Source organism: Passer montanus, unplaced genomic scaffold (genome assembly GCF_014805655.1).
Source record: "Passer montanus isolate IOZ18808 unplaced genomic scaffold, ASM1480565v1 scaffold19, whole genome shotgun sequence".
NCBI classification, from domain to species: domain Eukaryota; kingdom Metazoa; phylum Chordata; class Aves; order Passeriformes; family Passeridae; genus Passer; species Passer montanus.
Genome location: NW_024366480.1, coordinates 2137705 through 2209793, shown reverse-complemented (window position 1 = coordinate 2209793; position 72089 = coordinate 2137705). Strand labels below are relative to the sequence as shown.

The 72089-nt window shown below is 40.8% G+C and overlaps 1 pseudogene; it reads right to left on the bottom strand.

The window, feature by feature from the left end:
* Positions 1-42330: 42330 nt before the first annotated feature.
* Positions 42331-60239, bottom strand: LOC120500723 (annotated as a pseudogene).
* Positions 60240-72089: the final 11850 nt, after the last annotated feature.

The following is a 72089-nucleotide window of genomic DNA, read 5'->3' as shown; positions in this document are numbered from 1 at the left end:
TTTGGATAACTAAGCACAGTCAGTCCCACCCTTATACCTTTGCCAATCATTGCTAACACACTGAACTTTGTTATATCTCAGTGCTATCCCTTTACCCCACATACACCAGTACTCTGGCTCTCACAGCTTGCTCTTCTACTAGCACATTTTGCCAAAATTCTCCCTCCCTTTTAAGAGAGCTGGAGTGACAGCAAACAACTGGGCAGCTTCAGATAACCCAAAGACAGGAGTCGCTTGGTGTTCTAAAGTTGTGTCATGTGTATATACAAGTTACCTTGAGGCTGCTGGGTTGTTTATACCAAAGCTGGTCAGCATGCCAGATCACTGTTTCAGGTGAAGCTGGTAAATGCACAGCTAGAGCACTCTTCCAAATGTTTTCAGGAGATCCTGGTTAGGCAGTGCCCAGGCAATGGAGATAAAATATTCCTATGCAACCCCACGTGGCTACACTTTCTATGCAGTCCTCCAACACAACTTTTTCTATTTGGGATGTTCCTAAGGGAATATTTACACAGGGGCTTGCAAAACAGTGAGAATCATTCCAACCTATATGTCTTTTTCATGATGGCATACCTTGTGCTTTGAAAAATAACCACTGATCCTGCTTAGCTTGCTGGATAGGTGGCCAAGTTTCAAGTACTAAGTTTGCAGCAAAATGGTTTCATATATGTTTCCATGGATAGCATCCAGAATTGGAGAAGGCTGGTACAGGTGATGCTGGGACCAAAGATGTCCTGACTGACCTGTCAACCTGCCCAGGCACAGTTTCCCCTGCAAGACTGATTCCTAGTGTGTGGCTCGTTCCCACAAAAGTGTATTTTTACTAAGCTGTGTGCTTTGATCAGAAATTCTTTACCCTGAGGATGGCGACACACTGACACAAGTTTCTCAGAGAAGCTGTGGATGCCCTTCCCTGGCAGTGTTCAAGGCTTTGTTGGATGGAGCTCTGAACAACTGGGTGTACTAGAAGGTGTTCCTGCCCACAGCAAGGGGTTTGTAACTAAATGATCTTTAAAGTCCCTTACAACCCAAACCATGCTATGATTCTGTTCTGTGAAGGAAAGGACAGCAGCTCCAGTTGGGCCATGAGACACACACCACCCTGAAATAACCCAGGGCCTGACTCAGAGACTCTGAAAGCCAGAGGAGAAATCCCAGCAGGGTTTTCTCCCAGGCTCTCAGTCTCATTAAGTGCATGCAGTTCCAGAGGTGTTCTGAAAATATCCAAGTAAGTATGCAGCGCCTTTCTGCTTCTTTTCAGACTTTAAATAGGAATAACAGCTTTTGCACTTTCACATTTTTTTTGCTTTTTCTTCCTTTCATATGAAGTCTCAATCAATACAGGAGAGAGAAAAGATAGCACTTAGGTTCATTCCTGTTCTTAAATAAACCAGACTGGTGAAGTTTCTGTGGCTGATGGACAAACACTTGTGTGATTTTAGAATTGCCAAGGTTGGAAGAGACCTTTAAGATCACCAAGTCCAACCATCAACCCAGAAATCTTTGCTCACATCAGCCCATCTGGTACATCCCCACTCCAAGCAGCACAGCCCTGTACCCACAGCTCGTCCCTGAGGCGGTCACTGGTGCATTAGTTAGCCTCAAACCATGGCCCAGAAATGGACAGAACAGGTCCAAAGTGACTCAAGGGTGAATTTAAATCATTACATGATTCATGTCACTGTAAGCCTGTATTCTGGTACTTCTTTATTTATCACAATTGATACCCTTGCTGCTGTGTTGCACTTAATCTGCACTCACACATTGAATTGGGCTATTTAAAGCTGTGGGGGCATCTCCACTGGTGCTGTGGCTCTGATGCAGGCTGCAAGGTGGGACCTAGAGACTCCTGTTCTGCCCCCATCCATCGCCATGCCCCCCACAGCAGACAGTACAATCCAGCCCTTACTGCGTGCCTTGCCACTGCATCCTGTGCCTGTCCAGGCTGTTGCCCTTCCAAGATCACAAGTGGCATTATTTTACTTCTCTTAGACTTTGTGAGCCTGTTGTGAAAAAACAGAGTCAAGCTGAGACACCACCTGAAGGAATTTGGACTATTTCTGCTGTGTATTTGGGCACAGAGATTTTATTTGCCTGTAATAAGAAACATTACCTTCTCCTCCCCCCAATAAAGTGATTCCTCTAATATTTAAGTTTCAAGACCATACACTGTGTTTATAACCCTCAGGCCCTGAAGTAAAATAAGATTGAGTTTCCCTCAGGTAAGTACTTCCAGACACTTTATCTGCTATATCATTACAACTCTACCCTATTTGTTACTGTACTGTGTAACACAATACTTGCATTATATTCCACATAAAAAGCTGTTTCTGCAGCATCTTGTCATCATTTCACGAACGCAGCTTTGAAGCCGTTTTGAATTCTGAATTCAGTGCATAACAGCGAAGGCTCAAGTGCACAACACCGTATTATTTACTCAGATGGGGTTAATTGCTGAATAAAAGAATGGTTCCTTTCAGTTTACCTTTTTACAATCTCACTCACACTGGATATGGAAGACAGGTAAGTCTGTGATAAATATCAAACTTTCTAATCAGAAACGAGCCCAGTCGTATTTGAAATCTTGAACTTAATCCAGAATCAGGAAATGCAGCCACTTGTGTTACTGTTGCTGAAAGAAGAAAATGACCTTTTTATTGTAGCTTACATTCACTATTGTACTTGTGAACCATGGGGAATGAAGCAGAAGAAATGCAAAGGCTTAAGGAGACCTTCTTTTAACAAGAAAACTGAAGTCGGGTGCAATAAAAATATATAGCCAATATAAAGGTTGTGATTCTCCAGGGGAAATCTGTGACTTTGACATGGATTCACTCCTAACAAATTATTCCTGCTTCCTAGCTACCATTAATATTTCCTTTCAGGCACCCATTGCCTTAAATTTTACTTGATTTAGCTCAATGAGGGTTCATTTGAATGTAGAAAAATTAATAATCTGAACTTCTAACAGGAATAAAAAAAGTTAAATGATACTATAAATTATTAACTGGAGATTGACTTTCAGCAAACTTTTTTATTTCTCAGCAATGTTCCAGGGCAAATGCTTGCTGGATTATTTCATAATGACTCTCTGCTGATGACTAATTTACAGCTGAGCCGGAATCCTGGACCAACGTCAGTAACAGAGTGCCATAATTCAGTGGTGTGCTCTTGGACAGCAGACAGTGGTACCAGAAGAGACCAAACGTTGGACCAGAAGACATGACAATCATAAAATTATACACAATTTATTTTGTGATGTGGAACTCAGATGGAATTTATACTTTACCTAAACTAAGTTTTTTACATGATCAGTTTATTGTGATGCCCTTCTGTGTTAATATTGCAGCAGGGGCTAGATTTGCCAAGCAGCCAAGCAGTCATAATAATCTGTAGGCATTTAAATTAAATGGGTGGATTTTAAAACAGTTTTAAACTTTTTCAAATGTTTTAGAAATACTGAGAGCCTTACACATTACCTCAGGATGTCTGATTTTTTTTTTTTTAAATCAGTTAACTTAATTATCTAGAGAAATCAGAGCCTAGCTATGAGTAAAAGTTTAGGTTGATGGGTCAGGCAGTGGAAAGATGTGAGAGCTTTCTGTGCATTTTCACAAAGTCTCAGTATCTTGTAAAAGAGACTCAGCCTTGTCTTCTGATCCCTAGATCTCATTTTTCATGCTCTCTGATTTTGAGGATAAGATTATTTTTTTCCTTTTCACTATTTCTACTATAAAATTATCCAGAAGATACTTAAAATGAGATAAAAATTTAAAAAAAGAAAAACTCATAGGAACTTCCTTAAGCTTGCATTTATTGAATGAGATACTGACTTTGACTGAAAGGGTAACTCATACTCATACTTACTCAAAGTAAACTCATACTTTTCTGGAATAAGGTCTTGTGAATTTTTTCTCCTCAGCTCACCAACTCTTATAGGTCACTGTGAAAATTTTACCATAAGCTTCAGCTGGAACAAATGCTAGCCTTACCTAGGTGTTTTCTTGGCTGTGATGGGCAAGGATTATCCAAGGCCAGCACTAGCAATGCTAGTACCAGAAGATGAGAGAATTGCTGAATAAATCCCACCAGAAGCCTCTGTCAGCAGTAGTGTGTGATTCCTTGGTGTCCCACCTCAGCAATGGTGGTTATGCTGTGCCCCCTGAGTAATACTGTGATCCCATGTCCCATTAACACATGGAGTTGAAACTCTTTGAGAGCAGTAGCCATGCTCAGGGTAGGAAGCAATTCTATAGTCCCACCTTGCTGCAGTGGAGATTTTTTTTTCCTTCCTCTCTCTCTCTTTTTTTTTTTTTTGATTCAAGAAGATGGAAAATAAGACCTTCTGAACTGAAAAAGAAGAGCAATGAAAAGTAAGAAAATGCCAAAAATTGCAGCTGTCAGTCCTGTAGTGAGGTTGAACTTGAGATCTGGGAGAATAACCTCCATGTTACTACTTTAAATTATTTAGATTTAATAGAGGACAGAAGTGGACATATCTGGCCAGAAAACTGTTATGAGAAGCATCCATCACTCATTATTAGCTCTGTAAATCCACTAATCTGTGTATGTCTCTAACCTGAGCACATAGCACTGACTGAATAGCACATTTACTGAAATATAAAACTAAACCAGCCATCTGCCCCTTTTTCTATGTGAATGTCTGTTCAAACATACCTGTTACAGAGAAATTTCCACTGACTTCCATCCAATATTTATTTGCATAGAGTGTAGTCCTACTTGCTGTTGTATGAACAGTGTCCTCCAACACAAAGTCTTTCCCTAATGTTCCTAAGATGCATTTTTATGGATTAGTTATGTCCTTTCTCATTATTAGTTCTGCTGAGCTAAGGAGGCTGAACTGTCCAAACGTCTTCTCACACAAGAAACACTCCCTCTTCCACCCGTGCCATCCCTTCTGGATGAAGTGGACTCACACACAGTCTTTTCTGGAAGCTTTGTCAGTAGCGTTGACCTTTCCCTCCCTCTACTGGCACCTCCCAAGATCAAATAAACCTCTTTCACATGTATCATGCTGAGGAATCACAGGCACCCTGTAGCAGACCAGTATCCCCTGATTTTCCTTCTGCTGTTTCATAGTGATGAAATAACATAACAGAAAAATTTTGCAGTTTTTATATAAAATTATGGCTTGACCACAAGAACAGTGTTATTTTAACCTCATGCTGCTATTGCATACCTCCTCTGAGCTGATGATGCTTCCCAGTTTGATATCATCAGCAAGTGCCACTAATATCCTTATTTGTGTGTTAAAGCAATTCATGAGAACATTTTGTAAGATTAGTTCAAAAATATCTTTCATGTACTCTGTCAATAATATCTTTCCAGTCAATTTTAATACCACTGCCAATTACCATCCCTGTTTAAAGATTTTTTGCAGGTTCAGCACAAAAGCTGTGCACAACATATTTGTACCAAAAAAAAAAATCTCCCTCTTAGTGGTTTTGCAGCAGACGACAAGCATTTTGCAAGATTTTTCCTTGTTCCAAATATGCATTATGTCACAGAAGAAGGAATCACCTTCAGTCTGGTTTGATCCACTTTGTTATATCCATTTCATACTCTATTCTGTTTTATGTTTTCCCCTGTCTTTTTTTATTCTTCTTTTCAGGATTTTCTCTAAAGCCTTGCACACTGTTGAAACACACCTGAGAAACCTGGCTTTTCCAGAATCTCCTTTCCTTCCTTTTCAAACTTCTTCATCTCCACCTTGGAGGTGAAGCCTTGCTGCTGGACACCAGAAAGTTATGCCCTAAAACTGCAGGATACGGGTGTTGCACAACTCAGTTTAAATCAGGAACTCCTAACTTGAGCTTCCATCTAAGCTCAGAGCTCAGCTAGCATTTGTCCCTCCTTCCCTAGCTATGCTGGATTTGATGTCAATGTAACCCTTCAGACAACAAGCAGGAAAGGCTGTTAACTTGCTGGTGTGGCATTTGGAAATATAGCATGCTGAATTCCTTTATTCTAGCTCCAGTTGTAATTCAACAATGACTTTGTGATGACACAAGAAAGAGTTAACAGAACAAAAAAACCCAAGTTCTGCTTCAAGTATTTTTAAAACTTACTTTACGCCACAGAACTATGGAGAAAAACATCTCAAGGGCTGCTCCTTTTTTCCATTAGGTTGTCTGCTTTTACAGGTGTTGCGTTGCTGTAAGATCTGAAAATCTCCATACATGAAAATGTGATGGTGAGATGGTCTGGAACTGAAACACTCAACCTGCCTGACCCAATGCTTGCAGGTTTATAACACAGTCACTTGCTAAATTGACAGTAACAGTCTGGAGTACACCTAATACTATGAAAGCCAGAGATCCAGTTTTCTCCCTGGTAGCTGGTTCACCTTGTCCTGGAGCAGTGTAGATGAACTCTCTTCCTCAGCCCTTAGGGGAAGGGTCAAATGGTCACAGTATCTACCCACCAAACAAATGCTGAATTTCACTGGTAATCTTCATAATAGAAGACAGATCCAGCCAATTCTTTCCTACCATTTTTTTCCATAAGGATTTGCAAGATGTCTTTAAAATTGAAATGCTTATGTACCATTATTCTGCCAGAAAGCTGAATCAAGATGAATATTTTGAGTCAGAGAGAACAGAGCTGACATTTTTGGTGTTGAATTTTCTCATGGCCATTTGATTCACTAGACTCCTGTCATGTTCACAGTATTACTGGACAATTCACTTATGAAGGAAGCTCAAGGGTTATTAACTGAGCCTGTTCCTCCAAGAATGGTCAGCTGTTGGGTCAGCCCAGAGAGCTCAGGAATTTATTCATTCAGCTCTTGAAAACCTCTAAGGATGGAGATTGTACAATTTCTTTTGGTAAATTGCTCCTCTGCTTGATTTGCCACACTGGAAAAAGTTTCTCCTTTTACCCAACTGAAAATCTACTTTATTCGATTTCAGCTCCTCTGCTTGATTTGCCACACTGGAAAAAGTTTCTCCTTTTACCCAATTGAAAATCTACTTTATTCAATTTCAGTGTTATCTTGTCCCTTCCAGGTTTTCTGAAGGTTTTGCCTTCAGAGTTCTTCCCACGGGATCCCATCTACCCATTTCCTGAATGAACCAAAGCCTGATTTCCTATAGCCCAGGATCTGTACCCAGTTATTCCCCCTCCTCACTCCTCTCAGGATCTTCAAGTCCACTGGCTCATGGGCACTAAAATAGCAATAGATGATACTGCATTTCTTATTGCTAACCATTTCTTCCTTGTAAATAGCAGATCTAGCTTTACATCATTCCTGATAGGTCCATTGACTACTGCTGCCAAGAGGCAATCCCTGATTCTGTCCAGGAACCTCTTTGACTGCAGCATCTCATATTCTTGCACTTCCAGAAAATGTCAGGAGGTTGAAATACCCCATAAAATCCAAAGTCTCTGATACAAGAACTTTCTTGAGCTGTTTAAAGAAGGTTTTGGCCACTTTCTTACCCTATTCAGGTGGTCTGTAACACAATTCTACCAAAACAGCATCTTTACTCAGCTCTTTGATCCTGGCACACAAGCTCTCAGCCATCCCATCGCACACTCAGCCCATCACCCGTGCCATACAAAAGCCCCATATATTAAGACTGTTCCTTAACAAGGTGCACTCCTCTTCCGTGTCTCTCCTGAAGAGCATGTAGTCATGACAGCCTACCCCATCTGAGTTATTCCAGTGATGCTGTAGCTTTGTAAATACATACAGAGCTCTACCTCTTCCTGATTCTTTCCCAGGCTCTGTGCTTTGGTGTACCTACACAACAAAACCAGCTTTAGCCAGTAGTGATGACAAAATGACAGTTTTCAGTTCTCAGAGAAGTAAAGAGAGAGGTCAGCAGAATTGATACCTCCACTTTCAGAGGGCAAACTTTGGCCTTTTTAGGAGACAGGTTGAGACAGCATATATTTTGTGCAAAGACACCTCTTTCCCTGGAGTTCACAGAACTCATTGCATTACTGTCCTAGCGTGCCAGCCATGCAGAATAAGGGCAGAGAAAGCACAAGGGAAAGAATGGTGGACAAACATAAATAAGATCCATACAAATGATTATGCAAAATATTAATCCATTTAATTTCTTCTGAACTCAAAGAAGATGTTAGGCTATGAGGAGGAACCTGATGAAGTAAGAAGATAATAGATGTCATTCAAAGAACTAGTAAAAACATTGTGAGTCTGTTGTCTATTTTGCACCTCTCAACATATTATTTCTGTTATTAGAATGTAGAACCTATGCGTATTTCTAACATCTCTGAAGCTAACCACAACATGAAGCAGATACTACAGGATGTCCACAGATGGCAAAGGGGATTTTAGTACCATGACTGATTTATACTGCCAGACAACACAACATGAGCAGGCTGATGGAGTAAGACTTTCATCATTGTAGAAATGCTTGAGGCATAAGTAGAATTGTTCCCAATCCCAAATTAGAAATTTTGGGTCAATTGAACCTGATTTGTTCCAACGTGGGATTTGTTCAGAGTGACTTGTTTCTATATTATCTTGCTCTATACCTTACAAAAAAAATATTACCTGTTAGTATTTTTTATATTTTTCTGTATTGATGCTGAATCTTTCTGACCAAGAAACACCAAGAAGTCAAAGGTCACTCAAGACTTGTTCCACTCTTTTGAGACAGAGTCCTCAGACAGACAGAACTGCTTTTCATGCAATTTATTTGCTGTGAAAAGGAATGGAAGAAAAGTAAAGAGATGACTCATAATAAAAGGTTGTTCTAGATTGTATCTGATCTGGAATTTCACATCTGGAAAGATGGAAAGTCAAAAGGCTCGGTTTTGCCCTTTAGGTGTGGAAAAGCGAGTATGCTTTATAAATAACATGTTCTTTCACTTGAACAAAAATAATAGCATGCTGTACGTGGCATTCCTTCCCTGAATAGGTGAGAGTGACATGGGGGCAGCAACATCTGAACTGAAGAGGGAGGTGAATCAAATTCTAGCTCTTCTTACTTATCACAAAAGCTGCAACTAGAGAGGTACAAATCAATCTGGACAGAATAACAGCCCAGACAATTCAGTGGTTTATTGAATATGACTACAAAATGTACTTTGTTTTCCATTTTGTCAAAGATAATAGAAATCTGACAGATACACTTACCGGATACAGATTTTTGACCTGTCCATTTTATGCTTTTTGAAGATGGTGTGGTTTTGTGTAAACTGCTTTTCTATATCATTCAATAAAATTCTATAATATTCTGTTCTTCAAGGATTCCTGGTCCTACTAGCTAGGCCAGAAAGGTCCTGTTGGTGGCCCATCAGACAGTCTGGCAATATCAGGCAGCTCTGCTCAGCCCACTGTCTTTTTTCGGACTCTGACTGGAGCTGGGAGTAGTAGAGAAAAAAAATCAGTCCAACATACAGATCCAAGAGCCAACAGGATCCTCACCTGCTCTCTCCCACCTGGTACTTTAAGCATGGACTGCCATGAGTGAAACCTGGCATCTAATCTCCAGCCTCTGAAAAGTTGGATGAGCTTGTGATAAACCCATTAGATTCTGAAGGTCTCCCCTAGGTGTGTGTTTAGTACACAAGGCATCTCTAATGACATAATTCAATGAACCAAAATCTCACATTTTCTTGAGCCTTTGGCATTATTCTCTCCTTCTTCCCAGTCTTGAGAGGGCAACAAATGCAGATTTCCCAATGGAGTTTTTGATGTGAGAGTATGACTAGAATCAATTGATTGAATATGAGCTGACAACTATTTACAATATTACTTACAGGTTATTTTTAGCTGTATATATTGTGTAGATAGATGAAGTGTCCAGTAAAAGGAGACTCTCTGTGTCTTTTATAGCTCATTTGGGAGAAAGGAAGGCTCATCTTCTCCAGTCTGGTTCTGTAAGACAGACTGAGCTCTGAGCTTGTGGATGATCATGCCTGGGAGAATGTGAGAGTCAATTTCTCATCACACATGGCAGTTTGGCTACCCACGTGGATGTTTCAGCATTCATGGTGGTGCAGAACTAGAAAAATTACTCATCTGTGATTTCTGTGGCCTTCTTCCAGCAGAGATTTTCAGCATCTGATGGTGAGGCATATTTAAGCTATTCCTAATGGATATAAACAGCGCAAGCTTGAGTCATTATATGTTCTTTTGCATGCATCAGCCTCAGATACATTTTAGCTGTCTTGAAAATTTGAAGTTTCACTGCTTTTTAACATCTACAGCGTAAAAAAACAATTTTACAGTGATTTATTTAAGGTTCTTGCCTGGACTCACATGGGTAAGTCTCTGCATATTGTTGATATCTATCAGAGTATCTGCTCAATAGGGTGAAAAAAATATATGTGCATCTCAGAAGTGAGGAAAAGTGCAGAAATTTCCTTATAGTTAAAGGATCAAAATTATATTCCTTTAAGCCCATGTGAAGAAATTTTCTAAAAATCCTGCAACCAGTGTATTTTCTGCCTTTTTATTTCTTACATGCAATACACTGATGTAGTTGAGAACAGAAATACTGCTGTTTTCCTCTTGATTCTCTTTGGCCCCCTCTCTCCCTTTGCAGAATGGCAGAAGAGATTGCTGAGGAGACCAGGACATCTTCTGACACAGCCTCCACAGCAAGGACACAAAGATCCTTCAAATGCTGTTGCAGAGAAGGTATTGCTGCCTGTATGACAGGCAGATTTCAGCTCAGAAAGCTACAAGCTGGGTTAGTTTGGTCTCCAGATTCCACTGCTTGGAAAACTCTGGTTTGATGGAGAGTTTTGGCACAAAGCTGGGACTGCTCCTTTGCAATGCTTACTGCCATGCAGGTGTGGGGCAGACAGGGCACAAGGTGAGAAGGGATGATGGTGCAGAGCTGCCCAGGGGGATGCTGCCAAGCAGGGGTCCTTACGACATGGAGCTCTTCCTCAACTGTGGGAAATGCTGTGGCAGCTATTGCCATGCAGAACACACAGCAACTCAGGACACCAGCACATGTCTTGGAGCTGGAGGGAGGCCACAGTCCTGCAAATGGGTCAAGCATGTGCTGACCACCAGGGAAGGAGGTGAGAGACAGAAGGATGAGTCTGCCCCAAAATCAGCTTCAAGATGTGCCTGTCAGCAGAGAAAGCATGCTCAGCAGCTCAAGCACTGTGTGGCAAATCATAGGCCTCATCCACCATGCAACTCTTGCACCTTGAAGTTGGAGTTAGGGCTCCAGGAAAGGCTAAGCAAATGCCAAAGGAGCTCACTGTGAACTTCTGACCAGGGGCCAGATTAACTTTCCTGCTACTTTCACAGATCTACACTGCACACACAACAGAATCTGGAGTGGTCATGGTTTTCCACACGTAGACAGCTTTGGTGGCACTGAATTAATCTGCACAAGGTCCTCTGCCAGCTGCCTCAGTCAACTGCTGGCACCACATGGAAATTGGAACCAGTTTGATATGTCTTCTAAGCAACTCATTGCAGGAATCTGACTTCTCGTGTCATCCCAGCAATCCTGTTGGCCCTGGGGCCATTATCCTCCTGGGGCCATTATCACCCCCCTGCCAAAGGAAAGGAGCAGGCTCCACAGCCAAACCTGCAGCCCGAATGCAGCTCAGCGTGGGCTCACATTCCTCCTGCACAGCTGTATCGTGTTGCTTGTGTGGTGCTTTGCATGATGTGAGGACAGTGCCACTGGCAGGCCTGAGAGCTCCTGTCTGCTTCATCATAAAACAGTGTTTAGGGCTGGCTTCAGCTCCAAACTCACAGCTCCTCCATCTGCACTAAGTTGTAAGGGGGAAGCAGGAGGGTGGGAACCCAGTTCCTGCAGCCAGCTCTGGAGCTGAAGGAACACCATGAAATACAACATTGCCTGGTCTGCAGGGCGACAAACTTGCAACCTCTGAGCTTTAAATGGATTAGTTACATGCCATCAAACTCTTGTGGGCATTTTATTATTCAGAATTAAAGTGACCTGATTTCAGTATAGCTTAATTCCACTCATAATGCAGTTAAGCTAAATTTGAAAATGAAGGCTTTATTACAGCTGGTAAATCCTCTCTGCATCTCCAGTTAACTTTGGATTAACTTTCTGAACAGACCTTCCATGCCTGAACCCTGCAGGTGGTTGACTCAGTTATAGCATCTGTCACTCCTCTCTGCTAAGAGTGCCAGGAGAAAAACATGTGCTGAGATGGAGTGCTCCTCACTGCAGGCTGAAGGAGCAGGAGAGCGTCAGCCAGAGACTACTCCCCATGCAAGTCAACACTTAAAACACTTCTTTCCAGAGCTTAATGGCCAGCTGCCTCCTCAGGCAGGTCTCCATGCCGGGGCAGCAACACAGGAGGGGAGACTGCCTCCCTGGAACAGGAGATCCTGTCACTGCCACTGCTTTACTAAATTGCCTAATCTGAGACACATAAAGCATGTAGTAAATAGAAGTGGAGAAGATATTAAAAGGAAAAAAAATGAAAATAAACCCTGAGGCAAAATAAATAATAAATTATTTATGTAACTGTATATCCAAATTATATAAAACAACGGGACCAAAGCTGCCCTGGCAGCATCTGTTTTTCTCAACTGAGAGAGGTGCACCCTTGTGTCCTCTTTAGCCTTTTCAAGGTGAAGGGCTTTGATATGCTGTCTTGGCTAGGCTTCCCCACTTGCAGGGCTCCTTCTGCAGACTGCTACTTGCCAAGTCTTTGCACAGGAGAGTTGATACTTTCTAAAGATGATGAGTCTAATGGTCAAGGTGACAACCTTGTGTATCCAAGTGTATCCAGGGCTCAGCAGCTGAGTGGTCATTCCTAGTTTAGGAATGACATGTTAGACCTCATGTCTCACAGCCACTGGGCTTTTCTGCCTTTCTGATGTGCATGCACGTCTGTGCTTCCCAAAGTGACCAGAAAGGCTCTGGTTCTGCCTGAATCTGAACATTATTCACTTCAGGAATATTTGTCTAAGATGTCTGGTTGTCAAGGCCAAATGAAGCCTTCACTTCCTTTACAAATATTTGTGCAATGACCTATAACTACCGGCCAACATGCTTGCCAGCAGTCCATTACATGACATCCCATTTTACAATTACTATTATCATTTGATAACCTCTTGAGGTTAAGAATACAGATGTAAGATCTCCAAGATTCCTAATGGGAATACTTCATTTCAGAAGTATGTTTCCCCTGAGGATGACATCACCACAGGGACACATATTTCAAATATTTTGGCCACCATATTTTGAAAGCTTATTTGGAAATACAAAAAATGCTTTCTGAGCCCTGAAAGAGCTGTTCTATTAGTCTCAAGTAAACATACTACCATTTAACTCTTCAGAAAGACTTGAGCAATAACAAAACAATGTGTCATAGGAAACAAAATAAAGAATTGTAGTGTAGCTAAAAAAAGAATATGTTTGGTATATATTTTTTGTATTTCCTGAAAATAATTCTTTGCTGGATACTATGTCAGGTTTTTTGTGATGAGGCAGTTCAAATGGAGCCTAAGCCACAATTTCAGAGCAGGATCCTTACTACCTGGGCATTTGAACACTAATTTCAAAACAAACAAATGGTCAGTGTGCACAGTATGCCATTAGCTAAACTGAAACCCTTAGCCTCAATCACTCCCACCTGTTGAACTCTGGAGAAAATTATAAGTAGCTGTAGTCTTACCTTTAATTGCAGCCAAAACCTTCCCTAGTGCCTGGGTACTGAAGCTAAATCACTTGGCTATTAAACTCACTAGAAAAAGGTTACTCATATGTGCATATTCATATACATATGTTTTTGTGCATGTATATGTATATAATTTGGATATACAGTTACATGAATTGTTTATTATTCATTTTGCCTAAGGGTTTATTTTCATTCTTTTTTCTTTTAATATCTTCTCCACTTCTATTTATGACATGCTTTATGTGTCTCAGATTATGCAATTTAGTAAAGCAGACTATGAAATGAGCAGAACTTACTATACTTTGAACTACTGAAGGCTCCTTTCACTCATAAATATAACTAAAGTTCAGTGTATATAAGGCTGTTTTCCTACTGAGGAAAAGTACAGTTCATGGAGACAATGCAGATTAAAGAGTCATCTTTCTTATTTGAGGGCGTGAAATTGATTTAACTAATGTACTTGGGGTCAGGGAAGCAAAAATTGAGATTCCTGCCCCTCCTTTTCGGCAGAAGAAGCAGGACCCAATTCAGCTTGGGCCCTCTTAGGGTGACTCTAGTAAGGGCCAACTATATTCCGCCATCAATGCCATTGTCTATGAGGTATGACACTTCTTAAATGTGGGATGGCACTTATTAAATTATTTAATTATTTAATTATCTGAAGTTTTTCTTGTCACTGATGAACAGGCCAATAACTGCTCTAAGATGTTTTCTTGCAATAGATTACTTACAAATAAGAGTTCGTGAAGCATTAGACCATCATTCAAAAGGTAGAATGAATTAGTATTATCTTTATAAACCTTTGTTTACTTATTAATTTGAAAATATGGTATTCAAAATGATCCAGATGACAGTCCAATGACAATATTTAAATTTAAAGTGAATATTCAAGTCTTCATTTAATAAAATAAGTCTGGTTTAGGTGTTGAACCTCATAAATGTTTTTTGAAGGTAGCATCCTTAAATTGCTTCCATTCTCAAAGACTTCAGAGAACTCCTAATAATTTGATAGACAATCCCTAAATATTTGTTAAATAGGGATGATAATAGGAAGTCATAATTAAAAAAATTTATTACAACTGAAATCTTAGTGTAGAATTAGCACTAATTACCTTAGTGCTATAGTTTGAAAGTCAGTGGTTATTGGAAAACCTGGATAATTTTTCTGAAGCATTAAGAAAGAAAACATCATCAGTTCTGCTTTTAACAAACTATATCAACACTTATGTATATAGACATGTCTATTTATACTGTGAGACCTATTAATTACATTAATTTTTAATAGAGATTTTAAGGTAGGCTTTAGCTCACTTCCAACAGTTCAGACAGCCTACAGTTTCGATGCTTTGATAATGCACTCAGGGCACCTCATTCTTCCTGCTCATTCTTCCATGTGTCCAGAACCAGGCCTAGCTCAACTGGAAGCCAGAGTTTGAAAAAGCAAATTGCATCATGTTCACCTGAAAACAAAATACCTGTTCTTTTAAAAAATAACAGTCAAAAATATTTCAGCTAAACTTCCACTGAAAAGTTCCGTTCACTTTCCAGCTTATTGGGAAATCAGGACATGGGCTTCATCTTGGTTTTTCTAGAATGGTCACAGAAAAACCAGATGTGCTTTCTGGACTGAAAAGCTGAGACAGAGGAAAATATACATCTATCATATGGGATTTACATTTTATATTGCTGTAGAACTGTCCCTTTGGCTGTCTTTCTTGTCCTGCAAGATAACTATCTTTTCTGTAGGGGTAACCACCTGCAATTCTGATTTCAATGAAACGCCTCCCAAAATAAAGCATATAGAAAATAAGATAAACCTATGTTTGTTTGGTTTCTGATTGTTGGGTTTTTTTTCCTCACACATCAGTCTCATTCTATTTAGGCTTTTATATCACACTTACCAGTTGAGTTTTTCAGTACTTCAGCCTGACTGCAGACTTGGACAAAGGGAAGTAGAGGACAATCCAATCCTATTAGGCAGGATGGCTCCTGCCTACACCTTTTTATCATGTTAAATATGATCACAACACCACTGTTAAGATTGCATTGGATCTGTTACTCAGAAAAATACCATCACTATCCGTAATTAATAAATAAGCAATTTCATGCAGAAATATTGAATTATAAAATTTGCCTAAGATAGAGAGACTGGATTAGCATGTCTACCTCAAATCAATCTCTTTATTATGAACACCAGTGTAAGAAAACAAAAGAGAAAAAGAGATTGGCAGGAACTGAACTTTCAGTCGATAGACACATGAAAGTGCATAAAATACGCATTTGCTGGCCTAACAGCCCATGAGAGAATGTTACCCCAAGAAGAAATGAAGAAATATTTGAAAAACACAGTGAAGCTCACAGAGTGATACCAAATGAAATAGACTTCATTTTTAGTTTTTGACATTATGAGACAATGGACTTCACAAATCACTAACACACACTGATTCTAACGTGACCTAAAAATTATAGGAACTTGGGAGAAGGAATAAAACCTCCTCAAATTCAGTTTGAAAGTACAGATGTCTTTGTTTTTTCACTGGCAACTTCAACACTATTGCCTTTGGACATTTCATTTTTAAGAAACATCTGTCCAATTTGGATCTGTCATACTGCAACTGTGATTAGTTAGAGATGTTACAAAAAGTGAAATTACTTATGCAAGTCAAGTCTACAGAGTTAGTATATCATGAACACAAAGTAATGAACATCCTGAAAACAAAAATCTGAATTTCTCTGTTTTCTTTTACCCATGGACCCAAACCACCTGAAAAGCATTATTTAATTACATATTGCTCAACCTAGAGACAGGATATATACCAAAAATTCAGTAAGTCTCCTCTGAGATGGAAAACAACACATATTCAGAAAAAATGCAATGCCATAAATTAGAAGGTTGTGGAAATTCAGTGAAAACTCAAGAACACATAGGTAGGAAGCCTTAAATTATATAGTTATATGACTGAGATATCATCTTTTACAACAAAGTTTTTTGGCTTGTAATCCATGATGCTTAAAACCACTGGTGGATAGTACGGGGGTTTTCCTCCTAAAGTATGGCAGTGGTAACTGTTCTGTTTTAGACCTCATTTATGAGAATTTTGAGATAAATTTTAGATCTGGACAAAAAATTTTAGACAAATAGTTTACTCACCAAAAATGAAGGACAAGTGAAGCTGTTTGAAAGTTTGGATTGAATTCAGCAAATTGTTTCAGCTAAACAATGTGGGGGAGGAAAGTGGAATTCTGAAAATGTGAAACATTCTGTTCTAGCATTATCAAAATTACAAAATTCCTCCTTTATTTTCTTCATTTTAGTTAAAGCAATAGAAAAAGTGAGCAATACAACCAAAAAAGAAGAAAAGAGAGTGACACACCACAAGAAAAACCTGGAGTGTGTCACATTTGGAAGCTTTTCAGTCTGACTATTCCCAGTTTGTACAAGAAAGCCTCCAAACTAGAATGAGCTTTACCACAGAGAATAAGGATACGTGCACATTCCACATATTTCTCCTGTGAGTTAGAGCAAAGATGCACCAACTGAAAACTGGAAAATGCTATTAGTAAAGTTTACCAATTTGATCTCTTTGCTCATCTTATATAACTTTCTTGATGAAAAGCAATTTAGATGGCTTTTCATGAACTCTTTTAGACAGAACTATTTTTGTAAAGGTCATCTTCTGCCTTTAGTGGTTTAAAATATTGATCAGATAAAGCTATCTGCACTCCTGAATTTCCCACTCATTTTAGACAAATGCTTCTCTTCAGCAGACTACTGTGGCCTGGAGCTGACAAGTGCAGGACAAAGTTAAAGTTGTCTTACCTGCTCACAGGAGAAGAGACTAGTGACTGAGAAACATACTTTAAGCAAAGAATTTTCCCACTTGGCAAAGGATTGAGATATAACTTGCTTGAAATCTGGAATACCCTTTGAATATAGTACACATTACCTAAAATGAGGGCACTATGGCACATATTGGACCAGTTTTCACTTGAATTTGTACAAAAGCCACCAGAAAACAGCTTGTTTGGTATTAGACAAAGAGCAGAGCCTTTACTCAAAAGCATTAGTGATGCTCAAATGTCTCATGCATCATTCTTTCTACTGTAGGAAGCTGGCAGAGTCACAAAAGATTAGAAGATCTACAAAGATACACATTTCAGGGATCTGCCAGACCCTCTGACCCATTTCTCGATGGATATTTGAGCCTGTGTTCAGCGTGTGGGCACATTTGAACAATCATCCACAACACAAAGCACAGGGACCAAGCAGTTCACCTCAGGTTTCAAAATCTCTGGAGTCTCACCCCAACCTGTTGTTGTCATGAAGTCTGGATAGATTGGGCAGCCTTCATCTAACTACTGGCAGAAATCCCAGGCTCAGCTGTACTGGGGCTCTTTGGCTTCTCTCACCCACTAATAGCTCATTAAGCTCTCTTGCGAGGGAAGAACCTGGCATCCAGAGCTGCAGCTACTAAACTCCATCTACTGTCATCTGCATACAATTTGCTGTGTGGAGCTGAGGCACCACACTCTTGTGAAGGGAAAAAGTGATGTGGAGGAATGAAAAACACTCACTCATACCCCATCCAAACCTTGTTTTTATATTCTCATAGATTTGTTCACTTTTGCAGTGAGCACAAAATGGGAGCAGAGAAACCTTTGATTATGCATATGGCAAAATCACCTGTGATGCACCTGGCCACTGATGTGAACTTGGCTCAGCTTAGCAGTGACTGTATGTAGACTCGGGTCAGTGAGCAACTTTTCTCAGCTGTGCTTGTTTCACTCTTGGTTTCTGGTTAGAGAGTCTTCTCAGGGCCCAGAAGCTGTTTTCCAATACTAGCATGTGGGAAAATACAGCCCACTTACATAGTGAAGGTCTTTAGCTACCAAGATAACAGAGAACACGCTTTGAAATGACCAAGAATGCTATACTGATAACCAGATAGTCAGAACACATTATTAAATAGATTAACTTGCTCAGGTCTTGCCTTTGGTAGTTTTGGGTGTAAATGATCTATATAGTACAAGTGTCTGTTTTCCTGCCTGCTTCTAGAGAAGGCACCCAGACACCACTTCTTTCAGTGTGCTTTTCTTTACTACCAAACTAGTTCCCACTTGTTTAAAAAAAACCCCAACAAAACAACCAAAAAAAAAAACCAAAAAAACCCCACCAAAAACCCAAAACAAAACCCCCTCTCATAGAATATCTACTCTTCCTTGTCCCTCTCAAATCTGCCAAATCATCTACTCACAAGAACGCTGTCTCATCTCATTCATCCAGATTAGCAAACATTATTACTTGTTTTAGTATTTAGTATTTTAGGTCATCTGGCTGACAGGCACAGGTTAGAAAACTCACAGAAACAGCTCCACCAGCAAATCCAATGGAGCAGTGGTAGCTGTTTGAAAACGGTGATAAACAGGCAGAGTTGGAAGGGAAAGCAAATAGGAGGTGACAGTCCCTTCTGCCCACCAGGCTGTTTCATTTGTGGGATCCATTTTCAGGATTGGTAAAACTTCTTAGACCAGGAAAAGTTTAGGTCTGTGAGCCAGAAGGAAAGCTCTCAAGTTTAAGAAAGCTACTTTGGACAAATGCCACTAGGTAGCATCTCTTACCTTATCTAACTAAAATTGATAAAATATGGGGAAGAGGAATAAAAAAGAATCTGAAGTTTAAAAGGAATACCTGAATTATGACTGTCACCATTATTTTCTATTCAAGTCAGAAAAACAGGCCTGCTTTTTACAAAGAGAAAGTATTTTTCCTTGATCTTTGTGGGAGACAGTTAAGCAAAGCAAAAAAGAGAGAATTCATAGTCTTTGCCATTTCCAGAGCCCTGTTCTAACTCAATCATTAAGCCAGAGCAGTAGAGTAATCACACCTAAACATGATCAGTTATCTTTGCTCCTTCCCTCTTACCATATGTTCAATTTTATAAAGTGCTGAGGAAGAGGAAATTGAGATTACACTATTTACAGATGTCCTGTGAATGCTGGAAATGGTTGATGGAACAAACTACAATGAGAGATCACCTTTCCTTCATTTCAAAGCATGTGATCCCTAATTTGGCTGATGGTGAGAGATGTTTTCTTCATGGGGCCTTCTGTCTCTTCCACTTTGGCAAGCAATGGAAGAAGATGATAAAAGAGAAACTGATCCAAATTCAAACACATACAATCTGGACTTTAATTCATGTTTGGAAGGAGAAGTTTTTCAACCATATAAATAAATCAAAACCTTTACAAAAATCTTTTCTTTGGCTCCCTGACTGCAGTGGTCAATAAAAACTCATACTTCTGTCATGTATAACCCATGAAAAAGGATTACAGTTATTACAGTTCTTTTCATTTTTGGCCCATTTCTTAGCTAAATTATAATGCCTGAATTTCCTTTTTTTTTAAATATGAAATTAGTGCTGATGAAAAGTACCACCTTAGCAGCTTAGGAAACTGAACATGTTACTCATCCAGAGAGTAAGAAAACCCCAGGCAAGTGTAGTGTAGGGTACCACCAAAACAAATCAAAACTGGTGTAAGTGGGAAAGCTATTTCAAGAAATAACTTGTTCTCTCCACAAGATATATAGAATTCTTAGTCCCCCAAGGACTTTGTCAATGGCCAATACAAAGCAAATATGACTCAGAGTGTATGAGCATAGTCATTTGGTGATTTAAAATATAGAAGGTACTTAGTCACTGTTGAATATGAACAGAGATATATTTTTGATGAGGTTTGCTAAGGTTTTATCTGTATGTATGTTTTTCTATAGATCTCTCTTTTCTTCTGAAGTGGTAAATGGCTGTCTTCAGTATATAAAAGCATATATATTGATTAAAAAAAATACATCAGAAAGGCCAGTTAATAATTAGTTATCACCTACCAATGGTCAGGAACAAATGAATGCAGAGGCAGAAAAAGGAGAAACCTAATTTGAATTTATGCTCCTCTGCTAGCTGCTCTTCTTGCACCACTCATCTCTCTCTCAGCCCTTTGGTGGTGGGTTACTAACTAATTTAAGACTTCCTTAAATTCCTTAAATACAGCCTTGGATGGCTAGGATTCATGGAAAAGCTGGGGGATTTAAACTGTGGCTGGTGGATGTGAGCCTGAGTGCATCTCAGTGAACATAAATGAAAACTAAATCTGAGGGAAGCTAGGCCAGCATAATACACTCGTGGGATGAGGGGAGGCGGAAGAAGGTGTAAAATACACCAGCTCAGACTCCCTCCAGAGTTGGAGAACTCAGATTCACATCTGAATTTGGCTCCCATTGCCTGACTCAGAAAGGCAAGCTCTTTCCAAGTCTGGAGACACCGGTACATTCTGTGCAAACCCTTACAGAGATACTGTTCAGCTTGTCTAGCCCACAAATTAACTTAGCCTGACATATCTTCTGTTTTCCTCTGGAGGCACAGGCAGCATTCAAAGAAGCAGTGTTCAGCAGAAATGAGAACAATGCCGTGTGCTGCTCTGTGACCTGCTGCTGTGTGTCACCATGTGCATGGACAGGACCCCTGCTTGATGCCATGGGCTTTAATGCCAGGGCTGCGCTCTTAGATGAAAGAAAATTAGTGAAATAGTCTGCTATAGGGCAAATTGCAGAGAGTGCTCCTTAAAGCAAGATGTACTGCGAAAAGTACACGACGAAGTAGGGGCTGCTTGGCTTTTAGATGCACTATAGTCATGTGAGCTGCAAGGAGGAAACATCTATGGGTAAGGACCTGTCAAGCAAAAAGAAAAAGTGAGTACCAATGCTGGCAGCCAGTGTGGAATTTTAAACCCAGATCTCTTCCAGGAGAAGATGCTTTGTAGCAAGGTCTATCTACCCCATAGAAACTTTAGGAAGTACGTGCCTCTATGAAGGCCACCACTGCTCAGACTTAGACTGGGGACAAACAACCTGACACTCAAGGCTTGGCTGAAGGAAACATCCAGTCTTTCTCTAGACCTGCACTCTAGAAAGGAGCAGAGATCTTCAGGGACTGCCACCCCCTTATCTTCTACAATCTGTGCTAAAAGCAATAGAGTAAATTATGTCTTCTTTATTCACATGGGAATATAGAGAGATGACTTCTGATCCCACTGCTTGGGCTGGATCAGAAGCCATGGTTCAGTCAAAATGGTGTTATCATGGCTGTTCAGGACTAAATTCCAGGAATTACACACCTGAGAAAATCAGGGGAAAAAACCTTAATATCTCTTCTACCATGAAAAATGTGACTTAGTTATGGAAAAGTTACAAAAGCAAAAGATGAGGAAAAATAGGGAACTTGCAAAATTTCTAAAAATCTGTCTTAGTTCTAATGCCATAACATTAGAACTTTCTTTTATCTGAATCACCAGAGGAAAAATTATTATATTAGAAAAGGAGTGCCTCAGCAATTGGACACCTGAAACTGGAATCCTACTCTCCCTCATATATTTGCACTGTTAATGGATGACCTGAGATCCTAGAAGTGTTAATCAGGCACTCAGAGCTACTTTGATCTCCATCCTCTGCTTTAAGGAGCAACCTCCAGTATCTCCCCAAATCCAAGCTGCACATTGACACAACAGAATGCATGAGCACCAGAAGCCACCTGCACATGGGGCACAGGGGTGGCCAGGCACAGGAGCCCAACAGTCCGTGCTGCTGATGCCAAGGAAGGGCAGGGGAAAAGCAGAGCAATAACTGGTGGTTTGGCCCAATGAGGGAAGGCAAGGTGGAAACACTACAAGGAGGTAAGCAGTGTCAGCAGCCTGGGGCTCCATGAAGTGTCTGTGAGAGAGAGCAGCAGCCCCAGCACAGCTGTGTCCCAGAGACCGAATTTGTAATGACTCGGCAAAGCACATGCCAGAAAGCCTGCCTACCCCTGCAACCATAGAAGTTGTGAGTGGATGCTTTGGGCCAAATTAATCCCTGTTGGAAGCTCAGGAAAATCCAGGGGAGGTAGAGGCACAAAAAAATGTGGCCCTTTATTAGCATCATAGCTTGAAAGCCAATTTTTGTACATCAAGAAGGCATAAGCAACCAAAACAATGTCAAAGCAAAAGAGAATTTTCTTTCTAAGACCTTCTGACTCCAGTGTTTCTCACTGTTTCTTGCAGTCCCATCCATTCTCTCAAATTGCTGTTGGGAAATCTACTAATTATCACTCACTAGCCAAACAGAATAATTACCTCTTTTAAAAAGGGCTCTGTGATTTGGTCAGCTTCATGGGTATGGGCCAAGAGATTAGCACTAGATTCTGCGAGCAGGATCAGCCTGCTGCAGGCTGTGCACACTGTGTGTGCAGGGAAAAGTTTTCCAGACATAGGAATTACACCTGAAAACTTTGCACTGTAACATGATAGAGCAGGTAATATCTGCCAGGTTATGAGAAATGCTAAATACACAAACATATGTTTGGGCAACCTCATGCAGACTTTTGTAGCTCGTAAAGAAGACACCTAAGGGGGTATGCTTTCAAGAGCTGAGGCTGATATTTTTCACTGCAGTGATTAATATTGGCTGGAAAGTGAGCAGTAATAGTGGTGAAAACTGGGAAAAATAAACTTCAATAAAAAACTCTGCAAAAAGGAGACGTTCCCAGAAAATGTTTAGACCAAAGCCAATTTTCCTTCAAGAAAAAGCACTAGAAGAAAGCCACCAGCCCAGAAACTGACTATTCAGTGTTTTGATTGCTGCCAGGCACTTTGAGGTACAAATACACAGGTTTCCAGCTAGAACTAGGCTGCAGGTGCAGGTCTGACGGTGATTCAGCAAGAGTAATAAGAAAAGCAAGTATCAGTGTGCGAACTCCAACCACATAAAGACAACTATTCATGTGTTTTTCAAATGTTACACACAGTTCAGTTTAATTTATGTCATGACTGACCACATAGAGTTAAATCAAAACAGGCTGTTAGAGGAAACAAAGAGGAAATGAAACAATGGCAAAGATATGTTCAAGCTGAAAATACCAAGTGGTCTTTGAGGAAACAATAGGGATGCTATTAATTGTAAAATACCCTGTAGGCTCCAAGCAGGTTGGCAGCATTCGTTTTTCCAAGCCTGAGGCCAGAACCAAAGAGGACACTAAGTCCTGAAAGCCTAGGAAAGCAGAAGAGCTGAGTGAGCTGCTGAGGGTTATGGAGAGGGTGTCAGTGAATGCTGTTGGCTACACAAGGCACCCAGATTAACACAAAGATGAAGCTGCAGCTTAGCATTCTGTTGCCAACCCAGCTATGGAGTTAATGGGACTGAAGAGGAACTCATACATGCAGGGGGAGATTGAATTCCTGCTTCACATTACCCTAGGTGAGGGAGAGGTCAGGGTACTGAGATAATTGCTCAGTATTAGACCTGTTATTTGTGATTTACTACGTAAAACCCAATATGGATTTCAATGTGAAATCTTTAAGCATGCTCAGGAAACAGAAGCATGGCATAAGGAAAGGAGCAAGGAACATGATGCCATCATCCTGTGCTGGAGTGTGGCTCAGGTGTGTAAGCTCTGGCTGGGACACACAAGGCAATGCATCCCAGCCCTGTTATCATCAGGCTGCTCAAAGGTGCTGCTCCCAGTCTCAGGGCAGGCACAGCGTTTGCCACCTTAAACCCTGCTGCATGAGAGGTCTGTCCCCACGTGTCATCCCGCAGAAACCTGCCCTTGGAACACGACTCAGCTTCTGTAAAGCACATGGGCAGCCACCAGGGGGGCCGTGGTCCAGGGATACTCCTGTGCTTGGCACAAGGCAGTTCCCAGCCCCAGTCTGGGACTGGCGCAGCGCGCTTGGGAAGAGCTCCTGCTCCTCACCACTCAGAGTGCTGACATCTGACGCCACAACATTCTGGGACTTGGCAAACCTAAGCTGGGCAGCAAAGGAACTTCAAGGTCTTTTTCTTAGGTAAGGATTCACGTGCTTGGATGACAGAGGCTTGTTGCATGCTTCTTCATGGACTACAGTTCTTCCAGACACTTGGATTTTAAGTGCAGATTATCCTATTTAGGACTATATCAAATACTTGCATAGCTAGATATAAGAACTACTATTAACACTTAAATTATTATTGCTGAAAACAGCTGGTTTAAAATAACAACTGTAGCTCAGTCATGTGTAGTTCTATATTATTTGGTGATTGCCAACAATACATACAAATATCTGTAGATATAATAGAAGGATTTAAACAAGAAGAGGTACATAGGAGAAACAAAGTGAAACAAGTTAATGTTGAAATCAAAACCTATTCATGTTCTAGTCAGTCTTACATGAAGTATTCAAGGTTACTTTTTTTAAAAGTGTAAAAATTGTTTTGGGTTAAACCTGCTTGAAGATAAGTGCAGTTTTAACATTAATTGTTTTGATTTCACTAGTTTTTAATGTGTTTTGAAATAAAAGAAACCAAAACAAAACAGCAAAATGTTGCACTCAGAGTGATTAACAGAAACCTTGACTTTTTCAACTAAAACAATTTATCAGATCTAATGCCATGTGTTATGCTTTGCTGAAACTTTCATTGGCATAAAAATATGCCAAATTCTTAGTGTCACCAAGAAAAGAGGTGACAAATTACTTAGGAAATCAAGAAACACTTCTAAAACATCAGGTCATATTAAAAGCATGGAAAAGCACCATAAGACAAACCCCGAGAAGGTTCCCACAGCTATAAATAAAGGATGAATGTGAAGCTGGATAGGCTCGCTGCCCATATCGTTCATGTCCTATATTGTCCCTGTGCTGTCACTATGTAGACTTGATGGTACCTTCTGCCCAGCTCTTTGATGACACCCTGGGTTTCATCAGGGAAGGCCAGCAGGAGCAGCAGGCAGAGCCAGGGGCACCCACCTCTCCCTGAGGTCACCACACACCATAAAGTCCCAATCAGTGCTGTGGTCACCCCACGTGGCATCCCTGAGGCTCACACAAGGCACTGCCATGGCAGCCACCCACAGAAACACATCCCTGACCTTCACCCTGCACTTTCTGCAGCTCTGCCAATCCCATCCAGGCCATCAAACTCTGCCCAGCATCCATCCACTCAGGGATGAGTCTGGGTGACAGCAGATGCTCTGCAAATGTTGCTTCCTTTGGCAGCTAATGTGCAAGATCCTTGCAAGAGCTGTTTGGTTGTATTCACTTCCTCCTCCTCCCCAAAACTCTGAGGACCCAGGCCAGCCTGTGCTGTGTAATTGACCAGGCAGTGGTGCAGACCCAGCCAGCCCACAGCCATATGGTGCAGGCAAGAATGGACTGATGTGACCTTTTTTGCATGGAAAACATTTTCTCTGTGACACCAGCTTCTGCTCCAGGATGGTCTCTGTGCTCTGCTCTGGGAAGCTGCAGACCAGCTGGTGAAGAGCAGAGATGAGTGCTCACCCAGCAGAGCTGACCAGCCTTCCATGAGCATGCAGCAGAAGCATGCTCGGGGTGAGGTGGGCTGCCCCAGATTGCCTCCACCTGCAGGGAGGAGAGGATGACACTGACCTGAACATATTTTGGATTCTCCTCTTTCTCTTCCTGCCATCACCTACCCACTTCTTGCTCCTGCTGCCTCCCTTTTGCTATAAGGCAGCTAGAGATAGTCTTCAATCTGACTTCTGATTTAGTCTTTTCAAGTTATGTTTTGATACATAGATTAAATCTTTTCAAGGCCCACCCCTACTAAATTGTCACTATTTTGAGGGACAACAAATTTACCAGGATGAACTAGTTGGCGTCAGTACTTGAGAACATGCCATGCCATGTTTACTTTTCCATACAGATGTGACCATAGGGACCAGGAAATATCATGCAGAATTAAATAAATACATAAAAGAGAATATTTTCCAATATCTACAAGGAAATTTTGGAGGAGATGACTGATGCCAAATATTTTTTTACACTTGATGTGTCAGCAGGGTTTTGGCAGGTGCCCCTAGTAAAAAACAAGAACATATTTGTGCACATTCAACACCCTCTTTGGGAGATGCTGTTTCCTTAAACTGCCATATGGGTTATATTCCGTATCCAAGGTGTTTTACAGGAAAATAAAACAATTTTTTATCATGTACAGAGTGCTTAAGCCTAAACAGATGAGGGGAAAAAAGTAAAATATCATGATAAAAGGCTCCAAGCAGCTTTGGAAATAACTAGATCTGCTACAAAGAAGTTAAACAAGCAATAAGTGTAATCTAAATGCTATATAATGAAAGTAACACACTTGGAAAAGAAGTTTCATCAGCCCAACCCAACATAAAGACAGTTTTCAGTATATGCAGGATGTCACTGACGTGCTTGCCCTGACAGGCAGAAGACAGACAGGTTTCTCATGACAGTGAGTTCTGGGAAGAAATGTATGACTGAAAAACCTTGTCAAGCAGCCAGGAAAACAGATATTTTTAAAGGGGTGCAGTTCTGAGTCAGCCCCACACCAAACATTCAGCATACTAGTGCCTCTAGACATACTACCAGCATAGTGCCCTCACTGCAGGTGGGTCCGTACTGGCAAGTGACCAGTGGTCAGCTCTGTGCAGTGACTGCCACTGAAAATGCAACTGTCCTTCCTCCCAAGCTTCAGGATGTCAGACTGCTGCTTGAGGAAATGCAGCAATAAGATTTAGAGTCAAGCAAGAACAGTGTATTGATTTTACAAACCATAGCCTGTCGAGTCCTTCACCAAGAACACAAAGATTGGGATCCTTCAGCTTTCAAGCATTATTTTGCAGTTGAACACAGAAATAGTCTGGAGCATGTCACAAAACCATGAAGGTCTTCAATCTAAGCCAGCTTTTTATAATCCAGCTGGTTGAGTCCATGTCTTGTGTGGTTTCAGAGAGACCACAATGGTCAGAAGTGCTGCAGAAGGCAGCTCTGGCACACAGGGCTGGAAGGGCATGTCCTGAGCCCTGCTGAAGGTATCAGCATGACATTCCTCCCCTGGCAGATAGCACTGATCACAAATAGCAGTAACACCCTTGGATACCTGCTGTTCAGGAAGAAGAGAGAAAGAGCTGCAATTGAGGTACAGGGGAAAGGGTTGCAGTCTCATTTGAGTAAATCTTGTACATGTAACAGTAAAACTGAATCCAGACAGCCATGTCCTGTGGCACAGCACAGTGCTCTCCACCCAATAGCTACACTGTGCCACTTGGTAGGCTGCCTGGCATTTTGCATTATCTACATTTTGCTCATTGTTATTTTTTATGGTATCAACAGAAAGAAAATGTCTGTCTGCCTTTACTGGACTCTTGCAGAAGTCAATTGGAACCAATTTTCATCTTGGGCAGGACCTCATTTCACACAGCACTATCGGTGAGCACCAAGGCTTTGCATGAGGGGTGTGACCCACTGGACTCCCAGCCAAGACGCTCTGTCTGGCCAGGGACATCTGCAGCCAGGCGTGCCTCAGACACCAACTAGCCCATGGCTCCTCTCAGCATGCCAAAAGAGACAAGGGTGCATTCTAGAGTCCAGTAGTATAACATATAGAGATATTCTTATAGGGGAAAAAACCCTGAGCTTCATCTTGGTAGAGAAAAGGCAAAAACAAAAGGAGCTGACTGGTTAAAACATGAGATAATCAGAACACAATGACCTGCTGTTTAAATCAAGACTGATAATGCAGAGGGAGAAGAAGTTAATCAAATACTGACACAACTATTCCATTTTAAAAAGTCAGACATTTCCTTTTATAAATAACCAGTATAAAACAATAGATAGTGGAGTGAAGGGACTGAAGAAGATATTGTTTTCACCAAACAATGTTGTATTTGGGAGTAGAGGAACCAGTAATTATGATATTTTAGCAAAGCCTGGTTTTGGCAGCTTTTTCAGCATTCACATGCAGAGTGAAATGTCAGTTCCAAATATCAAATTAACAGTAAAACTAGTTCTCCCATTTCTTCTGAGCTTCATTCCATTGACTTTCAAATCAATGAGTGATTTAGAAAATCAGAGTATTTCAGAAATAAAATATACTTGGTGACATTTCAAGTCTAACATTATGTTCAGATGAGTATTGTACGATTCAGCAGATTGTTTAAGAGAAAACAGCTACAAGAGTTAACAGACCTGACTTAGCCATGAAGTTACTGGAAAAATCCACTTTGGTAGATTTTTAAAAATCTGAAATGAACCACATGGCTGGGTTTCAAAATTTAAATGAATTTAACAACATTATCTGGTTATAATTTTTTTAAAAAAGGGCAAAACACTAAAACTAAAAAGTATCAAAAGGAAAGGAAGTAGAGAAATCAAAATCCCTTTCTAGTAACTTCAGTGCTTACTTGATTGTGGGAATAAATCAGCATGTCAATAATGCTAGTGAAATTCCTCCAATTTTATGTGAAAAGCATATTGCATTAAGTAGACTTTAATCTACAGATCCCTTGATTATTAAAACTCTCCACAATCAAAACAGGGTCAAAAGGCAAACAAATGAAATGAAATCCAGTGATTACAAAAATAAACAACTGAGCAGTAGATGGTAATTTTATGAAGCATATGCAGTAGTTCATATCACAAGGGTGGAAGGACTGGGAAAAAATACTGTATTCGGAAAAAAATATATTTGAAAATTATCTCCTAATTTTTTGGCCACTCTTTCATCCACCACAACAGTGTGGTCTGTTTTTCAGAGAAAGAAGAAGCCAACTCAACTTCCTTTGGCCAAAGTTTTTTGTCTCAGGAGTGGAGTCAGGTTTCTCTCAAATAACTGAAGGCAAGATGGTTGTCTTATATTATATGTGTTGTTACCAAAGCTATTGTGGATGAAGACCATGCCCAAACCATTGCAGACTGTACCAAGTCCAGAAAAATGTTTCTTCCTTCACAAGAAGAAAAAAGTGTTTTCCATTGTATGACTAAGAAAACATCTGTTGCTAATCCATGCAGTTTTAAAAGACTGACTGGTAGCTGTGTTCCTCTGGAGATGGATTGACTTAGCGAGCAATAGATCAGTTCTAAGAAAAAAAAAATCACATTGGTACCTCAGTGTCCTCCCTGCAGGGTAGAGGGTGTACCAGACTCCAGAAAAAGATGACACAAAGTTGAGCTGGAGGCATCACTAATTATCCAAGAACACAACCTTGAGTATACCTGAAAGACTCTGGGGTTTTTTCCTTATCTTCTCATGCTATTTTTAAACATTTCATGTGCAGAACACACATACGAAGTGGTGATAAGAAAAGGAAATTAAAAGATGTCTGAGATGTATCCATGGACCATGAGCACAGGGGAACACACAAAGCATGTAACCTTAAGATCTCAAACCTAAGATAACTGTCAGCTGTCCTCACATTATCTAAAAGCTGACATCTCTGGTATTTGAGTATCACTTCAGAGATCCTGTTTTAGTCTCTGTGACTGCCTCAAGGAGAGTGCAGGATGAATTCTACAAGGCAAAGCGGGGTCAGTGTGCATCAAGGCACTCCTGAGACAGGACTCTACCCACACAATACTTTGTAAACAATGTCAGGTGATGCTTTTTGATTTTAACTAAGGAGTAGCAGGGAATGTATCTCTATATATAATTTGACTTGAATCTTAGACCAACATCAGAATACTTTAGTTCCTGGAATTGTACTGCTTTCCAAACTTCTCCCCTTCTTCTGTTTTTTCCCCTTTTCTCTCCCAGCGTTTTACTCCAGCAGTCCCATAATGTAGCATGGGATGAGGTTCTCCTGCTCACATCACATCACATCACATCACAGCATTGATACCACATTTGATGTATACTCTTAGTCCTCTGCTCTGTGTAAAACACAGCAGTGATCTCTGCTGCAGATTTTCAAGAGGATACATCAGTAAGCTCTGTTGGTCCTTACACAGATCCTAAACTGTCTTTCCCTCCCCCTCTCATAACATAGACACTCCCATACTAATTTTCACAAGAAAATGTCTTGTTAGGCAGAAAACACAACGGTGTCTTAGCATTTATTACCCTCCAGTACAGTATTTCATACCCAGGTCTCTGTAAAGGATGTGTCAGATCCAGCATAGGTCTATATGTTGGAATCTCAAAAACTGTGGTAGATAAACTGAAGGCAAATCAGTTACTCCTACGTGTTTATGAAGCATATGTGAATATTCTCATTCAGGGCTTAAATGAAATAAAGTATCCTGTATGTCTTCGAACATAAGCATCTCAGAAACTACAATCAACCTAATGAAACATCACAAGTGCAATTTTAAGTTGTGTCTTATGAAGTTCAGTGCTCAAATCAAAATATCCTGGAATGGACATGAAAGGAGGTCACTCTCTGTCTAAAGAGGTTGTGTGGCTTTTTTCAGTCCTGCAGAAAGCTGGTACTACTGACATGTGAATGTCAGTCTTGAAAATGGAAAGGCTTGATTTTTCCACTTAACTAATTTTCATATCTATGAAAAGTAACATCTATGATGGCAGTTCTACATCTCGTAGAGCTTAGTTGTGATGGAGGGATGTTGATTCAAGACCTTGAAAAATCACTGTAAGTTGTAAAATATTTGTTTTGGGCTCAGGTTTGCCCTGTCTCAGCATGTATGTTATAGGGGTGTTTGAAACTGGGGAGTGTTTCTGAACAGGGGCAGATTTGGGACAGAAGTTGCTGACAAGAGTGTGACAGTGCAATAAACTGTGAGGTTTAAGAGAAAGGTTAAGAAAACTTTAACTAATGGCTTCTGTGATCTCAAGAGAGGGGGAGGGCAGAAACTAGCACAGAAAGGGAATCTTGCTTCACTGTTGACTCTGAAGTCTCACGAGAACTAATGGCTTCTGTGATCTCAAGAGAGGGGGAGGGCAGAAACTAGCACAGAAAGGGAATCTTGCTTTACTGTTGACTCTGAAGTCTCACAAGTTATCATCCTGACAGGAAAGTGTAAGACTTTACCCCTTTACATGCTTACTTGCACTTAGACCTTCACTACCCTTCTTTTTATAATTTTCTGTAGTACTGCAAGCCACAACAAACCACTATTTAACCGTGTACGTGCAGAAAAAGGGAAGGACAGTTCTTTTCCGGGGCACTATGTGTAACAACCTCTGCATCTGTTGGTAGTGTCTGCTCCTCTAGCAATTTTAGGAGTGTTGCAAATGCTATCTAAGTCACTCCTCAGTGCAAATTTCAGAGATTTTCTGTACCTCTGTCCACAAAAAGAACATATCTTGACATTGTTGAGTGGACAATTGTACTGGCGATATCACTACAGAAAGATATTCCTGTTCTATACACCCAGCTAAAGAAGAAAATTTCAGCACTTGCTTCCTCAAGTGGTTGCACTGCATGTTGAAGATGGTAGGCTGAAAAATGTGGATCACAGTATCTCACTTTTTTTTAAGTTTTAATTTGAAAAGGGTTGGGTTTCTCTACAACAGAATGACTTAAGAGTTGGACTCAATGGTCCTTATAGGTCCCGTCCAACTCAGAATATGTTGTGATTCTGTGATATTTAAAATCAAAGTATCTAATTTAAATTCTAATACCTATGCCTTAAGGAAATTAATTTTGGATAGAATTCCCTGTGTGATTTCTGCAAGAACCAGAAAGAGATTTGTACACCATTTTCAATTTCAATTAGCTCTAGTCAGCCCTTCACACCTCCAGAGACTTCTAAATGGGGTTGGAAAAACCTTTGTATGAAACTTGAATTGCCCAAACTTCTCATGCCAAGGCAGGGGATTAATGCTTACACTTTCTTGAGAAAAATGGTAGCACATAGAAAGCTTAGTGCACTCTGTGAACACCATAAAAATAAGAAAATTCCATGGGACAGAGGTGTGCTGCAATTTAGTTAAAATGCCAAGAGGTAGGATTATTATAGCTCCAAAACAGATTTAAAATTTTACTTGAAATTTCTTTCAGATTATATGACCAAAAAATAAAAATCTGATTTTCAGTGAAAATTCACGGCTTCTATTGTTTTTTATTTGGTAATTTTATTTATGTTTGTTTAGTATTACTTTTCAATTATTACAATATTTATCTATTATCACTTTTAAATTATAAGTATATTTATATTAAGAATTAATATTATTAATATTGCTGTTATTATTCTCATTATTATTTTTAAAGGAATAATTAATTTTATGTAATGAAATGTGATGCAATTACTTGCAATCTAATTTTATTGTCTGGGAAGGCAAAACTCAGATAAATGCATATATTCATGTATGATGTCATTTAAGAGTTTCAGAGAAGTCTATTATTTAGGATATCACTGAAGTGCCACCTTTTCCATTGTTAAATGGTAAGTTTAGGATGAAAGTTTACTCATTAAAAGGAAAATGTTATTCCACTATTTTCCACAGAACACCATCTTCTACAAAACTTCTATTTAGGCTTCACAGGAGTCTGAGAAAGTAAATATAGAAGAATATTTAAAATTATTTTGCCTGGAATATTGTAAAAAAATTACCAATCTATAAAGAATACTTCAGAGACGACAAACAGAAGACAAACCTCTTCCTTTCATTTGCTTTTGCACATTAACCAGAGAATTCACTTTGAGGAATAGTCATCAGCATGCTAAATGACATTACTATTTTTTAATTTAGCAATGGACATTTCACAGAAAATGTTCGCTTGTGCTGGTGTGGTCCTGGTTTTTCATGGTTAGAACAGAGGTGTTTGCTGACTCTTACAGGAGTAACTTACACTGCATCCAAGAGGTGAACTTCTGCTAGCAAAATCAGAGGCAGTTTGGCTATCAACCTCCATGGAAACTGTATTCAGATGTAATGACTTTCCTAGGATGTGCTGTGGTCTGGTGGATTACATATGAGCCTACTATATTTTCTGCTCTGTACTCTAAAGCAACTTGTTTTTAAGGAGGTCTGGTTATCTTGATTCTCTCTAAAAGAGCTTTCAAATTATTTTTGTATTGTGAAACACTTCAGGTCTCAGTTGCTGAGGTTAGAAAAAACCTGTCATTTTATACTGCTTCAGCATTTTCAATGCACTCTGGTCTATTGAAGTTAAAAATGGACTTTTTTTCCAAGTGATCCCAGATTTTTTCTGGTTTCCCAGCAGCAACACGTTCCATTATGGAAGCTTTAAACTCAGATGGCCCATGTTCTCTACCCTCCACATTACAGATCTACCTTGGCCAGACTACATTCCCTGCAGTGGGAAAGCTCCCCCTCCACCCAGGTCTTGTGGTGACCCATGGGAGCCAATAAACCCCAGAGCCAAGCACAAGGGACCACAAAGGACATGGTCAGGCACCTGCAGCCACAGAGGTGAACACTGGCATGCAACACCCAAGCACCCTCCTAATCATCTGGAGACGTGCGTGGATGTTAACTGGGGTGGTTTGGGCAGCTAAACAGAGCGGAATGTTTTCACTTGGGAACATGAAAAGTGAAATATGCTAACTGAAAACATCAAAACAAAGCATTTTCTTGTCTTAAACCATACATCTGTATGTGCCATGAACTTTCAGTCTCATGAAAGACTCTCACACAAATAAAAGATGCAGTTTTCAGCCCCTGACCCTTGTCCCAGTCTTGGATGGTATTTATAGGATTAATTGCTCTTCTGCCTGATGTTATAGTCCCTCAGGAGGCACCTCATCCATCCTTGAGACCAAGGCTCCAATTTTCCTGGCTTTAGATTAGTTCCTGGATTCCCTGAATTGCCGACATCATTTCACAAGCTCCTTTTAGACTGAACAGTCACTTCTCTGGAAGATTTTATGGGGCAGCCTTCTTAACAGCATTGCACAGATTAGTCCTTTAGAACAAAAGATTAAAAATTGTGAAAGCATTTGATTTGCACTTAATGTTACCTGGGAGTTTGTCACCTTTCAACAGAGAACTTCAATGATATTTATTTGTTAGTTTTCCCTGAAAGTCCATTTCTTTAAAACCTATTCCTTACTCCTTCAGAAGTTGTTTAATTCAGTATCCTGGAGTTTTGGTTCTCCTCTACATCCTGCTTGGGACATGTTGTTCCCAGGTGGGCAGAGTTTGCTAAACCCCACAGCTGCACAGATGTAGGACATCAAAGCAGATGGCATTTGCAGCATATCCTAAATACAATTATATTCTTCCTTGCCCATGGACAGTCAACACCTCCTAGAAGCAAACATATTTCCATACTGTAAATCCCTCATGGCATTTAAAGACACTTATAAACATATGGAATTCATAAATTATTCGAGAGCAGTCCAACATCCTTCAATTTTTTTTCCTGCAGCGAAATATTCTACAGAAATGCAAGTTATTATTATTATCATGTCATGCAGCCAATAACAGCTGGGAGTAGTGAAGAGATTACTGCCGCTTTCTCTTTGCACTGTACTGGCCTAATATGTGTTTAAAGTTTGCTGGACAATTACAGTTTAAAATAACCCATTGTGTAACAACATTTTTCTATGAGCAAAGAGATGGAATTCAGAACATATTGAGCAGAAGTAAAAAATGCCCAGTGCTAATAATCTTAAAATTACTGAGCTAAATAAGTTAGGGCAAGCAAATCACATTCTCTAGATTTCCATTAGACTTAAAATAAAGGAGTTTGAAGAAAATGGATTCAGCTGTTACTGACTTATATATGTACACAATTTTCCATTGGAATGTCTGGGGCAAATTGTACTGCTACAAGCCCAGGAACAGCTGGTTGTATTTTGATGAAGCAATAAAAAAGGTGGGGGGAAAGGTAGTTTCAGAGGGCAGTTTTATAAAAAAAGGATTTTGTCTGAGATAGTTTTGGTACATTAGATTAATGCCTGACTGAAAGACAGTTCAAGCCAAAGACTCCCTCCAAGCTTGGATGGGCTTTGGAGGAAACCATGCAGGAGGTCACAACACAAGTTGTACTCCACGCTTAGATATTGCAGGTGTTACTGTTCCAGCTACAAATAACAAATACTGAGGCACCTCAAGTATTTTGACCAGATGATGCTAGTCTGATCTTCGAACAAAGGCTCCATGCTCTGACTATTTGGTGAGTTTTCAATACGTTGTGATTACCCTGACCTGCAGCTTTCTGCAACCACTGAATGTTTGTTCTACTGCTGTACTTGGACCATAGGGCCAAAGGTCTCTTTCGTGGTGAAAACTGTAATGTCAGAGGGGGTTTCTGTCTGGGCTTTGTACATTAGCCTATAAACCAAACAGCTCTTTGCTGCATAGGTTTAGGCTGTGACAACAGTATGCTGAAAACATGTTAGGGGAGAGGTGAGACAGGGCCAGAGCACACCAGTGGAACAGAGTTCACATTTCTGCAAGATACAGAGCTCTTCCAGTTCTCTCTGTTCCAGAAGGTGGAGTAGTCCCAAGATAGCCTAACACTGGCTTTTCTTCTCTCCCTGCCTCAGCAGCTACTTCCTCCACAGAGTTTCTCCAGCCAGAGTAGAGAATAAGAACATTGTTTTGATCAAGGATAATCTTATCTTCTTTCTGGAATGCTGTTTCAGCTAGAAACTGACTCAGAAATAAGAGTAGTTGAGGGAGTTCGGGGATTCCTATTTAGGTGAAAGATGAGATGTTGATCTATTCCAGCCAACTAGAAACACTGTGGAACAGAAGCTTTTTTTAAAAAAATTTCCTATAAACTATCTACTCTGAATAACAATTAAAATAACTCACCATGTTATAACACAGTAATGCCAATATCTGGCAGACCCACCTTTGTTTTGCAAGGCACTGATTAAATGCAATTAGGCACAGACAACTGGACAACAACCTTGGATTTTCCTCATTAGCATTATTAACAGTACTGGCCACTCCTAAGTGGGCAAGAAGATCATGGCCCCTGCCCCAGAGAAGGCAGCAGAGCTGTTTTGCTTCATGTGACACTGTAGAGGGTATCATTCAGTTTCTGTCCAGGCACCATGCTTCCAGCAGCTCTCTCATTCTGCAAAAAGCTGATGCATATCCCAGATGACAGTATGTAAGCTGTATGGATGAAGAACTTATTTGAACTATGTGTGGTTCTGAACATACCATCAAGACCAATTATTATCAATACCATAATCTAACTGCTATTGTAACATAGTGGCCCCTTGCTCTTTACTTTGTGGGATTGCTGCCAAAACGCACTAGCATAAGATTGATCGTACAGTTTGTAGACACCAAAACCTCCTGGGCCACCCCCAAAGTGTTCCAGTAACATCTAGACCCAAGCTGAATTCTCTTCTGTGGACTCAGCATTACTCCTGTGTGATTGTTTAGCCTCCAAAAGGTCCCTTTGTTCATTCAGCCTGCCCTATGTATGTGCATCATGCACAGCTCCACCAGGGTGCCTGCCACAAGGAACTTGAAGCATGCCATCAGCTTCTCTCAGAATAAGGCAGGTAGGGATTAGAGATGCTGATGCAGAGTCTGAGCAGGGATTTCTGGCTTTCCACCTTTCTTATTGGTCCAAGTCTGGCCCCAAAAGTCACCAAAACCTCTGGAGTCCTTGCAAAGTTCAATGCAGAGGGAAGAGAAGGTCCCTCTCTTGCCTTGTATGCGTACTTGGAGTGAGTTTGGGAGGATAAAGTATTCCCTGGGGCAGCAAGTTCACAATGCTTTACCTAAGACACCACATGCTTCATCCTTGAGTCCAATACAAAAGTCCTTATGTCTCTCCCATGTGACATGGGCTTGCAGAGAGAGCACAGATCTTGTGGGTCAACAACTGGTTGCACAGCAGGTGTTGACAGTAGGGATTTGCTTTTCATAAACATGTGACAGTCGAGGAATGCTACAATCACACATGGGATCCACCTGACAAAGCTTAATCAACAAAACAGGGCTGAAGGGAGGCCATGTCAAACATATGATCATAAATAAGGAAGTGTCTTCTGGATAGCATTATTGGGAAAGCTGTCATGTCTCTTCTGGGGAATCAGCCTGACTGGGTGCCTCTCTGGAGGGCACTAATTCATTGCATTGATGCAAGCAGTGTGGGGGACAAACAGGAGGGATGAGAGGTCTGTGTGCAGTTGCAGGGCTGGAATATCACTGGGATCCCAGATGTGGGTGGAGCAGCTCCCCCACAGCTGCACTGCTGGGGATGGTTGCTGGCTCTCTAGGAATGAAAGGCTTGCCCAGGGAGGGCAAGGAGGGGGAGTTGCCCTTTGTGTGACAGCAGTAGAATCATGTGGACCTTGGCCTGGGGCTGGGCATGGAGCCATCTGGGAAGTTGTGGGTCAGGATTACAAGGCACACCAACACTGCATTGTGATGGGTGTCTGCTACCGGTGCCCTGATCAGGAAGAAATAAATAAAGCCTTTTTAACCACCCCAAAATTTTCTACAGAGACAATACATCAAGGCACAAGAAATCCAGGCTTCTGCAGCACACAGAAGGCAACTTTGTGAGATATTTCATTAAGATGATCACACATGAAAGAAATATTTTTGATGTCATATTTACAAGCAAGGCAGAACTGATAAGGGATGTGAAAGGAAGCACAACCTTTGAGATCCATGAAATGATGGAGTTCAGGATCCCAAGAGGAGAGCAAACAGAAGAGTCAAAGCCCTGCATCTAGGGAGAGACAGCTTCATGTATCTCCATGTAAGGATCCCCAGGAAGACAGGCTGGGATAGAAGAGGAAACCAGGAGAACTGGTCCCCTAAGCTCCAGAATGGTCATCCTGAGACTTGGGAAATTAAACAAAGGTAGCTGGAGGCCTTCATGGATGAGCAAGATGCTCCTGACAAAACAGAAATAGAACAGGTGGAAGCAAAGACAGGTTACCCAAAGAGAAGACAGGAACATTGTTCATGTGTGCAGAGAAGGAGTTAGGAAGCTCACCAAGTCCTTTGGGCCTCCACAGGATGTGAAATAAAGCAGAAAGAGTTTCTACAAGTACATCACCAACAAAAGGAAAACTAGGGAAAATGTGGCCCCACTTCTGAACGGGACAGGGAACCTAGTGACAGGTCACTAGGACCTGGAAGGACATGGAAAAGACTGCAGTATTTAATGTCATTTCTGCCTCAGTCTTTACTGGTAAGACCAGCCTTTAGGAATCCAAGGTCCCTGAGACCCCTGGAGTAGAGAAAACTTACACTTTGTAAAGAAGGATCATGTCAGGGAACATTAAAACAGTTTGGACATACAGATAGATGTTCATGGGACTAGTGGTGGTTCACCCAGGGATACTGAGGGAGTTGGCTGATGTTATGGCAAGGCCACTCTCAGTTATCTCTGAAAGGTCATGGGGATCAGGGTACTTTCCTGAGGACTGGAACAGAACGAATGTCACTCCTTTCTTCAGGAGGACATGATTTTCAGTCTTACCTTAGAACTACAGGCCAGTCCATCTCATGTCCCTTGGCACATGGTAGAGCCATCTACTAAAAACCAATAGTACTAAAAACCATTTCTATACACAAAAGACAAGAACTTGATTGTGGATGATCAGCATGGATTTACAAAGAAAAAATCATGCCTGGCCAACCTGACACAACCTCTTGTGATGACTTGATTGGTCCAGCGGATGAGAGGAGGCAACAACAACAATGTATGTTGTTAGTCTGGATTTCAGCAAGGCTTTCACTGTCTCCCATAACATCCTCATAGATAAACTGCTCAAGCAGAGGCCAGATAAATGGCTAGTGAGGTGACTGGAAACTGGCTGAACTGCCACCCCAAAGGGTGTGACAGTGACAGGAAAACCAGATGGGGGCAAGTCACTAGAGGTGCACCCCAGGAGATGATCCTGGATCCAGGCCCACTTAGCACCTTCATTAATGGCCTAGGTAGTGGGGAAGACTGAACTCTGGGCAACCTTGTAGAATACACAAAATTGTGGGTAATGGTTGCTACACCAACTGGTTGTGTTGCTGTTCAAGGGGACCTTGAAAGGCAGAAGAAATGGGCCAACAAGTTCAAGAACAGGACGTGCAAAGTCCTGCACCTGGGGAAAAAGAAACCCCATGCACCAGGACATGCTAGAGGTGAATCCTCTGAAAGCAGCTTTGCAGGAAAGGCTTTTGTGGTGGACGAGCTGAACATGAGCCAGCAATGTGCCCTTGTGACAAAGACCAACAGCCTGGTGGGCTGCATCCAGAAGCATGTTGCCCAAAGGTCAAAAGGGGTGATCCTTCCCCTCTTCCCACACATCTGGATGCTGTGCCCCAGTCTGAGCTCCCCAATAGAAAGGAAACACAAACATATGAGAGAAATTGAGCAAAGGGACACAAAGATGACTGAGAGACTGGAGAATTTAACATATGAGGAGAAGCTAAGAGAGTTGGGACTGCTCAGACTGCAGAAGAAAAGATTATGAGGGATCTTAACTATGTGTAAAAACACCTGATGGATCATGTAAACAAGATGGCTTCTTACTTTGCTCAGTAGTTCCCACTGATAGACAACAGACAACAAACACAAATTGAGATACAGAAAAGTCTGCTTAAACTTAAGAAAACCTGCTTTACCGTGAGCATAGGTGAACACTGGCTCAGGTTTCCCAGAGAGGTCATGGATTCTCCAGTCATGAAGATAATCAAACCTGACTGGACATTACCTGGACCCACCTGTTGCAGCTGACTCTGCTTGAAACACAGGGCTGGTGCCTTCCAGCCTCAGCTATTTCATCATACTGTGATTCATCATACTGCTGAAGGTCTCAGGAAAGCTTTGTCTACCTGCACAGAGGACTGCAGTCCTGGCTACAGACTCATCTTTCAGGATCTTGCCCCTCATGGCTGAGACACAGTCAGGAAAGGGATTCAAATGCAGAGGAATATTTCTGCTCTCTTCAGATTGCTCGTGGCTTCATGTCAACACCGTGGAGTTCATGGCTGAGACACAGTCAGGAAAGGGATTCAAATGCAGAGGAATATTTCTGCTCTCTTCAGATTGCTCGTGGCTTCATGTCAACACCATGGAGGGCTATGATCTGCTTTCACATTAAAGCCCACTGTTTCATTTGCAACAGAGAAATGGCAGGCAGCAGGAAAGAGAGGCACTGTACGAGGTTCAATTTTTCTATGAAATTTGCCTACAAACCAGATCTGAAAATGTGGGTAAGGTGGAGGCAGGAGGAATCCACAGCTGGAAGGAGGAAGGGAGAAGGAGATGATGAGTTTTATTTTAAACATATGTACTAATCATGGCACAAAAGAGAAATAAGGGTGGGAAACTGCAGCTGGGAGGGGGAGGGCAGGCAGAGGCGCTGATGATTATTGTAGATATATTTATTAAATCATTGCTCCAAGCAGGGAACCAGGGTGGGAATATGCAGCTGGAAGGTGGAGGGCAAGGGGAAAACAGCAATTTTATATTCAGTGTTTGCAATGAGTATGGCTCGGAATGGGGACCAGGGGCACAGCCTTGCAGCTGGAGGTGGGAGTGCCACAGGAGAACGCTGGTTCTTAAACCTGTCACATTAAAATATGCACATCTTGCCTCCAAGAAACCCTGGTGCAAAGGCTTTGCAAAGCTTGTGGAATGGGAGAACTTTTATTTTAAAAGAGTGAGGGGGAAAGCTTGTTCACCTGCTGTGTTTTTGCTAAGCTCTTGCAGCTCTATTACAAAATTACTCCATAAACTTTTACAGCTGGCCCCATGCCAGCAAAATGTCATTATTAATACTGCTATGGAAAGTGCCAACAGAAGTGAAATACTCATGGGGAGACACTGCAAAAGACATACAAAACTGCAGACTTCTGGAGAATCAGAAGAAGGGAAGGGGGAAGGGGGAGGGAAAACTGCCATATGGACCCTGTATGAACTAACTGAGTTGTACCAGAGCAGAGGTCAGTCATCAAGACTGGTCAGTGCCAGCAGGTTTCCAGCTTGTAAATGCATCAGCTCTGGTCAACAGAGGTAGCATAGGGATGTGATTAAGGTGGGGAAAGGAACTATTGTGATGGTTCACAGTGATAAGAATGAAAATGCAAAAAGCAAGCTATAGAAAGGACAGGACATGGTCCTGTCTAAAGCTGAATATTTTCTTTTTTCAGAAAATAGTTGTGGTAGCAGTTGTGGTAGCAGCAGCTACTCAGAAATCCGTGGGGACTGAACCTGAGCTGTGTCATCTCCTCCCCTGGCCGTGCCATAGACCTGTGTCACGCAGTCTGTCATCCTGTGGCCAGTCTGCTGAAGACCTGCTTTGACCTGGTTAGAATCATAGACCATAGAGTGGATTGGGTTGGAAGGGTGCTGAAAGATCATCTCGTTCCAACCCCCCCACCATGCTCATGGACCCCTTCCACTAAACCGAGTTGCTCAAAGGTTCATCCAACTTGTCCTTAACACTTCCAGGGATGGAGCATCCACAGCATTTCTGAGCAACCTGTGATCAGCAGTGTCTTATCACCTTCACAGTAAAGAATTTCTTCCTAATATCTAATTTAAACCAACTCTCTTTCAATGTAAAGCCACTTCCCTTTGTCCTGTCACTACATGCTCTTGTAAATAGCCTTTCTCCATCTTTCTTGTAAGCCCCCTTCAGGTACTGGAAGGCTGCAGTTAGGTCACACTGAAATCTTCTCTTCTCCAGGCTGAACAATCCCAATTCTTCTAACTTTTACCCATAGGAGAGATTCTCCATCCCTTTAATCTTGGCCCATCTTGGTGGCCCTCCTCTCCAATAGATCAATGTTCTTCCTGTGCTGGGGACCCCAGAGGTCAATGCAGTACTCAAGGTGGGGTTTCAAGACAGGAGAGCAGAGGGGCAGAATCCCCTCCCTCACTCTCCTGCCCATTCTGCTTTGGGTGCAGCCCAGACACAACTGCCTTTCTGAGGCGCAAGTTCACATGGCTGGCTCATGTCCAGCCTCTCACCCACCAGCACCCCCAGTCCTTCTCAGCAGGGCTGCTCTGCATCTGCTCATCCCCAGCCTGTGCTGATACCACAACCCCAACCCAGGTGCAGCACTTTGAACTTGGTCTTGTTAAACCTCATGAGATTCCCATGGACCCACTTCTTGAGCTTGTCCAGGTCCCTCTGGATGGCATCCCCTCCTTGAGGTGTGTCAACCACACTACTCAGCTTGGTGTCATCTGCAAATTTGCTGAGACTGCACTCAATCCCTTCATCTACACCATTAATGAAGATATTGAATAACACTGGTACCAGCATGGACTCCTGAGGATCACCACTTGTCACTGGGACTGGGAGCCATAGGCCACTGCCCTCTGGATGCAACCATCTAACCATTTCTTTATCCACCTAACAGCCCACCAATCAAATCCATCTCTCTCCAATTTAGAGAGAAGGACATTGTAGGATGCCATGTAGAAGACCTTACACAAGCCCAGCTAGATGACATCCATAACCATTCCACTGTCCACTGATGCAGACATCCCATCATAGAAGGCCAGCACTTTGGTCAGGCAGGACTTGCCCTTGGTGCAGCCATGCTGGGTGTCCCAAATCACCTCCTGTTCTCCGTGTGCCTTAGCACAGCTTCTAGGAGATCTGTCCCATTATCTTCCCAGGCACAGAGGTGGGGCAGACAGGTTGGTAGTTCCCAGGATCCGATCCTCTTTTTTACTCTTTTTAAAGATGAGTGCAATGTTTCCCTTTTTCAGTCACCTGGGACTTCACTTGACTGGAATGGGAAGGGGAAATTGTCCCATACCTGTGGTAACTCCGCCAAAAGATTCAGAGCTGCAAAGAAAAAACTGATAAGCCTTTTTGTAAAAGTTATATAGATATAAATATAGATCCATGCACAGGTTCCGGATTCACAATCACAATGATCAGAAGTGTGTGTTGTCATCCAGCTCTTGTGTTTGGACACATAGGGCCGACACAAAATAAGAAACTGGCATCATGTGTCACTCAGACATTGACCTGCTGTCTCAGGAAAGGACACAAGCTGGACATTTAGAACTGGATGAGAAAAAATAATTGCCAAACTTGGAATAATCTGATCTGAAGTTAGTCTGACACTCAGAACAGTTTATAAGTAATGGAAAAATCAGATCTATAAAAGCTCATACATTCACTCAGGCCCGCAGTTAACCTGGTTTCAATTCCTCCCTGGATAATCTGAGGGAAGCTGACTGTCAGTCAAAGATGTCACATTAAAGCATATGTTTTTAGTTCTTTTCAATACTGAAAAATTGTCATGTTCTCATCTGCAGGTTGTTGGGATATTCTCTGTTTTAACTGCTTTCCTGAACAGGATTGCTTTATTGAATCAGGGCCACAGAAAACATCTGTCTCTGTAGCACAGGGGATGATCTTCACAAAGCTCATCATCAGGAATGAATAAAGCACTAAACCAACATTTAAAAAAAATTTTTTTTTTGCTATTAATTAGAGAATTAAATGAAATAAATGAAAATAAACAATGAAGTAAACCAGAACTTGTATCATTATCTTGATGCTATTCATGATTTCTGTCTTTTGTGCTCTTTGGGTAACAAGATTACTTAAAATAATGGAATTAGTCATTAGAAAATAAAAAGTCAACTTTCTCTTTACTTGCTTGTGAAAGATTGTTTCTTGTACTTTCTACTGTCTCACCTAGATTAACTTTAAAAGAGTAAAGGATTCATCACTTTTCTTTTTTCACCTGGGGGAAAAAAACTCCAAAAAGCTCAAAATTAGGAATATTTCTAAAGCTTAGTTTAAATGTTTTCCTTCCTAGCTCTATTTACACCTGGACTCCTTCCTGGAGAGTGGCTTGAAGTTATATTCTTATGACTGATAATATACCAGTTTACCCTTTTAATATCAGAAACTAAGACATCTAAATAAAAAAAAAAATCATAAGACTTTATGAAGATATATGAAATGCTGTCATTGATGCTCTATGAATGTTGACATCAAGAATACCACAGAATTGGGTTGATTCTGGTTTACTCTTTTCTTTATAGAAAACATAACATTGAAATTAGCGCATTTGTATATTAAAAAAATCTGAATTTAGAAGTTGACAGATTAATATACACTATTTTTTATAGAAAAACAAAGTCCATTATGCTTCATTTTAGTAAATTTTCTTCATACAGTCAGCAATTGCTTATGCTGTGTTTTGTTCCATTTACTGGAATTTTATATCCCTTGTGTTGTGATTTGATTTCAAGATAACAATTTAAAAAAATTTGTGAAGAATATTTAATCTACGATTCCAGCCATGAAACCATTCTGTAGATAGGAGAACTGAAGAAAGTCTGAGCTGCTTCCCTCAGGTCAGGTAGTCATGGCTGTGCTGTGTGCTCTCAGGACACTTGTGTCTCCTGTGCTGGTTTCCTTTCCTGTGTGGAGGAGACAGCCCTGAGACACAGGGCTGGATGTGGCCACGGTGTCGATGCCTTCCCACAGAGCCTTCCCACTGTCTGGCAAATCCTTGCCTGGAGGAGAGTGGACCATGCAGCCTGTGCAGTGGCATGACCCTCAACCAGCCAAAAATAATGAAAAAGTCTCCACGAACCTCAGGTCTCAACACAGGTCTCAGATTTTACATTTTCATTTTACACCCAGAGCCAGTTCCATTGCAACTCTTTGCATATTTAGATGGAGATGGACCTGAAGACTGAATATGACTGACAAAAGGGACTGATTCAGATGTCCTACATAAAGTCTAAACAAAAATACGAATTCTGACTTAATTCATGCTTACCATGGTGGTGGGATCAGAATTTAAACTTACAGTGAGTTCATCAGTGGGTCTAATGCATGTAATTCCAACCTGCTATTTCAAAGCTTTAGTGTGAAAATTTTGTTCAAACTGTAGCTATACTAAAATTCAAACTCCCATTTTTCTGTGATACAACAACATAGATAGCAATTCTTAATCCTATAGCCTTTCTAAAATAATATTTTTTAAAATGTGACCTGCCACATTAATTTTTTTATGTGTTTTGAAGTTTTTTGGGGTTTTTTTGGGGTTGTTTTTTTTTTTTTTTGGGGGGTGTGGAGATTAGGTGCATCAGAAAAAGACCACTCTTACCTTGACAAGACAATAGACAGGATATTTCTCTAATTTATGTTAAATTTATAAAAATCTAAGAATAACATCAGTGAAATCTCCATTGATTTGTCAGGTGGAAGTAAAAGGAGTCAGATAATTTTTAATTTCTCTTTTGCAGTTTTTCTATCCAGCCAGACAGGTGTGCTGGCCACATTATGTTACCATATGTCTGGAGAAATTGTTTTTAGAATAGCTAATACTATATTTGAGAAAATTTCATGTAGCATATGCCATTTAATATATACAAATTTTGTCCATACAATTATACCATTGGGTAAAATATACAAAATCAAGTTGTATTTAAGAGAATTTTTGGTTATAAGCCAATGCAAATATTATTCTCCCATTATTCCAGAAAGAGATTAGGTGTAGAGTGGTGGCTTGTGCAGCATCTGCCAATGGCTGACTAATTGCATGCCCATCATTATTGCATCCCCATATACAATGTGAGTGAAAATTCAGAGCAGAACCACGCTGCACAGCATACTTCAAATAGCAGTGGTCATTTTGAGGCAAATTATTATATATTTTTTCAGTGTTAATTTCACTCAGCTATTTCAGTGTCCTCAGGGACTTAGAGCATCACAGTGCTGGAAACAAAGTACTGGACATGTGTCTAATATAATTAAAAAGGCAGAGAATAATACATGTGCACAAACTGCTCAACTTTTTCAAATTTATTTCTCAACAAAGTACAGAATAAAGAGAAAACTTTACTACACTACTCTCTATGTATCCTGTCTATCAGTGAATGGTTTACAAGACAGGATCCTGGGAATGTTGTACATTATAACAGGGGAAAATAATTAGAGCAACCACAATGTATATACAGCCAGAGAGACATCTTGTAAAAACATTTCCTATAATTGCACTGTGACAAAATGTGCAGTTAAATATTGTACACATGGTGAAAATTACACCACAATTAATAGCATGCTTCTAACATAATTAATTATTAATGGTTTTTAGTAGTTCAGAAAAAAACTCCTATCACTGTGTGCTGTTTCACATGATAATATTGTTAGACAACAACTCTCAGCAATTTTCATAAGCCAGGAAGTGTTGCTGATGCAGAAAATTTCTGCCTACATTCAAAATGCCTTTCCCTGATCCCATTTTAAGTTGCATGCTAAAACTGAGATGTTGAGACAACAGACTGAGAACACTCCCCAGTTTAATTGATTAATTTTGCTGGAAAATGTGTCTGTATTTAGATAAATGGGGGTTGATTTCTCCCCTTTGCCACATTTGGTATCCTGTTGCATGAAAACTGTGGTGTTGCATGTCCCTTTAATTGTTGCAAGTGGACTCTTTTTATTGTAGTGTGCATTCAAAGCTATCCCCCAAAACAGGACATTTCCCGTTGCTAATTGAAAGACAAGCTGGGTTATTTTGTTTCTTCCACATCTGGGATGGCCAGGGACAGTCAGACATAGCAGTTGTCACCTCAGTGAAAGCTGAACCAGTATCCCAACGCTGTGTTAATAGTTGCTGTTCAAAAGGACATATCCCTTGAACTTGAGTATTACTATATGAATATCCCAGTAACTTACAATCTCCTCCACCACTTAAAGACCTACTGATATTCACAGCCATTAAATGCCTCTTCCATGTCCTGACCACACGCAGCAAGGCTAATTACTCTTGGGGAACTTAAATTCCCACTTCAATTTCAACAGGACTGCACTTAATTTCTGCACAAATCTCTTATACAGCAACAGTGTTTGCTGCAGAGGACATCAGAACACAGGGCTCTGAGGAACTTTCTGGGCCATTAAGTCAATTCCCCTGTTACAGTAAGCAAACACATTGTATGATTTCTTTCATACACTCCAACATAAAAGTTGTTGGGTTTTGGCCTCTGTTACTCAACTGGAGAATATTCCAAAGTGCACTTGCTCTAAGAATGAAGAGTTGCCTTCTAGTTTCAAACTTAAACTTGTTTTTTTCTCAGTTGACATCAACCATACATGCGGAATGATTTTAATTTAGTTTAAATAACTTTTCTCCCTGCTGCTTTCCCTTGTGCCCTCCCCCTTGCCCTCATTTTACCAGTTTAACCAAGACCATTTCTTCCATCCTCTCAGAGGGACAAAGACACTTCTTTTGAGCCTGCATGGGACATTTGCTGCATCTGCACGACGTTCAAATGGCTTTTCTAAAGACAGAAGTTGAGAAGACGTCTAGCCAGAGCCCTGTAGGTTGATGCTAGTATTTTTTGCCCACACTGGGAGTAATTTGACAGACAAATTCTGGAACTGCTTTTGTCTTTTAGTGGTTCCATCACATTGATGCCTCTTAGTCAAGGCTTGATCAACAAGTAAAAATCTGCTATGAACAGATGAGCCCTGAGCTTCTAGCAGATTTTTTTACATTATTTTTATTATTATACTTTATTCTATTCCAATGTGGACTCTTAAACTTTGTTCTCTCTGAAAGACTTGTGTTGGCAACGCCTCTAAACCCTGCAGATCAGTACATTTTGTCATGACCCTTTTCATATTTGCATCAAGTCTCTGAGAAAGTATTAAGCAAAATCAGCATTGGTTTACAGTCTGGTTTCATCCCTTGCCACAGACTGCTGCTGTCCACATTCATGACTCCTGTTACCTGTTTTACAATGCCATGCCTGATTCCTCTCATTAAGACAAGTAAAAGTTGCCTATTTGTTTCCAAAGCATATTTTTGTAAAATCTTGATAGTTTATATTTTACACATTATTTTTGTGGAAAACGTAACAGTTCAGTGTCCTCTACCTCTGTTAAATTATTACTTGTCATTTTCTATGTTTAATTTATCTCCTAGTGATCCTTCCAGGATCTTTTCCAAAGCCTGATGTAGAGCCTTACACACAGTTTAGATCAGACTTTTATGTCCATGGCTGTCTACGTACCTTTTCCTGCAGTTAAGTACAGCTGTTTCCCTTGCCACTCTCCTGCCTGTAGTGACAATGCTCACTCCACCCTAGTGTGTTATGAACCTTGCAGTTCTCAGCAGCACATCTTCCAGCCTTGCAGGATGGAGACAGGAGATACATCCCACTCAAGAAGAACTTTGAAGCTGAAATATGCACTTGGATTCTACATTCCCAGTGATCCCTTCCCATCTGTCCTCATGGCCAATGCTGTCATCCCTCCTGAACTCTGGGGCAAAAGATTTACGACACATTAGAGAGTTCTCACACAATTCTCACTGGTTTTGACTTTTGTAACAAGGATTTCCTCTACAGCAGTCCTTTTTTCAGTTCCTATAAGTTCCCTGCTTATTCCCAATATTCTTCCTGAGCCAGTAGTTCCCTCTGCCAGGTCTGAAATACATCCCTACGTAATTTTCCCCATGGCACTTTTATGTATTCTCAGCATCTTTGACCTGAAGCATTTCCAAACCTTTTCCACTTTGAAGACCCTGAGAAACCCAGTCCCAGCTGTCTCTCCCAACCAGTCCCTTCAATTTTTCAAAGTTTGTTCCACTTAACTACGAAATCTTAATTAGAGAACTATATTTTTTGTTTATCCTTCCATTTAAACTGAGTCAGCTCAAGACCACTCATGTTAAACAACTGCCAAGTCCCATCCAAAAAGTGACTGAACTTTATTAGTGGATGAAGTGATTGCTGCCTGCAGTACATTGAGCCAAATCCTGACACCTTTCTTCTGCCCTCTTTACCCTGGCATGAGTTTGCTGAAATCAATGGGAATTTTGTTTATGTAACTAAAGGATTGGGCCTACAGTTCATAGTTTTCTTTGAAATCCCTTAATATGAAAGGTGCTACACAAATACATTATTATTTTATTTTCTATAAAGCACAAAATATTATTGGCCATTGAAAGTTTATGGAAACTTGAAGCAATGGCAGCTGGCATTGACCTTTTCCCCAGCCTAGGAGTCCCTAGGATAACACAGATGTCATGTGCAATGAAATTAATGTTGTGAGTACAGCTGTTTAGTAAAATAAAGGAAGATAAAATAGAAACAATTGCCTAACTTGATATGGGATCTTTTACATCTTTTTTCTTTATCTTATGCTACAGTGTGCAGCTTATTGACTCATCCAGTGCCAGATAGGCTTTTTCCCTTCTGTAAAACCAGTTTGCACTTGCAATTACTGCTGGGAAGCATTATTTGAAATGATGAAGTGTAGGAAGTAGAGCCAACAAGAACATTTTACACATTTAGCAAGTACACCCAGAGTTCTCTTTGCAATTTACTTATAGACTTAACTTGATTGTTTTCAGGCTAATATGCACAATTTGGAGAATTGAAATAGCCTTCTATAAGGTTTAAACACAATCCCATAAACTGAATCAATTGTGAAAATAAGTTTTACCTCAAGACCCCACAATGAGGTATCTATTACCAGGAGCTCTAAGCAAATGTTCTTTTAATTAGCTACATTTATCTTTAATGCCTGTTTTGACAGCAACTCTAACATAAACATACATTACAAATACAGAAAATCCAGCTCAAAGTATGGTTAATTTTTATGCTTGACAGAGCCATTTGGAAAAAATAACTGTGACCTTTTTGGAGCCTGGAAAAAAAAAATCTTAATGTGATGTCATTATAACATAGTTTCAGAAACCAAGAAGAAACAGTGGCATCTGTAGCTAAAGTACAATAACAATTCTTAAACTATTCCTTAAATGTAGCAATAAAACCCTAAAAAGACCTTTGGGCCTTATGCTGAGGCAGCTGAAAAATCATGTTAAATAATTTCTGTAAGGACAACAGTAATTATAAACCCGATTAAAGTTTTATTTACCTACATTTTATTCCTAGAGTGTCTTAAATGAGGACTGTGAAACCAGATGGTTACAGAGCACACATGATGGATATAGTCCATCAAGCATGTCCATTGCCATGGAAACAACAGGAATAACATTATCTTTAGTGTCTATTTCTTCACAAAACTTTTCATTTAAGTGTTGCTGCCAATCTAAGCAAAGTCCATATGAATACCTAAGTACCAGCTCAAAAAACCAGGTTTGCTTCCCCCACCCCACAGTAAGTGTGACAGACACTGCTGAGTGTTGCAGGAATGATAGTAGCCTGTGTCCTCACCTTGGTCCAAGCTGTACTCAGCTGCTTCTCAACAGACATTCTTTGGGTTTGTTGGGGGGGTTCTGTTTGCCTTTTTTTTTTTTAATAATTTGATTAGGGTTATGATTTTGAGCTGTCCTATTCAAACAATTGAATTGTTATTTGAATGAATAAAAAAACCCCCAGGTGATAAAAATGTCTTTTTTTTCTCATTTTCTGCATCAATGAAAGGAACCAGAGACAGAGCAGAAGACAGAGAGTTTGACAAAGACATGAGACAATACAGATGTGTTTTATGGGTCATCATAACCTTGCAAGTGAGTATGTGGATTACAAAACCATAAATCTGAAGCAGAATGAGAGAATGTATGCACATAGAGAGAGCAGACAGCATTGACACCGTACTAACCTGAAATGGTCTATCTTCATCCTCTCTATTATGGATGTTTAATTTTCAAGAAAATAAATGTTCTGTCCTGCCCTTAGCTTTTCCCTCTTATCCTATTTCATAATAATAAACAGGACATGATGCTGTATGTAAAAATCCATACCCAGCCTCCAAAAGCCACAAAATTGCATATTTTCTGGTTTATATTCACCTCAGGAATATGTGGGACACATTGATGGTCTGAAATGCTTTTAAGAATCCACTGATTGTAGAAGATAGGGGCCACTCCAGAGTGGAGTGAATCTCCAGTATTTCATCTGCTTGTTCAAGTCTGTCCATGAGGCAAAGGCTCTACTTGTCCCTGGGAAAGTACACAGCAAAAATCCTACTGGTACCACTGGGGAGTGCTTAATCTAATTCCCTCACACAAAGTACACCTAGCAGGTCAATCCCGTGGCACATATATGCAGGTTAAAGCATTTTAACCACAAAATTGTCTCACCATGTGTTCCCACAGCCAACAGCCTCAATGATGTGTTATGCCACACAGTCACTAGATCAAGAGTTGTTGCCAAAACTTGTGAAAACATTCCTGGAACCACGTGAATATGATCTGTGCCTTTGTTCTGTGCAATATACACACCTATGAAAAAACTACCTCTAACAAAAAATTGAGGATTTGAAGATGTCATGCTGAGTAAGACCATCTGCTTAAGAATTTCACACATTGGGAAGCCAGTGTGGAATATGCATCATGGTCCCTGTGGCTTGCAGAGGGAGGGCTGTGATGCAGAGACCTGTACCAACATGAGCTGGAAGCAAAACAGCCACAGCTGCGTGCTCCACAGCTTGGACTGCTGTAAGAACATGCCCAAAACACTTGTGCCAGTGTACATTGCATATGTGACTTGCTGCCATCAGCATGTCAGGAACACAGCTCTGCACAGGCAGTATTTGGGACTGCTCCCTCAAGTTCATTGGTGCACTCAGGGGCTCTGGGTCTGTCACAGGGGCACAGTGGCCACAGACAGCCGAAATTTCTGCTGAGCTGCAGATATTCTCACCTGAGGGGTATCACATTACTTCAGTGCTTTCCATTTCCACGTTCAAACTCTGCATACCTGTGCCCTGACCCCTACTTAAGTCCAGTGTCCTATCATATTCCCTCTCCACCCTCCACTGAGGCCAGTGATCTTAGACTAATTCCCTTACACTCTGCACTTCATGGAGAGCATTTGATTTTTACTGTTCAATATTTGGGTCCCCTGGCTTTATAAGGAGGATATTTTTCCTCATATGAGAATTTCCCAGTGTTATTAAAACAAAGGACAGCATACTGTGCAAAATGCAGTGTGCACAAATTCACATAGAGTGCATTTTCCCAGGCGTAGTATGGTGACTAACCACCTTAGAGCTGGCCAGAGGCCCCCACAACACACATCTTTGATTTGCTTCTACAAAAGAAGTTGTCATAGTGCCCATTTGTCTCAGGTTTTGCAGCTGGCATAGAGGACGACCAAAAAATTTATACTTTTTTTTTCCAGGACAGGATCTACTTATTTTACTTAGAAAAAATATGTATGAAGGTCTCACTAATTCTGTCACATTACTCTTATTTCTGTATTGCTGAATAAGCAGGGCTGTTCACCTGCTGCCTCATACACAAAAATTGTCTTCATATGCCTGGGTGAGGGAGGCTCCAGAACGACTTTAATACAGACCATACACTCCTTCAACAACTGGCTTTGTTTTCTGAAACATCTGTAACCTGGGGCCCGATCACCCCATACAGGAGAGAAACAGCCCCTTCTGAAGCCAAACCCAGCTCAGCCACCCCCTGGCTTTACCTTCCACATTCTTTCATTGCCCTGCATTGTTCAGCTCTGCCTCTGACACAGATTTGCCTGTCAGCTGGGGATTGGGGCTGTCACTCCCCAGCTTCCCAGGGGTCACCACGAGCCTCGCAGAGTGCACGGCCACTGCAGGCAAGCAGCGTGCACACACCACACACAGCTCTTTACCTTCTCCCCTCTTCGGCTCCCCAGAAAGCAGAAACCCAGAGAAATTGCTGCGCAATGCGCTTATAAAGTTTTTAATTCAGTATTTGCTGTTTTCAGCTCTTATTGGAAAAACAGTTCAAAGAAATGAGCCTTTCCTTGGACCAGAAAGTTGTGCTGCAAACAACTAGGGAAAATTTAGGTCCCAATAAATATGTCCTGCAGCTATTAAGGGGAGGTAAATAGACCAGACAGAAAAGGACTGGAAACAACAGAGTGGAGCAGCTGCATGCATTGCATTAAAACGTTTATCATCTGGCCTAGTTGGAGTTGTACTTTACATTGTGAATTTATTATATTTTGGCTTAATAAAAGTGAATTCTCACATTCTTCCAAAGTTTTAACTAAGTCCAGATATGCTTCCCACACATTTCCTCATGATCTCAAATTGTGTTCTTTAACTACTACATCAGTGATAAATTTCAAGAAATATATGAATAAATAAGGCCTTGTCAGGTGCATTTATCATATCAAAGTCCCTTTCCTCAGACAAGATGTACAGACATAACTTTGAAAATAAGCTTCATTCTCACTGGTAAACAATGAATGCATCGAAAAAGAACCAGAAATGAAATGAAAGAAACACAAGATAGATGTTGAAAACCATGCTGCTCAAGGAAGGAGGGAAAGAGAGAAGGAGGGAAGGAGGGAAGGAGGGAAGGAGGGAAGGAGGGAGGGAAGGAGGGAAGGAGGGAAGGAAGGAAGGAAGGAAGGAAGGAAGGAAGGAAGGAAGGAAGGAAGGAAGGAAGGAAGGAAGGAAGGAATACAAGGGGCCCTCTTTCCTCTTTATCCATAGCATCCACTTGGATTATAAATAGTTAAGAAGGTCAGACTAACGAGTGCCTGTGAGTAAGGAGACTGGACACACCAGGACTCAACTCATCTGGTTCTTTTTTTGCTGCTGTGAAAAAAACAGCTAGTGGTAACATTATTTTCTAAAGTCAAAATCCTGCTAAGCAAAGCAGAAGTATTATTATATTCTTTGTATAATTGTTAAGAGAAATTATTTTTAAAATTAGACATAAATCTTTCTACAAGCCTTACTAAGTTTGAAATTACCTTGAAGTTGTTTAACATAATTAGCTTTCAGACATTATTTCTATGTGTTAAAAATGTACTATGAAGAGCTAGAAACCTGAGAACACACTGAAGTGCAGAGTGGGCTTGAAGAATTAAATGAATGTAGTCAGAGAGGGTTATGTATTACCAAAAGGAAAGGTCCCCAGATCTGGAAACCAGTTTACTGATTCTTGTCAACTGAAATGAGTGAAATGAGATCTATTTTCCTTTTTTCCCCCCTTCTTTCTTTTTTCTTCCTATTTTTATCTCCCCAGGAAAGGAACTGTGAACCTGAACTATTTATAGGAGAAGGTGATTCAGTGAAAGGAGATGATGTAGGTGTCCCAAAATCTATGTTATTTTATAAATAAACCCATTCAAATTCTCCAAAGAGAAAAATAAAATAACATTATAGAATTACTAAAATGTGGAATCACCCATGTTAAGAAATGATGAAGCTCTTTCCACAACCTGATCTGACCAGCCAGATTGTTTGCCAAGGGTCAATTTACAACTGCCACACAAGGTTCATTTTAATTACACTGTCCAGACAAGCCTCAAAAGTCCCATTTTCCCATTTGTTTATCTGAGAGAGTGTCACATAAATTGGCTGATCACTGTTTTCCTCAGCCATTTCCAAAAAACCCACGGGGAAGAAGGGGAGAATGGAAAAGGGAAAGCTGTCAATGCCTCACTCCTGAAAGGAAAAAAAGACAGACATGAAGCTGGATGTTCCTTGAAGAGGGGATGACAGAGAAGGGTTGCAGTGCAGCTGGCACTGACGTGTTGCTCCGGGATGGCAGCAGCGGGTCAGGACGAGTGGTGGGACAGCCAGCCCTGGCAACACTGCACAGGGTGGACAGGGAGAGGGATGGGGACACAGCAGGACCCTGCCTTGGCATGGCAGCACAGCCCTGAGCATGATCCTGCTCCTTCCACCTGCCCACGGGCTGGGCTGAGCACGCCCTGCCCTGCTGTGCGGCGCACGGCGGCCACCCAGCTCTGCTCAGGCAAATGAGAGGAAGCAGCTTTTCCAGGGGGGGGATCCCATTTACATGCATCTTATGCTGCATTATGCAGGAATAAGTTAGACCCTTTGATTTCATGATTGTAAATTTTCCTCCTGCTGACAGAAAGAGTAATTGCTGTGACCAGAATCAAACTGATTGCTTAAAATGTTGAAGCTGACTTTTGTTCCACTTCCACAATGTATACATATCTGAAAAATGAGGTTTAGAGGGATAGATATGGTATTGGTGTTTACCAGAAGTATCTTTGAAATGCTTTGTAGTGCCAAAGTATATAGAGGGCTCATTTACTGTGTTGGAAGACTAAATGCAATGGGGCTGTTTCTGCAGAAATAAAATATATGTGTGTTTTTATTTCCTGTTCTCTTACATAATCTTGTTATTAGTTTGAAACTCTCCAGGCATTCTGTAGGTGATAAAAAGAGAAGAAAAGTTATTTCTAGAAAGCTGAGAAGTTCTTATTTCTTCTGGTTTTAAACTAAACATGCCAGCTTAAGCAGAAAGGTGTAACCACACTCCGCTTCAGGGACAGGATAGCAGTCGGGCCAAGAAATGAAAATAAAGGTCAAAGCAATTTCCATAAGGAGATGCAGCCGAAGGCCGCCCATCCCTTCCAGAGACACCCGCCGTGCTGCAGAGAGGGGATAGCAAGGAGGGCTGACGTTGTGAAGGGAAAAGCAGCCCCCAGGAGAAATCAGATGAGGAGCTGTTCTCCAGTTTGCCTTGCATGCCTCTCCTGGGGGTTTAATCACACCCTTCCAAATCTTCTCCCACACAAAGACATGTGGGAGCAGGGAGGCAGCCCCAAGCTTTCAGCTGTTCCTTGTCCATGCAGGAGAGACACATGGTTTGCTCCAGCCCTTCCCTGTTCCCATCCACGGCCACTGTTATTAATATATACTCTGGGGCAAATCAGCACTGCACACTCCACACATGCTATCCAAATTTGAGTAAACTCACTGAAACATGGAGCCTTTGGGGGTTAATCAACTGTTCAAGTGAAAAAGGTTATTTTGATTAGGGTTTGGTAGGCTGAGTTCAGATGACTATTGTTGTAGATGCAGAGAAATGGGGTAATAATCCCCTGAGCATTCAAAGACTTCATTTTCCTAGGTCTGTCCCTTGTCTAGCTGGCCATCCTTCCCACTCTGCACATGTTGCACAGATACATCACCACTTTAGATGATAAGGAGGAAGACTGTCACGCAGCAGTTTCTTCTTCCAGCCTCTTTCCCAGAAACTGTGTCAGCTGAATAAACATTCCTTTCTCTTCAAGAAATGAGGAATGAGCTCACAACGGGGTTGATAAGGGTGGAATCCTCCCCAACCCCATCATACCCAGAGGTGGGGGCAGACCCATGCCCCTGAAGCCCTTCAGCCTTCTTCCATCCCTCCCCATTTCATCTCCAGCTGTACAGCATGAAGAGCCATCGGCAAGTTAATTTAATATACTCAGCCCTGTACCACCTGGCCCTGGCATTATTTGAAGTGTCTGAAGAACAGTTCTGATGTGTAATAACCTTATTCAACCACTTAGCTCACCTTACTCAAGCACTGTTATCTCATGGTTATCCTATACAATATTTATTTTCATTACTATTAAATCACTGTAAATTTCATGGTGTGTTGGATTTACATCCTGAAGAACATTGGGAAGGACTAGGAAGAAATTTAAACCTGTACTAAAGATTCCTGAAAATCTTCCTAGTTCATTTTCCAAAGCACCCCCAAAAAAGTTAAGTCTAATAATATTTGGGGAGTTTCCTACAGAAAAATATGAAAGTATCTGAATAATTTAATATTTACAATGACCCTCTGAAAACCTTTAAAAATAGCTCGCTCTGAGGACTAAATCTAAATGGCATTACACAGCCTTGTAAAAACAGATAAAGCATCACTTCACGGGAATGTATAAACAGAAAACTAATTTCGCCCTTTCTGTAGGGAACACTGGTGAAAAGGAAAGCTATTGCAAAATATCTGTGTGGCTAAGGAAACTGTGGTTTCACCAGGACTGAGATTAATGGGCACAAGCAAGGGGACAACATGGATAAGCAGAGAGCTGCAGAGATGGGAGATCTCTCCACAGCCACAGCTGCTCCAGGAGAGACAGAGGCTGCAAAAAAACTAGGGCTTGCTTAGAAAATGTCCTTTGCAGCATTCCCTCAATGAGCCTGAGCACCAGCCCACGTGGATGAATTGTAGACATACAATAGCATTACTCCCTCCTGTTCACCAGCCCCCAGAGCAGTCATCTGTTGCAGTTGCTTTTTGAGTCCCAAATACTGCTTCCACAAGTGCCCTACCCTTGTACAATCCTCTCATAATTAATGTTCTGCTGTGCTACTCTGTATTGCTGATGTTGTGAGAGCCTCGTGCAGAGCTGCTCCACCTGCAGAGGGTGGAAATGCAGGACAAAAGGCAGCTACCTTTATTCTGAAATGGACATCTGTAGTGTTTCAGCCACCTCTACACCACTCTCCATTTGGTTTCACAAGTACACCACTAAAGTCTAGTTCAAATGAAGTACTGTGCTGAACTGTTTTAACAGGCTTAAACTCTGAAGTCCCCAAGCCTATTTTATTAATCCTCCAGAGGCTTATAATGATGCCACTCAAGGGAACATAGCCTATAAGAGAAAGGTATGTTAATTTTTTTATTGTTACACAGAGAAATTAAAATACATGGATTATTGCACTTGCCTCATAACTGTGCATGCTACATGCAAAAAATGATAATAAAAATGAAGTCATGCTTTTTATAATGTAACTACTAGAATAATTTTATGTGAGTAACTACTATTTGGGATACATTTTAAATGCTACAAAATTCTTAGATGGCTGTTTCAGCATACTGTATTAATCAACTCGGGGTAATTGTATGATGGCCCAAAAGTCAAACTTTTCCTTAAGTTTCCTGACCTTGACCTGAAAAAAATGTTATAACAAAATTTCAGATTGGGTTTCTTTAAGGCAACAGTTCCTCTTACCTAAACATACCTTTGAAATGGAGAGAAAGAGCTTGCTGATAAATGTTTCAACACCATACTTTATTAAAACAAGTTATTTCTGTTGTTTACTATGTGGTTAGGCCATGATGAAAAGCAGATCTTCACCAATACATTTTTGTGCAAATTCCTTACCTTTCTGTTTACAAAAGAAAGTGAAGTACCTTTCAGTGGTATTTGTCACAGAGCACTAGCAGCCAACAATGCACACTGTCAACTGCTTAAGGTTTCACTTCCTAATTAACTTTCCTAGAAGCAAAAGAACTGTCTGAAAACACAAAGCTCTCACATTTACCCTCCTGCCACTCCATCCTATTCATCCCCAGCTGCACGGCTGCGGCCACCAAGAGCAACAAAGTCCTGGAGGAGGGTCCCCACAGCCCAAAACATCAAGGGGGTAACCTGAGCAGCCTGACTACAGAGCAAATTAGTTATCTGCCTTAGTGGGGGCTTTTAAAAGAGATTATGACTCAATTGCAAGTCCACCACGGACTCCTTGATGTTAATACTTTTTTAAAATGACCCATTCCTCTTTTTCTTTTTGCTTTATATAAAATCCTTTTCAAATTCATTGGTTTCTTTCTAGGCTTGTTGAGTGAATGTACTCTCCTCAGGTACAAGCCATCTTTTGTTCAACCAAACAGCAAAAATGCAAAATATAGCTGAAATTTTTAGGGTGGGTGTTAGTATCTACTTGCATGTGATCAACAGAAAAAAACAATATTCCATGGACCAGCTCACAAGTATTATCACGCTTTCCATTGCAAAACTGCTTTAATTTGAACAGTTAGAAATGCAGTCCAACAAAAAAGTAGGCATGGATCCTGTCTATTTTAAACACAGTTCCCTCTTTCTTTCCATGGTTACTTACGGATTGACTTCTGAGTATTATGTATGTCTTTTAGAGCATGGTTGGTTTACCTGCAGCAAAGTTCTGTAATAGTTATCAAGGCACAAACCAGATGAAAAACGCTGAACACAGATGTCAAACACAAATATTATTTCACCAAGTTTCTACAAATAAGCTTTGGCTAAATGTCCTCCTAACAATGTGCCCCATCTTCTGCTGTTCATTGACCCTTGGGTTGGACCAGGCTTTTATTGCTCTGACCATTGTTTAAAAGCAACGTTCACATGAGTCTCAAAGGCGTGGAAAACTGACATGTTTTGACTTTTCTACTGTAAGTTACTTTCATGTCAGGATGATGGTAAATTATTAATTGCATTATACCTTGAATGTCTCCAGATGACCGCAGATTGTGAAGCTCATCTAAACACAGGTTTGCAAGCTGATCGACCCAGCACACATTCAGGTAGCTGAATTGCAAAATGACAGATTCATCAACTGAATGAGCTGCTATCAGATAATATTAGCTGGCAGATGTCTCAAAAGAAATAGTCGACGTCTGCAGAGGTCTGGCAATTACATGTTTACAGGTCCAACACCTGCCTCAGTGATAGTATTTATTTCACAAATCATTTTAATGGCCGTTTTCTCCAGCACACAAAATACTTAGCCTTGAAGGTAAAAAGTTCAGCGCCGGGCACCTCTTCCCTGCAGCGGGAGAAGAAAGGGAGGCGAAGCGCTGCGGAGGCGGCGTTGAGTGATGCCCTGCCCCGGCCGCCACCCAGGAGAGCACGGCGGGGCTGGCACCGCTCCCGGGGCTCCTCGGGGCCCAGCGGCACCGGGCGGGGCTGTCCCGCAGCCGGGAGCGGGGCAGGGGGCACGGGCTGTGCCCCGCAGGTCGCAGCCGCCTCTCCCGGAGCCGTGCCCGGGCGGTGCTGCTCCGCCGCTCCCAGCAGAGCCGCTTCCACAGCGCAGGAGGCAGTGACACTAATAACCACTAATCCTCTCAAAGGCTTCCTGGGCTCTTGCCAGGTCAGCTTTAATCAAGTGTGACTATGAAAAAAGTAAAAAAAACTTTTGGAGGGCTGGGTTACATAACGCAGCAAACCTTACAAACGCAGCAAACCCAGTCCCCTAAAGCCAGGCAGGTAGCTGCTTACAAAGCTGCTTGCTCACGGGTAGCATGGACCATCTGCTTAGGAAAACATGACCAGCAAGTAATCACACAAGAAACAACCTGACCTAGGGTATATTTGTCTCACTAAATGGCCATGTTTCAAGTCATCAAATCCACAAGCACCATATTTCAATGGTAAGCCAGAAGCATTTAGATTGCTGGTGATGTAGATGTATGGTGGATAGATAGACTGGGCTCTAAGCTCCATTTCTCCTGCAGACTCATGAGCATATTAATGGCCATAAGCCACTCAAATGCAATGCTGTCATGCTACTTAATAGCAAGCTCTGGGCTCAGGTACATCAAGTAATCAACAGTCTAGACACATAGTGAAGATTAATAAATTATTCCTTTCTATAATTAAACAATATTTACATAAGAAAATACATTAAATATATTAAGAGCAGGAAATCACTGGGATAAGTCCAGATGTTGCTTCCTAACTGCAAACTATAAAATGTGAAGTGCAGTGGGTGCCACTGAAATCAAGCTACCTAAATTAAATTAATGAAGTAATTTCCTATTCTGAGTTTGAAAGACAAAAAAAAAAAAAAAAAAAAAGACAGCTGTTAGGGTACGCAGGAACAATTACAGAAGTGAAGACCTTACCAGCTAGCCCACTGAACAAACATTTTACACTTCCTACTCAGGAACTTTCAATCCATTTTTAAACAAGGAACTTAACGTTTTCCATACCTGCAGGATAAAATTTTTGAGAGCACATGAGTTATCGGAGAGCACATGAAGTAAGGTATGGCTCCAGGCATGGTAAATAGCCTGATAAATACCCACAGGCCCCTCAAAACTCAACTGCTTTGCTTAATCCTCTCAGCAAATTTGTGGGGTTTCTTTCTCTCCCTGCCAGACTAATTCTCACAGAGGTGCAGCACACATTTGCTCACACAGCAGTTGCATGCAGGCAGTGTCCCCACCGTGTAGCCCTCCTCCCTGTCAGGCAGCAAGTGACACTGCTGCAGTGCCAGGACACAGACATGGAGCACCATGCTCTGGTTTCACAAGGAAAAATCTGGTGTACAGAAGCTATGCCTGGCATGGCAGCACACACAGGTTATTATAGATTTGTAACAGCTCTCTGGACACCACACTCCACACGGAAGAAGATTATCCTTGCTCGTATGAGCTCGTACTTTAAACAGGCAGCCTGGCAGGCGAGGGCTGCTTTGTGTCCTGAAACACCTTGCTTTCCCTCCCTCACTCCAGCCTGCCACTGGTGTTTTGCAAACCTCTAACTAAACCTGGCAGCTACAGATATCTCTTTGAAAAATTCCAGGTGTTCAGCAAAAAGATCCAAAGAACTTAGTTTCATTGGCTAAATCAAAAAAATGTTCAAATTAGGGAATGCATCTCTATTTCTATGGAAGAGCTGCAGCACCAGAGTCTGACACCCGTTTTCTAAATGGAAGATCAGGCTTGATCACACTGCTCTTGTGCATCCCCTCAAAGGACTCTTCTTCCAGGCTGAAGCTAGACAAGGACAGGGAATTTCAATTTTTTTAGGATATTGAGTTCCAGATGAAATATAAAATACTTATTTAGAATTTTTGACATTTTTTTCCATCTGTAATAAAAAAGACCAGCAGACTGCATCAATCCTGGACCATCTGGGCCTTGCCATGGCTCAGGATCAGGGTCAAACCAGGGGCTCAAGTAGGTCCCAGGTTACCAACAGATGGGCACCCAATGGCAGGTGCCTCTATAACCCCTGGCACTGCTACCCCATCCCACCAAAGGCAGACAGGCAGGAGCATCACAGTTCTCCCACCAGCTAAATCCCAGCTGCTGCTGGGCATTCAGTGCCCTCTTGTTTTTTTCCAATTAGTTTTTGTGGCTTTTGAGTTACCTTAGGTTTTTACATTAACGTGTTTTTTATTTCCTAGAGGGTGTTAGGGAGGTAGAGGGAGGGTGAGAATATCCAGATGATTGTATGGACTTTTCAAGACACAATCTTTAGTGCTTAGGTTTTGCACTGGTGGGAGGAAGGGAAACCAAACCCCAATATTCTGTTACTGTCATAAACTCCTCCAATTCTCCCACTTTCAATACTTCTAAAATTAGGGTCATGCACCGTTGCCTCACTATATCCTTTTCACTCTGCTCTTTATAGATATTCTATATGAGGCAAGTCTACAGTTTCTGTCATCATTAGAGGATTTCATGACAAATGGGCTATAAGCCTCAACCTTTAATCCTTCCTATTCATGCAAGCGTAGAGACCCCAGGGAGCGCTCGCATCGTGTTCTCACGGATGAGATTCTCTCCGAGTGAATCTCTTTCCTCTGAGGAGATTCAGCATCCACCTCATCAATGGTACCTCTCTGAAGGGAGGTTTCTAAAGCACCTCCATGTGAATCTTCACACTAATGAAGTAGTTATGGATAAAAAAATGCATCCAGGCAAAATCCCTGGACACAAGGAAGACAAATAGCACAACTCTCGTTGCCATTAGGCCGTGCTGAGCAGACCACATTGTACAAATGCTACACATGGAAATACTGTAGGTGCATCCCTGTTTAAAAATATAATACTCATCTTGCTATTATTCCTATTATTTCCTGATCCATAACATCCTGATTCAAGAAATCCTGAATTTCAGCTTTCCTAGAAAGCCTAATGCTCCTCCCTTCATATCCCTTAAGAGCAGAGATATTAGATTGGATTCTCAGATGAAACAGTCATTATCTGGAGAAATAGTAAAATATCAACAATGAATTTCATAGATAGAAAACTAAAAATGAAGGTTGAGATTATATTTAGAAAAAAAAGGCAAATTCATTCAGTAAGAAATGCATAGACAAGATTCTTAAGCACTCTACATAATAAGGTGTAATAATGTGACAAAATAATTATGCAGTTATGATGGAATGATTTTATTGGACTGGTTCCAGATAAAAGTTATGTTTAAAGACACTTTGTGCATTTTTCACTTGCTGATGCTCCTAAAGATAGAGTTAATGTTCTGCTTAACTGCAAAATTTCTCATTTAAGACCTTTTTTGCTTAATTTCTCTCTTACAAACAGATTTACTACTGCATTAAAGGCACACAACACTGCCAAACCTGGCTGTGTCATTGATTTGCCTTTGATTCAGATTGGTCCCACTTGAAGTGCCCAAAGTGTCTGGAAGTTGCTGCTATTTCTGACCTTTATATCTGTCCGTGGATTGTGTGATTGGATGGGGAGCCCTGAATCAGTGTCTGAACTTCTGACTGTGCTCTTGCAACACTTCTCTGAACACAGTGGGATCATGTGGGCCAGGCAAGAGAGCCACCAGGCTCTGTCCCTCACACAAGATATACACATTATAAAGGTGTACAGACACACCCGGGTGCAGGTGACAGGCTGTCAGTGGCAGAGTCACCTGTAAGACCATTAAGGGTTGTGTAGCTTAACTTATCCTTGTGTGCACACTGCTCCAGTGGCAACAGAATAGATGAGTCTGGTTTTCTACATCCTCGTGTCCTTTGTGGCTTTTTACTGCTCCTTCCCACTGCAATAATCTCAGTCTGCCTCTGAGGGACAGCCCAGAGAGCAACAAAGAGCAGGGGCTGGTGATGTGGGCAGTTGCATGTGCTGTTTGGGCAGCCCAGCTCCTCTAGATTTTCCTGCAACAGCTGCATTGATCCAAGTCATCTAACTCAATGAAATGTTTCCCAGTAACTTGTATGAAGCTGCTCTTTCTCCTAAATCTGGTTAATTTTGGTAAAAATAAACTAAAGTAGTGAAGCATTCAACAGTTGGGAAACACTGACATTCATTCTGCCTTCATAACTAACATTTAATTAACATTTTACTAGATGTTTACTAGGGTTTCTTAGATATGGGTATTTTACTGCAGGTTCCCTATGCCTTTCAATTCACAAATGGGCAAATGTTATGTTATCAGTTATAGAAACTGATACAAATTATGAAATAAAGACTCTTCCCTTCTTTGAAAGACTCTTTCCTTCCTTGACATTAAATTTTATGTCATGAAGATAACAAAGAATACAATCTTGAAACAAAGTCCTGATACTAAAGCCTAGTGGGACTCTGAATGAAGGCTGTTTTTTTTTTCCAAAATGTCAAAAAATATGAAGAAGAAAATATTTCATAAACTGATTTCTTAAAGCCGAAAAAGTTGGATAAGAACTTTCCCAAAGCAGCATTTCCCCTGCAGGATGCAAGTAATCTTCACTTGGGTGAAAAAAAAAACAACAAAAAACCCATGAAAAAGTAGCCAAAGTTTAGCAAAATTTTCTGAGAACAAGATTGAAAATATGTAGCATCAGCAAAAGTGCTTGTAATAGGAGTTTAAAACAACACTGCATAAAAATTTAATCATAAATTATTTCTTCAAATGTATCCTGTGCAAAATATCATTTTGCACAATGCATTACAGCTGAACTTCTTCAAGCTAGAGTATAAAACAGACATAAATGTTAAACTTGTCCAAGGATCACATCTTTAACTACAGATCCAATTTACATCTAATTTTAGCTTAGAAACTGGTTGGAAGATTTACTTGTGAAATGCCAGAAAACTTATCCAATGTGAAGCATGGTAAATTTCTAAGGACTGGCTGCACTTTTCATAAAAACCTAGAGATTTAATCCCTTCAGAACAAATCTTAGTCTTAAAAATGTCATCACACTTGGGCCTTCCAGCATGCTTTATAATATACTATTATATGCAAACTCTGCCAGCAGAAGAGAATCCTCAGTACCATAAACTAGATAAGTATAGAAAGAAGTAGAATGACTAATTCTCAATGTTACCAGCTATTGTTAATTAGTTTTCCCTGGTCAAATTCACTTGCTTTAAAGCTTCTTAATTATTAAATGGTGCTTGCTAGTTCAAACTAATCTCAAATAAGAAAAATAATGTTTAGTTGTGCAGCAGAGATTAAAGGGCTTCAACATGCTCACTGTTAACAGGAAGTAAAGAAAATACATTTCTTCATCAAATCATTTTCAGAAAGCCTCATATATTTCGTCAAAAATGGCCATTAGTGTTATTTCAAAGACGTGCCTGTGGTTTCTGCTAACTACTTATTACACAGCCATCATTTTGTAATATAAACCAATGACTTGGTGATAAAGTGTACCAGTTGGAAACATAAACAGATGCATTATGGATAACTGAAGTACTGCTTTCTCTTCTACAAATTCATTCTATGTCACTTAAAAGGAAAAATCAAAGGAACCTCATGTTTAATAATATTTAGATATTCAGGATATGCCTAAATGTAGCAAATTAAAGCAGTTTCAATATTCTGTGTTGCAGAATACTGAATTTCTGGTTCAAAAATCAAATGAGATGGAAAATGCTTATGATCCCTTGATAAGCATAGCTAGGAATGAATTGGCATATGGAGGAAATAGAAAAGCCAAAAACAGCAAGAGTTGTGCTGTGCAGGGCTTTTGTAATGACTTTGCGGCCCTATTTCCCAGATTATGTTTCTAGTTTTTGAAAATCATACAGGCAAGGAAGAACATTTTGAAAAATCAAATTCTTCTGCAGAACTATCAGCATGTTTTTATAACTATCCCCTGGTAATGCAGACCCAATCCTAAAACACATACAAAGCGTGTAACCTCACCGGCAAGATAATGTCCTTGCTCCTAGCAGTGCCTTCAAGGAAAATAACACTCCAGCTGTGCAGCAAAGTTTGCCTGTTTGATGGTATGGATAATCTCCTATTCAGGTTATTTTAAAAAGTTTAGACCTTTACTCCTGAATTCTTGAAAAGAAACCTGCAAATATTTATCGTCCTTGGCCTTGTAGCAATGGATGATTTGATTGAACTACTCTCAGAAGGGAATTTCCAGGTATCATCTCATGTTTTAAAAGAAAAATAACTGGAAACCAGCAGAGAAAATTCCATTTCTCTCGGCAGTCTCCATTAGCTCTATTGCAAATGGTCTCTTTAAATGTAGCCCCAAGAACAGCACACTTCTCATGAGTCATTTCCCAATGGAGGAAAGGCTTCCTTTAGCAACACCTTCAACGTGGCTTCCTGAAGCATCCTTGTATCCAGTAAGTCTTCACAATCCTGATGGTTGCACTACATGATGGAGAAAAATCTGGAATTGTCCATTTCAAAGGGCAGTTGTTAATGAGTAGTACCCTATATGGAGCCTGGTGAGGAGCTCCTAAAGGGTCTCTCTTGGGACACATCAGAAAGATTAGAGACACCAGATATAAATTGGAACAAGAGGAATGCAATTAAATATTTTTTAAAAATGCACTATCAGATAATTTAGCTCTGTAATAGGTTGTCCAGTGATGAAATCACAAGTTGCCTAAAGCCCATCAGGGGATCCTTGGAAACCCTGTTTTCCAGACACATCCATAATTTTAGCAGTCCTTTTCAAATGCTTGCAAAATGAGCAGCCATTTGTGTTTCTAACTGTGTCTTTGGCCAGGCACAAAAAAGACAAAGCAAAACCTGTTGTGTCTGGCTAAGACCAATGCAGTGTGTCATCAAGAGCTACAAAGCACTCAAAGATATCAGCACCAGCTTTCTACACAGGTTGGGGAAGTGAAATGCAAAAAAATTATCCCAGAAGTTATCCAGGTTTCCAACAAACAAGAAATTAAATTAACCAGCAAAGTTCATAAGGGTCACTGCTGGAGAGAGAGAGAGAAACTGCTAAAATACATCTCTAACTGAATCAATAGCAACTGAAGTAATACTTTATAGCTTCTGAGATGCCCCAAACTTGCACAATAGTTAACAGGGCCACAAGTGAACAAGAACTTTTTCCACTAATCTGATGTTGACAGTTTTCGCAATTTCTGCTTTTTATTTATTTCCTTTAATCTATGAGGATTTTCATATTATAAACAGTTTATCTTGTCTCTGTGTGATGTTCTGTACAATGATCCGAGGCCATTTTGTATCAACAAAACTCTAAGACAAAACAAGTCCCACATCTTTTTCATATGAAATTCTGATTTTTTTTTCCCAGCATGTTTTACAGAAACAAACAATTACACAGAATTCAAAAAACCCTACACTTTATTTTCAGCAAAACCTGTAAATTTTGCTATTGCTTTCTCTGTGTCAGGTATTTTGGAAGATTTTTTTCTTTTGAGAAAACTGAAAATGTCATCATATTTGTTGAGAATATTTCAAGTAATGGATAAACAATAATTGCAAAACTAGTATAGATTGATTTTCAACCTCACTGTTGCTCCGTATCCTTTACTCCATCCTGATTGAAAGCACCAGAGGAGAAATATTAGGAGTTAACTCTTCAACTGTTGCCAGTGCTGCCTTGCCTCCCTTTCTCCAACACTTGAAAGTAAAAGTAAAGAGCAAGTAAAAATGTAGAGTGCTAATTAACTATTAAACAATCAAGGCAGTTTCCTGCACTACCTCTGCTGGAAAGGAAACTACTCTGGTGTTGTGATGAAGCAAAGGAGAGGGATGGACCAGAGCAGTATCTGGTACCAAACATTGGAAGAACATGACAGTGTGCATAGGTGTAATACACCTGGTTAACTTTTAAATTGAAGAAAGAAAAAAGGGGGGAAAAGGTTAAATTAAAGCTCTTAACATTAATTGCTTAATGAAGACTGACAAGAGTCTATGTAGTAAGGTCATTTTATATTAAGAACAAACAGTGCCCTCTGTGGTTTAACAGAAAATGTGGTGTTGGTTTCTTCTGTACTGTATTTTTAAACACAGAAGCCAAGAGCACCCAAAATTGCCCTATTTAGTATAATCACTTAGCTCGATGAAAATCCTCAGTCATTTTAGCATGCTTGCCTCAGGAATGCAGATTACAAGTAGCAAACAGAAAGTAATCCACAAATAGCTTTAGAATCCTGTTTGAAAAATTGGTCTGTGAGCTATGTAGGTCTAAAAGCCAAGTGAGTACATTATGATCCAAAAAAGTGAACGATTTTTTTAAATGATTTATGTAAACTAGAAAAGAAAAACTCACTTTAAAACAAACTTGAGTGTGTATTGTTGATACGATCACATTTTAGAATACACTAAGTGTTCCAAATGGCCCTCAGATCAATTTTGGGAAGTAAACAAAGCTCAGCTTTCAATGAGATTTAGGTTTTAAAACACAAGAAATTAGGTATAGGTTAATTCAAACATTCATTAAATCCAGACTGCCATGAGTTATATTCCATGGTCTAAAGTGATGACTAACACAGATAACAGTCATGCTTATGCAATCTGTTACAGATAATATGTTAAGTAAAAGAGTTTGCACAAACTCTAAAATAAAGGATCTTTCCAGTTAACAAAAAAGCTAAAATTAAAACATAATTTGAAACATGCATTTTGTTCTATATTTGAAATCAGAGACTGTGCCCATATTTTATACACACAAATACACATGTGCAAACACACATAGCACACACACACACACACATGCTCACACACATAATTTTAATAGATGCCAGATGGGAAAAGTGCTTGACATCCAGTTTACTTTCAGCAGCAAATGCAGCAGCCTGGCTGTCGTGCTCACAATGGAGCACAACCCCCCATGGCCCCAGGACCTGGTGTGACAAACTTGGCCATGGAGAAGTAATGCCACCCAGGACACATCCTGGGAGCACCTACTGACCCAGGCAGGAGGAAGCAGCCAAAATCAGTTCCCATCCCTTGCAAGCAGACAAGCCTGCAGATGGAAGGACACAGCCCAGGGACCTCAGCAACCTCAGCTTCTCCTTTCTCAAGGGAGCCTTTGGAGGGGTGAGGGGTTGTTGGGCATTTCCCACATGGTTTGCTTCTCCTCTCCTCCAGCTGGCCTGTGACTCCCCCTGCATGGTTTGGATGATAGCAGCAGTGCACACCTCTGTAGACCAAGGGCAGAGGTGATGGCAAACAGCTGAGCCCCAAAGTGGGGTCCAAACCCCTCTGTGTAAGGCACTGCAATTTTTCCCACTATTAGCACCTGGAAAAGTCATCCTTGCTGACAATTTATAGTAACTTCAACACTCCTACAAGCTCCAAACCGTGCACCAAGACCACTCTGGACACTTTGCCAAGCTGAAAGATGCTGTCTGGCACCCAAAGAACTTGCAGCCCAAGCATGGGTGACAGCAGGGGGAGGTGGATCCCCTTCAGTGCGTGGCATCTGACTATGCTGCGTGCACATCTGCTTTCCAAAATTTTGATATGTAGTGTCTAATCTGGCTTGGGGGAGATACAGGGAAAACCATAACTTTCCACAGCCCAGTTTCAGCAGTCAGTCATCTGAAGCACCAATGTGCTGCTCTCACAGGCATCAGGGTGAGATCTGCTGAAGCAGAAATGGCAAAGCAGGTTTGCAATACAACAAAGCTATTACCATACTTCATTCATGTAAAGGGTAATATAAGCATTGAGTGATATTGTTAGTGTTTCAAAAGTTACTTTGGCTTTTAGGTTTGATACATTTACAGCATGCAAAAAAAGCCTAATACTGTCCCGTAGCTGGAAAGACATTAGTGGGCAGAGTGCAAAACGATCTCACAAGTATCTATCAAAACAATTATATTAATTTATAATAGTTGTATTTGTAAAGTATTATAGCATAATGTATTATTAAAGTTAGCTGGATGTCTGAGATGGATATGGGAACACAAAGAAATTAAATATTTATTTTACTACCCTGGATGTCACTTTTGTTATGATATCTGGGTGTAGAGTGCTTTTCTGGCTGGACCTTTCTATAAACTCAGCAGCACAGGGCACAGCACAGACCTGTCTAAATAATCTCCAAAGGCAGTTTCACTTTGCTGATTGATGTTGATATAGGTGCAAGTATAGAACCTCCTGTTGTATTGTCCCAGCACCTCTTTATCCCCTGGCATGAAACTTCAGCACCTCAGTCTTGTGGCACCTGGGAGTATTTCCCAGCTCCCAAGTGGTTGTTTAGCCTGAAAATTCCAGGGAAAACATTTTGAAATTACTGTTCTGGGCTTTTGTAACACAGAGCAGGTTCTACAGCCCAGTGCTTTCAGTGGTACCTTCCCTTTCACCAAATAGGAAACTAATTTCAGTGGAACATCCCAGAGCTATGACTCAACATTTACAGAAAAGAGATACTTTAAACATAAAAGAAGGAATTAGAAAAAGAGGCTGGGCAAGTGGACACTCCCTATAAGCAAAAAAAAAAATAAATTCATAAGCAAAAAATACTATATATATATATATATATAAAAATAAAACCACTTTGAGCTGCTCTAGCAGAGTCTTATGGGAGCTGTGGGCAAATAATTTCCTGTCCCCACTTTCATGGCTGCATTTCTTGGCAACACCTCATCTCCTGGGGTTCCAGAAAGACTCCTGGGATACACTGCCATATCCTCACTGGAACTAGGATCCCCTGATAATATCTATGAAAAATATAGGGAAGGAAAAAACAACTCTTAATCAGAGAAAACCAAAATATTCTATAATTATTATTCACAAAACAGCTAAGAGATAGAAATACTTAATCAATGTATTTAGAATTGTTTGGTTAATAATTTGGATACTATATCACAGAAGAAGAAAAGAGACAAAATAAATCTTTTATTTATGGAGTTAGATTATCATTTTGTTGAAACCTCAGGCATCTTAGTGAAAAGCCATCCTGTAGGCCAGCTGGGAATACAAAGGCACCTTGATTCTTATAGAGAGCCTAAAGCTTCTATTTTTCTCATTAATAAATACCTACGTATATGTCCCTATCAGTTTATTTCAAATTTTCTCAAGAGCTGTTGTCAAGGTTTAATCCCAGCCAGCAGCTCAGCCCCACACAGCTGCTTTCTCACTTCCCCACAGTGGGATAGAGAAGAGAATCAGAAGAGTAAAAGTGAGAAAACTCATGGGCAGGGATAAAGACAGTTTAATGGGTAAAGCAAAAGCTGTGCTCATAAGCAAAGCAAAACAAGGAATTATTTCACTGCTTCCCATGGGCAGGCAGGTGTTCAGACATCCTCAGGACAGCAGGGCTCCAACATGTGTAACAGAGACTTGGGAAGACAAATGCCATCACTCCAAACATCCTCCCTTTCCTTCTTCTCCCATCTTTATATACAGAGCATGACAGCATATGGTCTGGAATATCCCTTAGGTGAGTTGGGGCTAGTTGTTCTGCCTGTGCCCCCTTGTCCCTGTGCACTCCTTGTACCCCCATCCTGCTCATCTGCGGAGTAGTATGAGAAGCAGAAAAGGCCTTGGATCCATGTAAGAACTGCTCAGCAATAATGAAACCATCCCAGAATTATCAATGCCATTTTCGGCACAAATGCAAAACACAGCCTCACACTAGCTATTGTGGAGAAAATTAACTCTCTCCCAGTTGAAACCATCACCACTGAATGTTCATGGTATTGGAGGTAGCACAGATGATTTCCAATGGACAGCAAGTAAATTTAAAGTGGTCCTTGAAATGTGTTTAAAGAATAACTCATAATCACCAGGCACAGCCAAGATGGGCTCACATTGGGAAAAACCTGTTTAACTAACATGATTATCCTTCTATAAGGATAATCCTTATATATCTTTCTTTAATATGGTCACTCACCCAATGGATGAAGGCAAGACTGTGGAAACAGTTTTTTTGAATTTTAGCAAGGCTTTTGGTACTGTCTCTCAAGTATCCTTCAGGACAAATTTTCCACCTTTGGGAAGACCAGGTTCATGGTGAGCTGGGCAATGAACTATCTGAAGGGCAGAGCTCAAAGGGTTGTAGTGAACAGGGCTACATCTGCCTGGAAGCCTGTCCCAGCAGTGCTCCTCAGGGCTCAGTTCCAGGGGCCTTTAGGGACGAGGTGCCCTGCTGAGGGGTCTAGATAGCTTATAACATTGGGCAGTGATTAATGGGATGAAGTTCAACAAGTTTGAATGCTGGATTCTGGACCTGGGATGGAGTAGCTGGAGGAAGCTTCCCTGTAGGAAGGGATTTGTGAGTGCTGGTCAGCAGCAGGCTCAGCAGGAGCCAGCAATGCACCCTGGCAGCCCAGAGGACAAACCCCTTCCTGGGTGCATCAAACTCAGCATCCCCAGCCAGTCACAGAGGGGACTGTCCTGCTGTGCAGCCTTGGTGCAGCCTCAGCT